General features: G+C 35.8%; 1 protein-coding gene across 1 annotated transcript; it reads left to right on the top strand.

Annotated features, from left to right (window-relative positions):
* Positions 1–29,692: 29,692 nt before the first annotated feature.
* Positions 29,693–39,798, top strand: LOC109790433 (uncharacterized protein At1g28695). Its single transcript, XM_029269664.2, has 3 exons — positions 29,693–30,208; positions 30,447–30,839; positions 38,892–39,798. The coding sequence occupies exons 1-3, from the start codon at positions 30,062–30,064 to the stop codon at positions 39,414–39,416; spliced, it is 1,065 nt and encodes a 354-aa protein (XP_029125497.1). The 5' UTR covers positions 29,693–30,061; the 3' UTR covers positions 39,417–39,798.
* The last annotated feature ends 32,291 nt before the right edge of the window (positions 39,799–72,089 follow it).

Here is a 72,089-nt window from a genome sequence, read left to right as displayed (position 1 = left end):
TTAAATTAAAAGTTATTAATATATAGATCTATTACACAATTTTTAAAAAAATTTGAAAATCATACGAAATTTTGTACATAGATTCAAATTAACGTATAAAATATTTTTATCATTATATATCTATTTGAATTACTGAAACAAAGGATCAAATAATTTTAAAATTTTTTAAAAAATTATGAACTTGATTTATTTATTAAGAACTTTTAATTTAAAATTTATATTTTTAAATTTGATTTAGAATATGAGTTATTAAATGATATAAGTTTTTGTAAACTTACTCTTAAGTAAGTGACACATGATAACATTACAATGTAAACTAAATGAGCAAACATGATAACTAGTAGTGTGAACTTCATAAATAATATAAACTACATAAACATAAGCATTATTAGGTAAAGATACATAAATTACATTTACAAGCCCTCATGAACATAACATTTGTAAACTAAATTAACTTAAACATGTTTAAACTAAAATAAATGTAACAACCATTTACAAGTTATCATAAATATTCAAAAAAATATGAATTGCATTGTGTGCAAATGTATTGCAACACTTCCTCTTTGAATGGATATTGTTGGGGAGTTTTTAACATTGGGGGAGCACTCCATACAATGGGTAGTGAGTAAGTCACACAAGTGAGCTTGACACCACAACATAACCTAAAACCTTAAGGCATTAGGTAGGTGGGTCTTTCTCACTTATATATTACCCAACATGCCCAACTCTAACCAATGTGGGACTTCACTTCACACTTGAACTCCAACACTCCCCCTCAAGTATGAATCTCTTCCACATTGTCACGCTCCCCTTCAAGCGGAAGCTTTTTTCATTTATCCACGAGTATTCGATGGTGGCCTTACTTGCACTGTCGTTGCATTTCAACGACACACGTCCTCCACACCTCTAGGGAGACTTTCAGTACAAGGGATGATCCTACTCTAGGATCTACTACCTAATTCCATTCAGGATCCCACTCTTGGATCCAACCAATACTCATTTGAGCCGATCACCAGTCACTTGGTCGAACCATCGGCTCTAATACCACTGTTGGGGAGTTTTTAACACTAGGGGAGCACTCCACATAATGGGTAATGATTAAGTCACATAAGTGAGCTTGACACCACAACATATCCTAAAACCTTAAGGCATTAAGTAGGTGGGTCTAACCAATGTGGGACTTCGCTTCACACTTGAATTCCAATACTCCCCCTCAAGCGGAAGCCTTTCTTTCGTGCACGAGTATTTAATGGTGGCCTTACTTGCACTATTGTTGCACCTTAACGACACATGTCCTCCACACCTCTAGGGAGACTTTCAATACAAGGGATGATCCTACTCTTGGATCTGCTGCCTAATTCCATTCAGGATCCCACTCTTGGATCTAACCGATACTTGTTTAAGCCGATCACCAGTCACTTGGTTGAATCATCGACTCTGATACCACTGTTAGGGAGTCTTTAACATCAGGGAGCACTCTACAATGGGTAGTGAGTAAGTCACACAAGTGAGTTTGACACCACAACATAACCTAATGCAATTTATTTTAATGCATGAATTACTTAAGAGGTATCTATATCAACAAAATCACTCTCAGTTTCACTCTCACTTGACTTGTATTCATCCTCATCTATTTCATCTAAATTTGTTTCATTCAATAATTCACTACAAGAAAAACGCAAATTTCTGATGACTTTAGATCCGACGAAAAACTCCATCGGAAAAAATTCGTCGAAAATTTTCGATGGATTTTTATCTGTCAGAAATTTTCGACAGAAAAATCCATCGGTAATTTCCAATAGATTTTTCCGTCAGAAATTTCTGACAGATTTTTTTGTCGAAAAATTTATGTTTTTGATGAAAAAAAAATTTGTAGGAAAAGTTATATATTACAGATGAAATATTTTCGACAAATTTATATTTTTGAAAATATAAGAATTTATTTACAAAAATTGACAATTATATATTAAAAAAGTCAATAAAATTTTAAATATATATATATATATATATATATTGGTTGTTTAAACTATGTTTCTGATTTCTTTCCTCAACTCAGTAACATAATTAAACCTCTTCATGAAAGGCTCAAGAAATCTCCCCCTCCGTGGACTACTGTCCATACCAATGTGGTCAGACAGATCAAACAACAGGTTAAAGTTTTACCCTGTCTATACCTACCCAACCCCAATCTCCCAAAGATTGTCAAAACTGATGCCTCTGATATTGGTTATGGAGGTGTTCTCAAACAAGCCATGCATGATTCTGAAAATTGCATTGCTTTCACATCAAAACATTGGAACAAGGCCCAACAAAATTATTCTACTGTTAAAAAAGAAGTTTTGGCCATTGTACTATGTATTTCAAAATTTCAATCTGATTTGTTGAATCAAAAATTTTTAGTCCGTGTTGATTGTAAATCAGCCAAAGATATTTTGCAAAAAGATGTTAAAAATTTAGCATCAAAACAAATCTTTGCCCGCTGGCAAGCAATTTTAAGTGTTGAAACTTTTTTTTTTTTTTTTTTTTTTAGTTCGTGGCGTTGTTGGTGACCCAGTAACGAGTCTCTCTGGGGGTGTTCTAGAGACACTCTTCTGAACCAGAAGATCCAGAGTTTTCCAGCCAATAAACCATTTCAAAGAAATTTTTACAAAGGTTTTCAGATCTGATAATCATTCATGGTGATCTACGGTCAGCGCATAAACTCCATGACTTACTGCCTTTCCATAGGCCTTATTTAATTTGAGAAGAAATGAAGGAAAGTGCAGATGAGCTAAAGAGAACTTTGAGAAGAAATGAAGAGATGTATTACACGGCGGTAGTCCGCACAATACTGGGTATCAAGGGCACACCTGACTAGTCAGGCTTACAAATCCCAGGTTTTCGCAAAAATTTTATGATGCAAAAAATAAGCGAAGAGCAAGTAATACAAAATTGTTGTATTGATTGAACAAGAAGATACAAAGGCAAGAGAGAAAAGGGGGAGGTTCTCACTCTAGACTCTCTTCACGCTTACCGGTGCCCTCTCTTGTGGGCAGGATACAAATTTATAGAAAACTTAAAGATACTATTACAACAGTGATTACTATTACAACAGTAAAATGAGTTTTCCGCTACAGTGAACAGTACACTTCCCCTTCCGCTACAGTGAACAGTACACTTCCGCAAAATGAGCAGTAATTGTTGACTCTGGGTTGTTGACTTACTTCGTCAGGATGACATCAGGATGTCGTCAATATTCAGAGCCGGAATAGTGCTTTAACAGCGATTGGAGGAACTCAGTCTTCTTCAGATGCTTCATCAAGGTTGATTCCGAAGCAATCATCTTCATTCTGGAAATACGACCCGGATGAAGAGGATGGAGAAGAGACTTTCTTCTTGGCTTTTCCTTTCGACGAACTGGATTCTGAGTCTGTCTGTAGGAGCTCAAGAATTTGATGAAGATTTGTCGCTAAAGCTTCATCGTTTGTGGATGCTGCAAGGGCTGCTGCGACCTCCCTTCCAAATCATGGAAACAAATTTTTTCAGAAGAACCTAATGACCTCTTCTGGGATCAAAACCTGAAATCAATTATTTCAGAAATTTCCAAATCAAAGGTAACCTTACATCCAAAAGAATTGGTCGAGCAGCCTCAACCAATTACCCAAAAACAACCTCCCAAAGCTTGGAAACAGATTCTTGCAGAAGAACCTGACCCATATCTGAAATCAATTATTTCAAAAATTTCCAAATCAGAAGAATTGGTTGAGCAGCCTCAGCCAGTTGCCCAAAAACAACCATCTTCCTATTTACCAAAAGAAGGAAGGTTTTATCCTACAATCCAAATGGAACCCGAATTTTGGGACCCAAACCCAAACAAGATTTGCGAAAAAATCTTTCCACCAGGTTTTCTTTTCAAACCCCCTAGTCTTATCAAGACAAGGAGATTTTACGAATTCATACTGGTGGAAAACAATTGAAGTAAACAGGACCATGTCCTAAACTTGTTTCTACGGTTCCTATAAGGGAATCATGGAAATCATTGTGCCTAATATCTCTAAGACACATGAGGATTGAAGCGTTAAGCCCTTCTCTGACGAGGGGTTTAACAGCTACCTGGACACATCCTATATGGAGGTACTTGTACTTCCTAGAGTGTTCAGTAACAGACTGCTTTGAGAGAAGGTGAAATTCTTCACCAGCTTGAGGATCCAAAGGGATATTGTTTTCAGCAGTTTTGATAATATAATCAGAACTGCGGACATGTTTGTTTTCATCAGGGATGTAAAGCTCATCCTGAGGGATTTTGGGGTAGATATACCTTCATCAGATATCTTAATAGGGAAAATGGATTTGATGAATGGTGTTCCAAGGATAACATCATTCTTAAGATTTTTTACCAGGAGAAATGGAGTTTCAACCTGGAGATTATCATTTTGAATGATTGCGGATGGGAGCTTATACTGGATTTCTAGTCGTGAACCACTAGCAGTCCTAAGCTTCTCGGAGGTTTTGTGGAAGTATTTGGTTGGAATGAGTCCTTCCAGAATACAGTTAGAATCAGCTCCGGTGTCAAACAAAGCGATTGTTTTTAAGACAAAATCTTCGACTGAGATAGTAACATCAATATAGAATTTTTGAATGCTACAATGATTGATCAGAGCGTTGAAGAGGGTATCATCATCATCAGTGGAGACATGGTCAGATTCATGATCATCACTGGGATTGTCATGGTCATGCCGAACCATGTTATCGGAAAAAGCTTCAGTTATTTGAGATATGAAAGTCTCATGTAGCTGTTGCTTCTTTTTGAGGTCACGAACCTCAGATTTAAGAGAACTGATTTCAACCTGCAGGTCTTGAATTGTAACAGGCTTAGCTGCAGATTTTTCAAGGCGTTTGAGGGTTTGAGTAAGATCAAACTTATTGTTAACAAACCTATTATCAAGCTGTGACTTGTTAGGTTTATGGAGGATTGTCTTGAGCTTTTCAAGATATTCATTTCTTTCATGAGGATCTTGAATAGACTTTAAGGCATCAAGAAGAAGATTTTGCTCATCATTGTGGATAACATTGATGAGAGGAGAGTCAGAGTTTTCATCACTAGAGGAGGAAAGGTCATCATCAGCTTGAATATCCTCGGAGGAGGACATTGGTGTATCAACATCTTCATTGCTACTATCAGAGGAGTTGATTAGAAGGTTGTTAAGCTGATCCTGGATGGTAGAGTCAAGATTAAGTTCTCTAACTTTAGAGGAGATTCTACAGAATTTTGCTAAGTGACCTTTACGGCCACATTTGAAACAAGTCCTAGTTTCCCTAGGGTTTGTGGTAGGATTGAAGCCCCGAGGGGTGGGTTTAACCGTAGGAGGCCTACTGGTTGTTTTAGTGATTTGTCTAGACTTAAATCTAGGGGTTCTTTTACCAGGCTTGTGAGAATTACTCAACTGGAGCCTAGATGATTTTCTGTGTTTGGTGGGTTTACCAGAATCCTTAGAACAAGGAAGACCAAATTGCTGGCAAAAATTTCCCAAATCTTTGCGGTTCTGGGCCTTCTCTTTGGCTAATTGTTTCTGGATTTTGTCATCTTGGCAGATTTTGAGGGCTACCTTTTGGACGTAAGCTATGAGGTTACCATAACTTAACTGGCCGTAAGGGATGTCACCATTAAACTGGGATCTGATCTTCTCCCTAACTTTATCTCCTAAAGATTTTGGGAGACCAGCTAAGAATTTTTCTTTCCAGAATGGTTGATTACTATCATCCCGGGTGTAGACTCTTGTGAGGAAGGTATCCTTATACCACCTAAAGTCTCCTAAGGTTCTACACTTAAGATTGGACAGGAGTTCACCAGATCGGTCCTTCCAGGCACAATGATTTCCATGATTCCCTTATAGGAACCGTAGAAACAAGTTTAGGACATGGTCCTGTTTACTTCAATTGTTTTCCAAACAAAACTGTGAGTCTCTTAGACAGAAACGTCTTAGATTCATTATTTTTAAATATCAGATTGCATGGGTTAAACATGAAAGAAGGTTCTATCCCTGCAGCACTCCTGTTTAGGATCCAATACAAGGTTATGAACACTTGCAACTCAAGGGTTCTCCTTAAAACAACCGATCGGGAAACCACTTTGTTTGTCACTGACATGGCAAAGGCCAACGTGGCTGTTCCCAAACTTATAAAATGGGATGAGGTTGAATTACCCACATCCTGGCAAATCGATAGAGCAACCCCAACTTTGCCCAGACTCTATGACTCTGGTATCAGAGCCTGATGGGGAAGTAGGAATTTATGGTTGGATCTAAGTTTGCTTTTAATATTAAAATCATGTTATAAGGTTATTGCGTTCTGGATCTATGAATTATGGTTTACCTTTTATTGCTTTATTTAATTTCTGTTTTGTAAATTTTTGTGAACTTTTATTTGGATCTGAAAATGGTCCATGGTGTTTCTGGAATGGGGCGCGATATATATATATATATATATATATATATATATATATATATATATATATATATATATATATATATGAGGAGGGCTATAATAACACCAGTTTAATTTTTGCTATGTATTACACCGGTCAATAACTTTATATTAAATGAGAATTTTGTAAATCCAACCATTAAATTGAAAATTATTTACTCTTAAATCATATATACAAAATTTTATATTAGAAAATAAAATAAGGATAAATACATTTTTTGAATTTTATATGTTTGATTTAAGATAAATAAATATATTAAATTAATTAATAATTTATATTTAAAATGTTAAAATTTAATTTATAAGTATGTAATAAATAAATATTTATAATTTTATAAATTATATTATCATTATAAATTATAAAATTAAATAATTTAAATTATAATTTTAAATAGAAATAAGTAGATTGTTAATTATAAAAGTAAGTATATATAAATAAAGATTAATTAAATATATTATTATTATTATTCGTAATATAATTATTATATATTATTATATTTTTATAGTAATCTAACGGTTGGATTTACAAAATTTACATTTAATAAAAAGTGATTGAGCGATGTGTAATACTTAGTAAAAGTTACACCGGTGTTAGTATAATAACCTCTCTCTCTATATATATATATGTATATATATATAAAGCGAGAGAGACAGAGAGATAGAGAAAATGAATGGAAGATAAATAGTTAAATAGTTGTTTGATCATCTATAGTAATAGATAAAGAGAAATATACGTCATCTTTTAATTGATTTTTGTCTCCAAAATTATGGATAATTATACCCTTAATTCTTAAGAAAGAAATAAATAATTTTTAATTATTTTACTTTTAAAAATATTTAAAGACACGAAGTGTGTGTTTCCTCTTTCTCCTAGTATATATAATGGTACATGATAACCTAATTTAAGATATGAAGAGAGATCCTTTTTAGTCTAAGAGTAAGTTTACCTAGACTTACTCCGTTCAATAACTCATGTTCAACATTAAATTTCAATGATCCAACTATTCAATTTAAAATTCTTAATACATAGATCAAATCTGCAAATTTTTAGAAAATTTAAAAATTATTTGATACTTCATTTCATTAATTCAAATTGACGGATAATCATAAAATCATTTTATACATTGATTCAAATTAATGAAACGAAGTATCAAATAATTTTCAAATTTTCTGACAATTTATATATTTGATCTAAAAATAAATAATTTAAATTATAATTTTAAATAGAGATAAGTAGATTGTTAATTATAAAAGTAAGTATATATAAATAAAGATTAATTAAATATATATATATATATATATATTATTATTAATTTTTTATTCGTAATATAATTATTATATTTTTTTTATAGTAATCTAACGGTTGGATTTACAAAATTCACATTTTAATATAAAGTTATTGAGCAGTGTGTAATACTTAGTAAAAGTTACATCACTAGTGTTAGTATAACCCTCCTCTCTCTCTCTCTCTATATATATATATATATATATATATATATAGAGAGAGAGAGAGAGAGAGAGAGACTGAGATAGAGAGAGAGGATGAATCAAATAACTTACAAAATAACTCTTAGTAAAGTTATTCCGCTCAATAACTCATGGTGTTTGTTGAATTTCATCAATTAAATTGTTAAATTAAAAGTTATTAAATTTTACTAATAATTAATATAAAAAAATTTAATTAACTTTGGAATAATTTATTTGCTAATTAACAATATAATTTAATTAATTTGTACAAGTTATACTGACAACATGCACATACATTTCAATAGCTTATCCCATCAGAACTTCATAGTTAAGCGTGATTGACTTGGAGTAATATAGGGATGGGTGATCTTCTGGGATATTTCCCAGAAATTGCACAAGTAAGGATAAAGCACACTAAAATGTGAAATGTCGTGAAATAGAACCATTGAGAGGTCAAATATGAGGGCTGTCACATTAATAAATTTATTAAAATTAAACAAAAATTATAATTTTCGACAGAAATTTCTGTCAAAAATTTCCGAAGAAATTTTTCGTCGGAAACTTCTGACAGAATTTTTTGTCAGAAATTTCCAACAAAATTTTTCGTCAGAAATTACAGAATTTTCTGTCAGAAATTTCTGACAGAATTTTCCGACGAAATATGGTATTTTTGATGGATTTTTTTTTCCGACGCCACTTTTTTCGACAGATTTAAATCTTTCAAAAAAAACCCATCAAAAATTTACTTGTTTCCGTCGAAAATTTCTGTCAAAAATTAACATTTTTCTTGTAGTGGTTGTTTGTCTATTTCTTCTCCATCTCCGCTAACATCCATAAGAGAATCGTTAATGACATTTGGGTCAACATGTTGTAGTATTTGAAGTCCTACAAGCTCATGATGGTATGGATCTTCTTGTTCATTTTGACTTGTTATATTATCAATGATTCTACTACGTGCTTTTATCTTAATTACAGCCAACCAACCTTGATGTCCGTCAGTATATGTTGTGTAATAAACCTATTCTGCTTATTGTGCAAATATAAATAGGTCATATGCTCTTTTATATCTTTGTGATTCCTTGACTTTAACGATCTCATACTTATTATCTACTTTTGTCCCTGTACCAAGAGTATTATCAAACCAATAACACTTGAATAAAACGAACTTCATTAATGGGAAGCCAGTATAGTCCAATTGAATAATATCGGACAATATTCCATAAAAATCATATTCTAATTGACCATTGGTTCCTCGTACGTAAACACCATGATTAGAGGACTTCATGCCTTCACTCCAAAAATAATGTGAAATTTGTATCCATTAATAATGTAGGTATGCCATGATTCAACTTTTCTCTTTGGAACCCAAGCCAAATTAACCAAAAATGGATCTTAAATATTATTTTCTGAATTTAGAACCTACGAAATTGAACAATGAACATTGTAAACCATATTATTTTGGAAAAAATATTTGAATAACTTATAAAATGTTAACCTACATATTTTTTAAACCATGTAGGAAAATTTGACGAAATGGCTTTGTCAACTTGAGCATCTGAAGCAGTAGGATCAAGCTCCTTTAAAAATTCAATATAAATACTGGAAAACAAAATAGATTACTCAAACTACACATCATAAGGTGATTAACATGTATAGTTAGAGTTGTATATTAGGATCGAACATTAATATCTTACTCTAAATATGGCTCAACCTCTTCACAATTTTGAAGAACATACAAGTGGGCAGCTTCAAGGTCACGTTGGTCTAAAAAATATGTCTTTGATTTGCCAGCCGCTCTTCCTGGGTAATTAAAAATTGATATAGGAGGACTAAATGAAGAACCTTCACTAGCTTCAACATTTCGTGGCATCCTTGTCCTTCTTGTTTCAATATGATCAGGATAGTAAAATGAGGCAAAGGTAGATGTCTCCTCCACTAAATAGGCTTAACAAATTGAACCTTCTACCCTAGCCTTATTCTTGGCTTTTAGTTTGAGGGGATGTAAAAACCTAATTAGAAAGATGAATTGACATTCAAAAGATTTGAAGAAAGATATAATATAATGGTGTGCAAATGATGTAACCAATTTTTGTACCTCTCAAAGGGATACATCCAACGATATTGGACTGGACCACCAACTTTGGATTCATAAGGTAGATGAATTGGGAGATGCTCCATTGAATCAAAAAGGTTGGTGGGAATATTTGTTCTAACTTACACAACAACACAGGTTTGTTATCTTCCATAACTTTGAGTTGTTCAACATTTAGTGTTGTCGAAGTAATCTCTTTAAAAAAATGGCTAAGTTCAACAAGACAATCATGACTTTTCATTCCATGTAACTTTCCCTGTTTAAGGTCAACACATCTACCCAAATTGGAAGCATACCCATCTGGAAACTTAAGTTCTTTAACCCAGTTACAAATAACAATTCTTTAGGATTTGGTTGATACATATGTTGCCTTTGGTTTCATAAGTTTTCCACGACCAACATCTTTCAACTCTAGCTCCTTCCGATTGCAAATTTTTGCCAAATCCAATTGCGCATTAAATGTATGCTTAGTTCTACCATTGATGTCCATCATAGTATCAAACACATTGATAAAAAAATTTCTCTTTGTGTGCATGACATCAATGTTATGACATAAAAGTTGGGTTCTCCAATATGGTAACCTCCAAAATATACTTTGTTTCTTCCAATTATGTTTAACCCCATACTCAGGAAGTTCTCTGTCTTCATCTAAATCATGGCAAAATGGTAAGTGTGCAACCTGTCCCAAACTTCAAGACTAGATAAACATGGAGGAGGGTGGTCAGTCTTGACTAACCTTTTCTTGAATGCTTTTTTATTCCTTCTGAATGGATGATCAAGCGAAAGAAATTGGCAATGACAATCAAAATAGGAATTCTTGAAACTCTTATCAATCGAAAATGCCTTTGTTCGTTCCATACATATGGGGCAACCAAGTCTCCCAGTAGTTGTCCAACGTAATAACATCCTATAAGTTGGGAAGTCATTGATTGTCCACATCAAAGCTGCCTTCATCACATAATTTTGTCGTAATGACACATCATAAGTCAATATGCCATCATTCCACAAGGTGCAAAACTCATCAATGAGTGGTTGCAAGTACACATCAATATTATGCTTTGGATTTGACAGACCTGGAACTAAGACTGTTAGAAACATAAATTCCCTCTTCATGAACAATCCAGGGGGTAGATTGTATGGAGTTAAGATAATTGGCCAACAAGAGTAAGTTTGTTCCAGATTGACCAAAAGGATTAAACTCATTTGCACATAACCCTAATCTGACATTCCTAGGGTCATGACTGAACTCTGGATGAATTCTATCAAAATGCTTCCTAGCTTCACCATCAGATGGATGACATAAGATAGTCGGGTCCTTTTGATTCTCGCTATGCCATCTCATGTGAGATGCGGTAGCCATTGAAGAGTACAATCTTTTAAGTCTTGGAATGAGTGGAAAATATCACATTTTTTTAAGAGGAATCCATTTCTCAACCCCTCTTCTAGAGATCATCTTGTAACGATCCATTCAACACATAAAGAAATTTGTTATGCTTTCATCTGAATTTTCTTTGTAATACAACATACATCCTTTTGGGAAACAATCAATTTTCAAACAACCTAGACCCAACTTTTGCACTGACCTCTTTGCATGATTAAAATTGTTAACCATTAGGTTGTCTTTCTGCATCATCTCACTCATAAGTTGGACCATCCGATTAAAACACCCTTCAGACATGTTATAATCATATTTCAAACTTAGAGCTGCTAAAAAAGTTGACCATTCAGTGTGACTCTCACACCCTTCCTATAATGGTGCTTGAGCAACTGCAAGCATGTCAAAAAGGTTTCAGCTTATGGATTAGGACTTTCCTCCATGAACTCAGATCGAATTACACCATCTTGTTCTATGTGTTGGGCAATTGAAGGTCTAGCACGATCTATGATCATTTGCTCGTAAGGATTCAATTCTTCCCTTTGTTCACCACTTCCATAATATAAACCTTCAACCACCACCGGAGGAAATTGTGGTAAGTCTTCACCATGGTTTGACCACCAGTAATAATTAGGCATGAACCCGTGCTGATAAAGATATAACCCCACTTGATCCACAAACTTGAAAACTTTACATTTTGCATTTGATGCAAGGACATCTCAATGTTTCACCATCTATTTTAAATTTCTCTTAACTAATAGCAAATTGTAGGAACTCTAAGACTCCTTCTCTGAATTCGTCTATCAAATGTTTGTTAGCATCCAACCTCTGATACATCCACTTTCGATTCTCGAGAATCTCCATTAATACCTGGTTAATAGTTATTCCTTCATGCAAATGTGTCATACAAAATAGAATCATTTTATTGTGTAAGTTAAATCTTAAAACACATTTAATGTTCAACTCTAAATGCACCCGAAGAGAATAAAACTATTTTACAATTCTAAATCTTCACACTTTCAACTTTAGTATGGATTTTTTTTCATTATATACATATATTAAAATAAGAAAATAGTTTATAATCGACAAAATAAATATTTAATTATATTTAGCTAATCAAAGTTAGTAATTATAATAAATTTAATAACTTTTATAAAAGTAAGTCAATCATATTTAAAATACTACTATTGTTTTTTCATTATAAAGATTATCTCCTCCAAGAGTCAAAGGGATAGAAATTGTACGCTATAATTCATTCTCACTTATAAACAATAATAATATATATCAGAAGCATAATGAGGCTAAACTAATCTTAAAAATAAATAGAGGGAGTAAATTGCATAAATCAAAAGGCGTGTATGTATAATATAAAAAGGTTAGAAATACCTTGAGTAAATTGAAAACCTTATTAGCAATATATTTTTGGTGAATCTTGGCTCCCTCCTATGTTACTTATCAAGATGAATGCACAATATAGCTTTTCTATAAACCTTTTGAACAACAAGAATAGTAATTAAATCACTCAAAGAAACGGGCTCCCAAACACATTCAAGCTACAACACCAATGATCATTCATGAAGGAAATAAGTTAACAAAAATGATTGAAATTCTAGTCTTGATTTTTTATATAATTATTGGTTGTAATAACCAGGTGACAATGAATTTACACACTCTTAAATTTATTTATTAATAATTCCAAATTTTATGAGTTGTTTCCAGAACACTAGAGAATAAATAAGAAGTAAAATTGGGTATAATAATGACTAAAATTGAATATAATAATTAAGGGATAAAATAGTATATAGATTTATGATAAAGGCTTCAATCCAATTTTGATCCAATGGAATCCTCTTTGAGATTGATGAATTTTGGCCTATAATAATGTAGATGTGAGTATACCGTTGCCAAAATGTATTAATAAGTTCTTTCTTTTTCACAATTACGTTTCTTTAAAAACAATGCATTCATACAAATCAATAACTTGCCATAAGCCATCTCATTGTCAAACTAATTCCCATCTTAAAATGCATTTTCAGATCAAATTTAGACCGTAAAAAGGGGCATGTAAGCAAGTAAAAATACAAGAGTAGCTACATATAACTGCATAATACCAAACATATTGATAATTTATTGTCTTAATATTTTTTGAACAATTAACCAAAACCAAGTTTGACATGATTTTTCACAATCAAGAAAAAAGTTTAAATATTTTAGCATTGTAGAAAGTGATTTAACAACATATGGTTAAAGAATTTGGAATGTGAATAGTTTTTTTTTTTTGGTTCGTCCCTAGAGTATCCACCACCGATAGCAGTGACTAATCTCCTCGCTACGTTGGCGGCACCTCAAAGGGTGGGATAACTGGCCCCAAGATTTAACGCGGCTGCATACACAAGGCAAGATTCGAACCCCTGACCTTGCTTAAGCGTAGATCAACCCCTATCGCTGAACCCCACGATTATACTTTGTAGGCAACTTCACAAACAATTAGAAGAAATTAACACAATCCTCCTAAGTTCAAGTAAAATATGCATGTCAAAAGGACAAGAAGGTCAAGCAAATAAAGACTTACAACTAAACCATTTGTATAGTCAAAACAACTACAGGGAAAAAAGAAAAGACTATGACAACTTAGTGCAACATATAATGAAAGAGGAAATAAGAAATTGAAGTAAAAACAAACTCATGATTCTTATATATAAATTTCAAGCCATCACATTAGACAGAGTAAAATAACAATTACCTATAACAAGAAGGGGAAATCACATAAACCAAATCATTCGTTGGTAGACAGAAATAAGGAACCTGTTTAAGGTAAAATTTAAAACTAAACAGAGTTGCATGCCTATAAAACCCACAGACATGGTAAAATAAAAGAGAGCTTTTCTTTACCTCTTCTATATGACCATCCAAATGCTTTAAGTGAATTTGACAGAATGGTTGAAATAATTGAGTAACGTATAATAAACTTGATAATATAGAAAGATGCTATGATAAAGCATTATTCTAAATAAATCAATCGATGCTTCTACTATAAAAAATTATCAATTTATTTGTACATAACATCTCTAAATAGAAAGGATTTTTCAGCAAAAAAACCTTGTAATCTTGCATAAACTCGTAATGTAGAACTGTTTCTGGTGATTGACTCGCAACTTTTAGAAACTTATCCAACCCTTCCCTAGTACCATTGTCCACTGTGAAATGATAATTTTAGTAAAAGTATATTTATTTCAAAAGTGTGCAAAATTAAACAGATCCATTAAGAAATTATTCGTATTACAAATTTATCAACATTCAACAAAATCATTTATAGAAAAACATAAGACATTTCCCATACCACAATTTGTGCCTAAAACATAGAGCTTATCCAAATTCAAGTGGTGCTCCATAGATCTTAATGTTGCAACCAAAGATATTATTCTGCATTACAACATTGCAAGTCACAATGGAGAAAATGATATAAATTTGCATAAAAATAAATACATCTTTGTAGTAGTGATACCTTGCACCTGACAACCTACACCACATAAAAGAAGACGCTTGACACCTGCAGCCTATCAATAATATAAAAATATCATTTTTAAAAAAAGCCAATTCGGGACAAGAGAATCATGACATCAGAACAGATGTGGCGTTGTGGCATATAAAAATATGAGTGTCAAATTTGATTTTATAACATTTTTAGTGCTTACTTTCTATGTTAATGATGACTATAACTGGCATAGGAAATGTTTTTCAATAATTTATTTATTTATACTGCTTTCACTCCTTGTAATTTATAAATAGACACCAGATACTTTAATATGGTATTAGGTTAGCCACCAACAACCCTATATATTATATTATCAACTTAAATATCATTATATATATATATATATATATATATATATATACACACACACACACACACAGATGGAAGATTCACTCACTCTAAGAGGAACTCTTGATAGATTTACTCCACTTAATAACATGTTCTAGATCAAATTTTGACGATCCAATTGTTAAATTAAAAGTTCTTAATATATAGATCAATTACGTAATTTTTTTAAAAAAATTGAAAATCATATGATATTTTATTATATAGATTCAACTTAACGTATAAAATATTTTTATTATCTATCTATTTGAATTATTGAAACGAAGGATCAAATAATTTTAAAATTTTAAAAAAATTTGAACTTGATTTATTTATTAAGAACTTTTAATTTAACAATTAGATTTTTAAATTTGATTTATAACATGAGTTATTAAATGACATAAGTTTTTGTAAACTTACTCTTAAGTGACACACGATAACATTACAATGTAAACTAACTGAACTAACATGATAACTACTAGTGTGAACGTCATAAATAATATAAACTACATAAACATAAGCATTATTAGGTAAAGATACATAAATTACATTTATAAGCCCTCATGGACATAACATTTGTAAACTAAATTTATAACTTAAACATGCTTAAACTAAAATAAATGTAACAACCATTTACAAGTTATCATAAATACTCAAAAAAATATGAAGTGCATTGTGTGCAAATGTCTTGCAACTCTTCCTCTTTGAATGGATATGAGTTGTTGAATATCTACAAATTTAAATTGGAGATAAGTTAAATATTAGTTGATCAATGAACAATCATATGAATTTTGAATGAGTTAACTTGATTTCTAAATGTATTACTCACCTCCATGAGTCCATGATATCCTCGAATATAATTCAAAGCATGTGCTTCATTACATAGTATCCACACTCATGGTTATCAAATTGTCTTGGGCACTAATAATCGAATTTAAACAATGAAAATGTATTTTAAATTGTAATTGAATATAAGTTTAGAGCAATATATATTTAAGCTTTCCCCTAGATACAGGTGGAATCCCCTACAACGTCTAACTTGCTTCCATAGTTGTCAAAAGAGACTTTTAGGAGGTCTATAAATGGGATTATAAAAATCATCTTTAAAAGACTTGATGAAGTTTTTTTTATTTTATTTTTTTATAGCAAATCATCCTCAATATGCTAGTAAATGATGATTCTTTCATTTGTAAAGGAAGGAAAAATTCCCATTTAAGTTGTCCACCATGTTGGGAAAACTATTTATATCGATAAAGTGGATGGTTACTTCATATGAGATGTAGATCCTAATATTTGTGATCCTGGTTATGATTGTTGGCAACATTTTGATGATACTAGTGACTAAGAAGAGGATGAAGGTGATAATGAATGGAAAAGAAAACCATGCAAGCCACGTCCCTCTCCCTAATAGAGGATTGATCCTAATAATGGACCATGGATGCGATTTCATAGATAAGAGAAACATGAATCTCTTCGAATCTATAAAAGAGGTTTAGAAATCTTAAGAGGCAAAGGACTTCTTCCTCCTAAAGAGCCTAAGAAGTATAATTGGTGTAATCCAATTATAGATTCTGCAATTAGTCAAGCAATTCCTTGCATAATGTTTACTGGAACATCATATGATCAAGATTTCCCTTCCACTACATGAAATGTTACATGTAATGACATGCAAAAAATTGTCACAATAGATACAATATATGTAGGTATAAATTTATTTGACATATAACTAAACACAATTTAAGAGTTGATCTGAACCCTGTGTAGAGATCTAACTATTTCCTTCAAAGTTTGAAAAATCCATTAAAGCCATTGCATATAAGGATACAAGAGCACAAAAAACTATGATAAATCCAAATATTCTCCCAAAAAAAATATAGAAAAAAGAAGTATCTTTCTTTTGTAGCAGTTGATGGAAAAATATTTTGGACATACCTAATCACAAAAGCCTTTGTTAGAATCAAATTCTTCCCAAAATGTAATATTTGGTCAAAAGTAATTGGGACCAAATTGCCAAATAAAGACAACCTGATTGGTAAGAGTATATATACTACTGCGAACAAGTTTCAAATACATTATATTGGGATAAAATTCAAAAGAGAATTCAAACTTTTCACTAAAGTAATGAGTCTATTCTCTTTAGTTGAGGCTCCTTCTAAATTTGTCGAAATAAAAAGTAAGATAGCCTTTGTGTGTGATAATAATCATGAAAAATTCTTTCATCCAAGTCCCTTATGGAAGAATGAAGATTTCTTCATTCAACTTCCTTTCAATTATTACATTAACTTCTATATAATTGTTACTTATAATCTTTTCAACTACCATGTGTGCTTCTGATGGAGGACCATCCATGGTACTTCATGTGAAACCCATCACATGGTCCAATGCTATGACTAATTTTGAGTAGTATAGGATTTATTTGGTTTATTCCAATTTTACCCTTGTATTTTGGGGTATTTTAGTCCTAGGGTTTATTTCTTTGTATTTCCCATTTTGCCCTTGTATTTTGGGGTGTTTAGATGCTTAGGTTAAATTCAAATGGGCTAGGCGTGACCATTAGGAGGGTGACGCACACTTAGTGGCATTGTTTGGACATTTTTGGTGTTAGGTAGGCTTAGGCCCAATTGGAGGGCCAAGGTGCATAGACTTATCATGCATCTTGTTGTAGCCAACCTAAACCCTTAGATGCCAAACTTGGCCACCAAGTAGCATCTAGGGTTAATTTGCATCTCATTTAGTGTGCATTTGGCTTGGTGAATTTCGGCCAATGCAACACCAAATGAAACCCTAGATGTTAGCACTCCTATTTATACCCTAGCCTATCACCTTGTACATACTTTGGATCATATTGAATTTGAGTGTGCATTTTTGCCTCAACTTCTCTTCCATAGTCTCTAGGAACTCCACGGCCCTTCCTTTCTCCTCCTCCCTAACCACCATGAGTGAGTTGAGCTTGGCCTTCCTTGGTTGGCCTTCACCCTCCTTAGTGAAGTGAGCTAGCCAAAAGGAGCAACACCCCCACCAAACACCTTCCTCCCCTTGAGCGTGACCACCACCACCCTAAACACCCACTCTTCCCTAGTTTCTAGGTTGCCTTTGGCTAACCTCCTCCCATCTCCACCCTAAGAGAGCAAAACCCTACATAGGTTTCATCCTACACTTGGATGAAACAACCTTGAGCAAACCATCCTCTTTTGTGCTTCCGCCAACATCACCACCATTCTTCCACCATTTTGGAGTCTCCTTGTTGAACCAAGATCAAGGGCGTGCATGGAACTAAGCCACCTTCCATCAAGTGGTATCAGAGCCATGGTTCTTCAAGGGTAAACGATTCCTTTCCTTGTCTTTCTTTGAGTCTTCTTAGTTCTCTCTTTTGATTCGGTCATTTCTTCTCCTTCTCCTAGTGACCGAATATTTTCTTTGTGTTTTGGTTCATATTTTGCTTCCTTGAACCTTCCTTGATGCTTTAGGTTTCCTTGTTTTTAGGGTTGTCATATTCCATGATAAGTTGAGTATCACATGTTCATGCATTTTGTTTTTGGAATCTACCTATAGTTTTGTCATTTTTACCTCCTATATTTTGTCTTCCATTATATCCTTGTATGTGCCCAAACACCTTGCATGAAAACATGAAAAATACCATGATGCATACATCTTAAGTGGGCGTGCCATATAGAATACTATCTAGGTCATTCATGCATGCTATTAGCTTCTAGCATGTTCTATATGTTGCCATGATTTTCCATGTGTGAACTTCTTGCACATGCTAAAAACCGCCCACCTTACCCTTGCATTTTCACTTGTTTAAGTTGATTTCTTGTTTGCCAAGAACCCTAAAAGAATCTAAGAGGTGTGCTGGACTTTTTGTGCTAAACAACTTGACCTAATAGTACAAAACCATTTCCACTCAAAAATATTCCCTATAAACCTCTAAGAAAAAGCCACTTGTCTTTGTCTCCTTCTCCTAAGAATTTGACCTAATTTTTGTGCCACCACAAGTGCAAAACCTAAGCAACAAATTGGGCTGAAAATTTAAAAAAAAAAAAAATTGGACCCAAGGACATTTTAAAAGCCAATTGCCGTGACCAAAAAAAAAGAACAAGAACAAAAAAAAAAAAAAATATTGGACAAAAAGGACTTGTTGCTAGACTTGTGGATTTGGACCATTCCCTTTGCATTTGGAGTTGGACATTTGACAATTTGGACATATTTTTGGGACTTATACCTTGGCTGGACCGAAAACATTAAAAGACTTAAGCAAGTGAAACTTAAACACAAACCCATTCTAGTGCCATTCTAGGTTTATTCTTTTGAGTGCTATCCTTTATTGATTGAGTCTTAATTTTTTTGCTTGTCTTTCTTTTGACCTCTTTTGTTTGTCTCCATCAATTCTCTTTGAGTTTAGCTTTCCTAATTGTGCCTTTTCAGTTTTATCTTTTTGGAACTCTTGCTCTTGGTTGGTTTTCATTGATTGTAGGTGAAGCACCTATCTAGCAAAGTAGCAATCCTTTGGTGGATTGAGTGGAGGAGTGAACCAAAACCCAACCTAGCCTTTGGAAGGGTTTTAACTAAACCAAAAGGAGAGTAAACACTTGGGAGAGGTGCTAACACGTGTGCTCATTGTGAAGGAACCACAAGAGGAGGAGTTTGAAGACTTGTTTTTCTTGATTACATTGTTTTACTTACTTTCGGCCCTTTGTTTTAGGCCATTCATTTCTTCCCTTTGGTTTGTAATTTTGGCCATTTTAAACCTCTTCAACTTGGGTTTTAGAGCGTGTAGAGAAGGTGATTTGAAAACCTTCACTAGGACCTCGACTAGTGTATGTTCTAAATTGCTTTCCATTGCATGCTTTATAGTTTTACTAGTATAATTGTCTAGGATTTTTACTTTTGCTTCCAAAACGTTTAGAAGGCTTAATTCTTTTGCCTACTAGGGGTGCGTGCACACACACACTTGGTAGTGTCAAAATTGTTTTTGTAAGAAAGGTAAAAAGGGCTTAGTGATTTTTACTTGAAAAGGGCTTGGTTATTAAGTGATTCTTTGTAGTCCACCTCCCCTTGAAGGTTCAATTTGTATACTTAGGCCTTTTCTACTTATCTTGCACCTTTAAAAACTTTTTGTGAAAACCTTTTTATCACTCAATCTTTGTGAAAACCTTTTTAACTCTTTGTGAAAATTTTGTGAAAACCTTTTGATCAAAGATGAGTGAGCATTCTAGTGTACATGGTCATAATTCTCATAGTACTAGGTCTAGTGTTAGGGATGAGCTTAGGCAATTGAAAGATTACCTAAGAAGAAAAGAGGAAGAAAATATAAAAAGAGAGGAAGAAATTAGAAGAAAAGAAAAAGAGCAAGAAAGAAATAATGAAGAAATAAAAAGATTGCTAGAAAGATTAGTTGTGGGAGGAGAGGCTAGTGGTTCAAGACCAAAAGTCACTTCTCCTCAACCCTCAAGAGGAAAAGGGCACATGTATGCAAGTGCTCATGAGGAGGAAGGGCATCATACCCAACCTCCAAGTGATATCTTCTTTAGTAGTCATCACAATGATGATTACTATCAAAGGCCCCCAAGACATCATAGAAATAGGGAGTCCTCCAATAGGGAACCTAACATCAATCTTCCCCCATTTCATGGCAAGGATAATGTTGAAAATTATTTAGATTGGGAAATGAAAGTTGAGCAACTTTTCTCTTGCCATGGAATAAGTGAAGATAGGAAGGTTTCTTTAGCAACCCTTAGCTTCCAAGGGCATGCTATGTATTGGTGGACCTCCTTAGAAAAAGAAAGGAGAATAAATCATGAGCCCCCAATCCAATATTGGAATGAGCTCCGTAGTGCCTTAAGAAGGAGGCATATTCCTCCATACTATGACCGAGAGCTTATGGATAAGCTTCAAAGATTGAAACAAGGGTCCTCTAGTGTGGAAGAATATAGGCAATCTATGGAGTTGCTAATGATGAGGGCTGGGATTAGGGAGGAAGAGAGGACCACAATCTCTAGATTTCAAAGTGGTCTTAATCTTGAGATAAGAGACAAAGTTGAACTTTTACCTTATAGGGATTTAAACGAACTAGTTCAACTTTGTTCAAGAGTGGAGCATCAACTTACAAGAAAAACTTTTCGAAAAGAATCCACTCCCTCTTATTCCAAGAATTTTAAGAAGGAGGGCTACTCTTCCCTACCTTATCCCAAGGAAGAAAACGAAAAAGAAAAAGAAAAAGAAAAATCATCTTTTAAAGCACCTTCCAAAGAGTCTAAGTCAAGTGAAATCAAGTGCTTCAAGTGTCTTGGAAGAGGACATATTGCTTCCCAATGTCCTACAAAGAAAACTATGGTTTTAAAAGCCCAAGACCACTATAGTAGCCTTGATGAAGCTACTTCTTCTTCCTCTAGTAGTGAAGGAGAAGCCATAGATTCCGAGGAAGAAATTTTACCTTGTGAAGGAGACTTATTGTTGGTTAGAAGGCTCCTTAACAATCAATCTAGTGAAATTGACCAATCACAACGAGAGAACTTGTTTCAAACAAAATGCAAGGTCTTAGAAAGTACTTGTTCTCTCATTGTCGATAGTGGGTCTACTTCTAATTATTGTAGTACTAGATTGGTTGATAAGCTAGCCTTAACTACAAAACCTCATCCTAAACCTTACAAAATGCAATGGATCAATGAGGAAAGAGGTGTTGTAGTCAACCAACAAGCAAGCATACCAATCTCTATTGGCAACTATAAAGAAAATGTTTTGTGTGACATAGTGCCATTAGAGGTTAGTCATGTCTTGCTTGGGAGGCCATGGCAATTTGACAAGCACATAATCCATGATGGCCTCACCAATAAAATAAGTTTCCAACACTTAGGTAAGAAGTTTGTGTGGTGTCCTCTATCACCCTCTCAAGTGAATGAGGACCAACTCAAACTAAAGGCTAAGAAAGATGATGAAGAGAAAAGCAAAAACAAAAACAAAAAGAAAAGAAAAGAAAAAAAGAATTTTTCCTTTGAAGAAAAAGGGCTAGATTCAAGTGAACCTTAACCCTTGTGCCATCCTCTTTTCTTTGGTGCCAAAGAAAGATGGCAATGGAGGATGAGCACCTTTTTAAAAGCCATCATTGAATAAAAGGCACCCAATCCTAAGTTAGATGATTTGGTGAATGAATTGCATGGGTCAATAAATGGTGATGCCTCTTTGGCTCTTCCCTTTTGCCCTAAGCACCTTCATTCAACAAATTATGTACTTAAGGATTGCATAGTTAAGTTTTAATATTTTACTCCCCTAATTGTGGTTTCACTTCTTTTGAAGGATCAATGGAATGGAAGAACTTGAAGATTTGTGGTCAAATCCTTCTCAAGAAGGAGGGTATGATGGAGGACCATCCATGGTACTTCATGTGAAACCCATCACATGGTCCAATGCTATGACTAATTTTGAGTAGTATAGGATTTATTTGGTTTATTCCAATTTTACCCTTGTATTTTGGGGTATTTTAGTCCTAGGGTTTATTTCTTTGTATTTCCCATTTTGCCCTTGTATTTTGGGGTGTTTAGATGCTTAGGTTAAATTCAAATGGGCTAGGCGTGACCATTAGGAGGGTGACGCACACTTAGTGGCATTGTTTGGACATTTTTGGTGTTAGGTAGGCTTAGGCCCAATTGGAGGGCCAAGGTGCATAGACTTATCATGCATCTTGTTGTAGCCAACCTAAACCCTTAGATGCCAAACTTGGCCACCAAGTAGCATCTAGGGTTAATTTGCATCTCATTTAGTGTGCATTTGGCTTGGTGAATTTCGGCCAATGCAACACCAAATGAAACCCTAGATGTTAGCACTCCTATTTATACCCTAGCCTATCACCTTGTACATACTTTGGATCATATTGAATTTGAGTGTGCATTTTTGCCTCAACTTCTCTTCCATAGTCTCTAGGAACTCCACGGCCCTTCCTTTCTCCTCCTCCCTAACCACCATGAGTGAGTTGAGCTTGGCCTTCCTTGGTTGGCCTTCACCCTCCTTAGTGAAGTGAGCTAGCCAAAAGGAGCAACACCCCCACCAAACACCTTCCTCCCCTTGAGCGTGACCACCACCACCCTAAACACCCACTCTTCCCTAGTTTCTAGGTTGCCTTTGGCTAACCTCCTCCCATCTCCACCCTAAGAGAGCAAAACCCTACATAGGTTTCATCCTACACTTGGATGAAACAACCTTGAGCAAACCATCCTCTTTTGTGCTTCCGCCAACATCACCACCATTCTTCCACCATTTTGGAGTCTCCTTGTTGAACCAAGATCAAGGGCGTGCATGGAACTAAGCCACCTTCCATCAGCTTCCATGTAATGCCCCTCCTTTTTTTTTCTTATATCAAGCTATCTTTTATTTGTCATGGTAGAAAGGTAGGATACAATACTAATTTTTATCTACTAGGTCACCATATATGTAGCAATTAGTAAAATTGCTCTTAAAATCCCTCCAATGTTGCCCTGCATATGAAATACACTTCTTGCTCAACATGTTATTGTTTGAGACATCATATTTGAGCTACATAACAAATAACAAATACATAAGTTAATTATGATTAAATAGAATAAGTTAACATTTCATACCATAATAGTCTTTAATATCTAGTTCTTCATACTCTTTAAGGCATAGTCTCAATCATCAATCAAAATACAAGCCTTGATTTTGCCAAGAAAGGCCACAAAGCTAGTGAAATTCCTGCATATGCTTGGTGGCATGCACCCTTTCTCTTGGTAGACTGACTATGTTCCCCACCTTGTGAAGGAGGGGTACCCGGTGGAACATCCATATGTTTTTTAAAAGAAACAAAAATAAATAAAAATAATTTAAAAAAAAAAGAAACACAATATAATTAGAATAACAAATAATATAAATAAAAATAAAAATTATGATCAATACTTAATAAGCACATAACTTGTTTGATAACATTGTCAATTTATAATATGTTATCTCACAATCCTTCACGATGTTCATCATGTGTGGCATGCACATCATCTACTTCAATATCCACATTCAAGGTAGACATGTGTGTAGAGAAAGAAGGAGTCACATTCACACGCCCTCAACCCCCTCACCCCACACCCAAACACACATTTGTTTTTTTCAATACATTAAGTGTTGGATTGTCATGCTCACGACTACCATGCATCCTTCTTCCTTGGAGAGTTACTAACTATCTTTTGTTAGCAAGGTTAGTTAAATAAAACATTTTTTTTGCTTGAGATGCCAAGATGAATGAATCTTCTTTATAACCTATTTTCTTTAGGTCAATCAAGGTAAAACCCAGATCACCAGTCTTGGCCTCTGTTTTATTGTACTTCCATGTAAAATCTAACACTCTAAAACTATTGTATAGTCACTTAGATTTCTTCAATAACTTCAAAGTAACATAAAGATGTCATAACAAGATACTTATCTTTTGAACTTGAGAAATGCATTGACTCAACCATGATCATAACCACATCATTTTGCATGGTACTTTTCTCATCTTTTGATTTTGTATAAAATGAATACTTTTGGATATTGTATCCACTCTACCATATGAAATTAATGTTAATTAGGCCCATTTTCTATCCTTTTTAATGTATTAGAAGCTATATTATCATTCTGAATTTATTCTTTGAACAAATTCAAGAAAGTTTTGTTAATGTCATCAATCATACATCTCTCAAGCATTTGTGGATTTTCTCTCTCTCTCCATAATTCCTTTGTGAGCAGTTAAGTAAGTTGCAACTTTGTCAATGTCATTTAGTATATATAAATCAAATAAGAAATTGAAAGAATTCACTCTCAATTCAATTTAAATGTAGAAAAAATTATTGTTTTTGAAAGGATATCAATTGTTAAGATTTAAAAATAAAAAATAATACTTTTTCATGAATACATGAAATTTCATTTCTAGTTATGAATATATTAGTTGGATTTTGAAACCAATGAATGTTTTATTTGTGGTGAAAAGAAAGACACTAAAATGGGGCTTGAATAATGTTTATCAAAAACTCAACAATTCTTTGAAATACTGAAGTAGTTACACAAAACCAAAAGAGTGCAAATGAAATAAAACAAAGAACACAAGGTATTTTTATATTGATTTGTCTCAATTCTTGAGAATACGCAATTCTTGACCAACTTGATCAAGTTCCACTATCTTTCATAAAGATACAAGTATTCGTTTGCAAGTCACTTCTGGCTCAACCTAAGTGTTATTTGATTTGCCTCTTCAAGCAAACTATTCGAGTATTCTTTTAACAACAATGTCTCTTTAGACTTCATCACCAAATATTCTTTGGACAAAAAAGCTTCTTCAAGCTTCAGGCTAGGTAAGTTCTTATAGATTAAGCTATGTAAAGTAATAATGAATACGTTTTACACGCAAGATGTGATAAACTATTAAGTATAGAGAATGAATTAAGAATATGTTTGTAAGTTCTTACTCTTTATTCTGAGATGTTGAAACTTCTTTATATGGGTGAATTTTGAAGATGATTGTTGCAAATCCTTGAGTTACACTTACAATCTTGTTTTGTCTTACTTCATCTTGCTTCCTTGTAAAGTTAGGTGTCAGTTGGTGTAACAAATATTTGCATTAAATGTATTTCATCAAATAGTCATTTCTTATTTGATCAACGAGGCTACTTATCACTTTTATAGTATAAAAGAAAAGAATTTGTTGCATGTGTCATTTGAGAATGACATTTGGCTGACTTCTTATTCTTTGAGATATCTGCTTGTCTTTATTCTTTTTTTTTTTTCCTGATGAAAAGTAAGTCATTGTTCCTTTATGCATTACGGGTACTAGAGAAATTTTTATTCCTTCAATCTTTTAAGGATTAACATGAAAGCAGATAATAGAAATATTAAACATATTAAATGCGATATTTAAACATTTGTTTTAGATACATGAGATGTTTAGTCTGAGGGGTTATTATACATTTTTCACTTCCAATGTCATCCTTCCCTACAATTATAACATCATCTTTGACATAGAATCTTTTTATGCCTCAATAACGTTCACATTTGTTAACATTAAAATAAAAATTTTGAAGAGTCATTGAATACCTTTGATCTAACACTGTATATACAAATATAAATAATTTGAAAAAAATACTTTTTCTTTACAAAATATTTCAACTGATAAACAAAATGTGTTTGAAAAAATTCATCTCATGTCAAGGTCATGACTTTTGTACTTCAAGTACCCTTACCAATAATTCTTCCGTCATGACAGGATTTAGGTATACCCCAACTCCTATAACTTATGACAAGTATGACAAGTATTATGTACAAAATGAATAGTCTCCTTTACAATATACTTGTCAACAATGGATGTTTTTGGATGGTTTTGGTTCTACACATATTCTTTTAATATCTTCGTGTATCGATTAATTGTGTACATTCGCCATAAGAAAATTGGACCAAAAAATCTAACCTCTCTCACTCAATAAATAGTTAACTGAATCAAAATGTAAAAAAAATGATGGAGGAAAATACATCTTCAATTGACAAAAAATAACAATAGCCTCATTTTGTAATTGACCCAACTTTTGAAGGTCAGTTACTTACTACTTATTGCATTAAAGATGAAACACAATTTAGTTATGGAATATCTAACATTCTTATGCAATATGTCTTAAATAGCTTCATGTAGTAATTGTTGTATGAAGACGTGAAAATCAAGAGGCTCTAACCTAAGTGGTTTAGACTCTTTCATTGATACAAACCTCTTGACCTTGGAAGAGTAATTCTTTGGGAACCTTCACGTTCCTTAAACACTCATAAAAGTTTTTCTTCTATTTTTTAGATAACGCATGACACTCCAAAAAAGGAATATATGTCCACTTACCATGAGATTGTGAAGCTAATTGTTCTCATATACCCATCTTAAGAAAATTTAAACAAGCATTCACACCATCTTTTTTCTTACCCTGATTGTTGAGAAGAGTTCCAAAAAATCGTCACACACATTTTTCTCTATAGGTAACACATCTATACAATGTCACACATCAAGTAGACTCTAATACAAAAAATCAAAGAAGATCAAAGGGTGCAAGACGGTGATTTAGTCTTTGATATCCTTACACCTCAAATTGTGTTTTTGATGACATGAGGGTTCTGAGAGACAAACAAAAATAGAAGAGTATTAGGTTTAATCATAATAGACTCTTTTAAGTCAATAAAGAACTTATTGGACCTATGAGAACAAAAGCCCATAAACTTTAAAAGATATTTTATTTTTTAAAACCTATTTTATTTATCTAATCCCTTTTTAATTGTAAAAGAAGTAAAATAACATATAATTCCCCAAAACATTTTCTTAACGAATTTCTTATTTTATTTTATTATGAAATTGGGGTGTTGTAGCCTAATTACAATGATTAATCCAATCTATTATGTTTCTCTTGAAAGATGGTTAACTATTTTGCATTTTGTTTTGGGATTATTTGTTCACTATTAGAATTTATCTTATTACTAGCGACTTTTCCTGCGAATTTTTATGAAAAATTCGCAGGAAACGTTGTTCCTACAAATTTTTCTATGAAATTTTATCTGCAGGTAATACTTTCGTGGATAATATATTTTTGCTAATTTTAAAATTCATAAGAAATTTTCCTGCGAAATTTCTTGCGAAAAATTTTTGCAAGAAAGTTTCCTACAAAAAAAAATTTGCCAGAAAGTTTCCTGCAAAAAAAAATTTTCTTAGAAATTCTGCAGGAATATTTTTTATGAAAAAAATTAAAGAAACTACTATAAATTCTATCAGTAATTCTTTAACTTTCAAATGCTCACAATGAATTCATCCGAAACATTTGTTTCCATGCCTCCAACATGTGATACATAATCTTTTAAATCCTAAGATTGTAGATTATAAGCCTAACACTCAACCATACAAATCAACTTGTAAGGTAAGTGTTGCCCCAACTTATATACTTTTTAATTATTTTATTTTCAATCGATGTGGGACTTGAAGTTTTTTAAAATATTAAACTTATAAATTTAATTTTTTTTTATATTTTTTGCAGATTAAAATTTGCAGGAAAATCTACAGGAAAAGTTACCTGCAAAATTTTTCTACCACTTACTAAACATTACTTGCGAATTTATTTTTACCTGCAATCTTTTTCTACCATTTTCTACCATTTAGTAAACATTACTTGCAAATTTTTACCATGAAATTTTTTTTATATGATCATTAAAATTGTAGCAAAATTTGTAAGAAATATCTGTAAATTATTTTTCGCAAATAAATTTGTAAAAAATTTCTGCTAATATTTTTTTGTAGGAAAATTCGCAAAAAATTTATGCGAATATTTTTTTTGCAGGAAAATTCGTAATAAAATAACACTTTTCTAGTAGTGGTATTTGTACACCATTTATGACACATGGAAAGAGCTCACGTAGCTACCAAAAGATTTAAAAAAAGAAATGATCAAGATTTATAATGTATTCTTTTCATACATATCCCCTCTTAATTGACTTATGATATTTAATGAAATAGAAATCACTTAAATCTTATTATACATATTGGATTGAGTTCAGCAAGTCATATTGAATTAATATATATTTTTTATATTTTATTATTAGTTTTTATCTAATCTTTATATATATATATATATATATATATATATATATATATATATATATATATCAAAGTTGGGGTTAATGATGAGGTTTGCTTAGAAGCACTCACCTTTAAAAAAATACATATAATAAATAATTGATTCAGCATTCTTGCGTTGAGAATGAATGGAACTAAGTGTTTTGTTGAAGTTATGAGATGTAAAAATGAATCAACAAAGGATTATTCCACCTTAGAGGGAAAGACATGTACACGCATTGGTGGACAAATCTTACCTTTTCTAAATCAAGACAAGGAATGCAATTTTTGTTTAGTATGAAATCATATCATTTAATATAGTTGATTTTGGTGTTTTAAGAAATAATTTTCGCCAATGTTATAATAATATTTGGTTAATAAAAGTTACGTTTTGACTAGTGTAGATTAATCTTTAATTGTTAACTTATAAATATTACATGGATCATATCTATAAACAAAATAAAAAAAATAAAAAATCAACCTAAATATGACTTCTCTCCCTAAGAGAATTTTCAAGACAGAATGGTGGGTTAATCTGTGTTACTTTATTCATTTGATTTGCTTAACATGCTATAACCGTGCAAAAGAAGGGCTTCAAAATAAAAAATAATAGAAAAAGAAGCGTAATTCGTCATAATTGTTTTGAAATTAATTAAAAACAAGTTAGAAATGCATAATAAAATTGTGACATCTAACTAATAACAACAAATTGAGTCTGATTTACTTAGCATCACATAGCACGTGATGAAGAAAGGCTCTAAAGAAGCAAAGTGCTCGGAAAAAGCACCACATGAAGAAGAGGTGCGAAATAGGAACACTTCACCAAGAAGTGCCAACAATTATATAGTAACAAGTTCAAAATAGGCATTTTTAACTTAGAATGTTTTGTTCCATCTTGTGCGCTTCAAATTGAGAAAAGGAAAAATACCATCAAATAATAGAATGAGATGAAATATATAGATTCTATCGATCCTCTCTCATCCTTAAATTTATAAACCAAACAATGGCATGATTTTTTCATCCACTTTGTCTCTTTTCATTTCTTTTTCTACCGCTAATCTAAACATAACCTAAAATATGATCATTGTACTTTCTACCATAGCCTTATCTTTAACATCCCTTCCAGAAAGCACAGATATAAATACTATATAGGATTCTTAATTTTGGTTTTGGGTCCTCACAAAAAGGGCATAGAGATTTATAATCATGGATAATCCTAAACAAACACTTGGGAGTTTGGCAACGGTAGCATTACTCTTCGTTGGGGTTATTTTTTTTTACCACTTGTCCTCCTCTTTGTTCAACGAATACGTCCAAAACCGAAATGGATCATTCTGCAATCAATCAAATATTGTAAGTTCAATCACCATATTTTATTTTTTGCCTCAAAACAAATCATGGGTGGTCTTTGTAATCTAGCTGAAAATTTCAACCCTATATACATAACTAAAATAGTAATGCTGCCATTGTCATGTTTTATTTTGCATAAAGATGGAGGTTTGTTTGTTCTAATTTTTCTGGCTAAAACTTTTCCACCAATTTTTATTTTCTGTTACTTATAATTTAATTTCCTTTAATTTGTTTATAATAGACCACCAACATTGAAGAATATGGAGATGACCTTGACTTTGCTTTGGCCAAAGCCTCGATGGGAAACAAAACGGTGATAATAGCTATAGTAAATAAGGCATATGCAGAGCAAGATGTAGAGAGTTATACGACAATGCTTGATATATTTCTTAGTAGTTTTTGGCTTGGAGAGGGAACAAGGTCTCTCATTAATCACCTTCTCATAGTAGCGGTTGATCGAACGTCTTATGATCGGTGTCAGTTTTTAAGGTTGAATTGCTACAGATTGGAAACAGATGGAGTTGAATTTGAAGGTGAGAAAATCTACATGTCTCAAGATTTCATCAAGATGATGTGGAGAAGGACTCAATTCCTCTTGGAAGTTCTCAAACGTGGCTACAACTTTGTTTTCACGGTACGTAATTCTCCTATCCTCCACCTTTTCTTTATAGATTATCTTTTAACTATATATAAAGAGTTAATCACCTATACACAGTCAGTGTAAAGTATTTTTACACTGGTAACCAATTAAATCTTTTAATTGTGTCATGTCACGATAAACACATTTACTTTTAACAGTGACATGACACAATTAAAAGATATAATTAATTGTCAGTGTAAAAAAACTTTACACTGATAGTGTATAGATGATTAACTCATATATAAAATGATGCTTAATTTTTTATGTATGCAATATTATTAATAATTTTTAAAAAATATATAATAATAATAATTAATAAAAGTCAAAAACGTCTTTTAATATAAGTTTTTTTTAATCTCTTAATAATCATTCACTATCTTTACTGATGTATGTGTAATTTTTTTTTTCTAAAAAAAATGGAATGTTTTTTTTACCCATTAGTTATTACTAGAAAAAATGTAATAAGAGAATAGACATCACAAAAGGTAACCAACCAGTTTTTTTTTAATTTTTTTATACAAATATTAATCCATAATAAAATTGATAAATACTTCATTGTCATAATATATTATCTCAAAAAAATTACTTATTAAGAGAAAAATGACATTATTTATAAGAGTTGTGTCAAAGAAAAAGATTAATTACTCGTATATACGAATTTATTTACCATACTAGTGTTAGTGACTTGGGTACTATGTGTTGAAAACAATCCACACTATTAGAAAAGTGTCATTTTCCTTCGAATTTTCCTAAAAAAAAATATTCGCAGAAATGTTTTGCAAATTTTCTTGCAATAATAATTTTACAAATTTTTTTTACGAATTTATTTGCGAATAATAATTTACAAATATTTCTTACAAATTTTTTAATGAAAAATAATCTACAAGAAATTTTTGCAAGTTTTGCTACAATTTTAATGATCATAAAAAAAATTTCATGGTAAAAATTTGCAAAAAATATCGTAAGAATTTTATTTTGTTTCTTGCAGATTTTTTTACAAAAATAAATTCGCAAGTAATGTTTACTAAATAGTAGAAAATTTTGTAGGTAACTTTTCCTGCGGATTTTCCTGCCAATTTTAATCCACAAGAAAAATCAAAAAAATATTTAGATGTGTAAGTTTAATATTTTAAAAAAACTTCAAGTCGCACATCGATTGAAAATAAATCAATTAAAGAGTATATAAGTTGGGGCAACACTTACCTTACAAGTTGATTTGTATAGTTGAGTGTTAGACTCATAATCTACAATCTTAGAGTTTAAAAGATTATATATCACATGTTGGAGGTGTGGAAACAAATGCTTCGGATGAATTCATTGTGTGAGCATTTGAAAGTTGAAAAATTATTGATAGAATTTGTAGTAATTTCTTTAATTTTTTCGTAAAAAAAATTCCTGCAAAATTTCTTTCGAAAAAATTCGAAGGAAACTTTCTTGCGAATTTTTTTCGCAAGAAATTTCGCAGGAAAATTTCTTGCAAAATTTAAAATTCTAAAAAACATATTATCCACAAAGGTATTACCTATAGATAAAATTTTGCAGAAAAATTTGTAGGAACAACATTTCCTGCAAATTTTTATGAAAAAATCGCGGAAAAAATCGCATGTAATAAAAGAAATTCTAGTAGTACCCATTTTAGTAAATTATTTTAAAATAATGGCTTGTTTGTAATTTTATCCCCTACTTTATTTAATCAACATATCTAGAAAGTTGTGTGCCTTGAGGTTAAGGGAGGGGGGGGGGGTGTATTGGATTAGGATTTTAAAGGATTTTTTTAGTTAAAAAAAATCTTGCAAATTTTAAAAGATTTTTCAGGATTTTCATGACTTTTAAGATTTTGCAGGATTCTACAAGACTTAAAATCAAGATTTTAATGGATTCTGCAAGACTTTTAAATCAGGATTATAAGGTTCATAAAATTCTGGGGAAAGCCTATATCTAGTAATGTTTCGTTCACAAAATTCCACTTCAATCTATCATAAGCTTTTTCAAGATCGATTTTGATAGTCATCCACCCTAAGTTACCCGATTTATATCTCATAGAGTGAATGACTTCTTGGAAAATGATGATATTATCTTTACTGGGATAAAGCTGCATTGATTAGGGTGAACTAAGTTTTCCATTACTTGCCTCAATCTCTAAGCAAGAACTTTGGTCAGGATCATGTAGGAAACATTACAAAGGATGATAGGGCGCATTTGTTTTAAATAGGTGACTGCATCTACTTTTGGGATTAACACAATTAAGGTTTCATTAATATCAGCTACCTTCGTTGGGTCTGCTTCAATTTCATGAATGAGTTGGTAAACAGCACTGCCCACTGTGTTCCACTGAGTTTGATAGAATATTGCCTGCAAACCATCCGGGCCAGGCGCTTTAAATCCTCCCATGCTTTTTACAGCAGAGAAAATCTCATCGTTTTTAATGGGCGCACCAATAAGGCTTAAATCATCATCATCTAGTCGAGGAAAGGCATTTGATAGACAAAAGGGTTCATCATCCTCTGTGTCATTGAATAAGTTTTTGTAAAATTTAGTAACCATACTTTCTAACTCATCCTTGTGGGTAATCCAGTCATCATTGTCATTCATAAGCTTCATAATTCTTCTTTTCCTCCTTCGTACTATTGTTGAGCCATGAAAATAGCATGTGTTTCTATCACCCAGCTTTAACCAATTACATCGAGATTTCTGAAACCAAAGAATTTCCTCCCGTTTGAAGATTAGATCCAACTCTGCCCATAATTCAGCTTGTAGTTGTTCCAAAAAGATGTTGTTGCCGAGACGAAGCTCACGAGTAATCCCTTGTAGGCGCCTAAGGAGTCTACGCTTAGCATAGAAAATATTCCCAAAAGTGGACTTGTTCCACTCCAGTAATGACTGTTTTGTGTGATTTACCCGTTGATTCCAGGGTTGGTGGACATTCCATTCATGTCGCATTGTATCAGAAAAACCCTCATGGGTAAGCCATGCCGCCTCAAAGCGAAAGGGTCTTCTAGTGGGACGTTCAAGCCTTTCAGGAAATAACCTTAGCAAAATGGGAGAGTGATATGATTTTAGAGGATTTAGGTGAGAGAGAGAAGCCTCAGGAAATAAGATACGCCAATCATAGGAGGCTAAAGCTCTGTCAAGTCGTTCAAATAGTCTTCTTCGACGCCATGTGTAAGGAGCACCGATAAAACTTAGGTCTACAAGGTTGCATTGTTGGGACACAGGCTCGAAATGAATTATCTCCTCTAATACAAGAAGTCCCAACTCCCCCTACTCTTTCATGAGAATAGAGTACAACTAAACATCTAGGGTCCTTCAATATGGTCTGCAATGCAAATTAAGTCTCTCCAAAGTTGTACCCGACCCTGAGGGTGAGGGCTTACATAAACCATAGTACAATACCAAGTTGACCGCTCAGCTTGAATCTGGAGATGAATAAAGTGATTAGATTGCTTTTTAACTTCGATCTGCCACTTCCTTGAACCCCACATGCACCATAATCCACCCGCATGACCTTGTGCCGGAACCATAGAGTATTCATTAAGATTAATTCGACGTGCTACCTTTAAAGCATTGTCATCGCTAATATGTGTTTCCATAAGACATAGTAGTCCAACATTGTATTCACTAATGATAGCATTCATTAATGTCGAAAAGCCACGACTTCCGGCACCCTTACAGTTCCAACTTAAAAAATTCATGATGACCTGTTGGAGTTGCTTGGATTGGAAATCCCTTCTACTTCATCACATTCATTTGTCCTTAAGCTATGAAAGCTAGAGTTACTAACCCTGTTGCTGTAAGTAGGGTCGAGGTGTAATCTCATTGCATTTGCAAATGCCTGGGTTTCTACATCTGGTAAAACCACCTGAGATAAGGTATTTTTCGTGAAAAGCTTTGAGTTTGTTATTGTATTTATGGAACGTAGACCATCCAGAACTTTTTTGGAATTCTCTTGCTGATCCAATACCTTGTCAGAGGGTCTAGAGGATGTTGACCCCTTGATTGCTAGAGTAGGATGTAGAGACGAGACATTATCTTTTTGGTTTCCCTCAGCTAGTCGATTCTTAACTAGGCTACTTTGGCCTATTTTTAAGAGAGGTTGCCCTCCATTAGATGGATTTCCTTGACCCCGTGCAGGTTGTGGGTTTTTACCTGCCTTGGGATTATGAACTCTGGCAGTTTGTTTCGTGATAGGTACGTTAATGTTGGTCTTATCCATGTGCATGGGCTGCATGGGAATTTCCACGTGGGTATTCTCAGGAGAAAGAGTCCCATCAACTGGCTGATGTGGCGTAATCAAACCATTATGGAGTTGGTTAGAGACCATACCTGGATAGATCTGTGAATCCTGTGAATGGATATTGACATTTTTGAAATTCTGATTATGATAATGCTTGCTTGATTTTTTCCCACGTTTTACAATCATCCATGGCCCGTAGGTTGCCTTAGAATCTGGGGAAGATAATTTTGCTTCCGAGATCTTCGTATCATCCTCAACCCGTGAGTGTTCCTCCCTAACCAGTGTGGGTGGTGTTGATACGTCCTTTTCACCATCGTCCACTTCCATGGCACTCATACTTTGTGTTTTACTTTCAGTAACAGAACTAGAAAACTGGTTTACTAGAGTAACACATTGCTCCTATCTATGCCCATATTTCCCACATTTGAAGCATATCGCATGCAAACCCTCATATTCCAATTTGATGATGTGGCCCATGACATTGATCATAGAAACAAGCTTCTTATTTAAGTTGATCTCCACGCAAATCCTTGCAAATTTTCCTCTGGAGTGAAGAAAGGTTAACTTATCTATCTTTAACATTGATCACAGTTTGTTTACCACACGCCACAAGAAACGGTCATTAAAGAGTTCGATGGGTAAACCAAGAATTCTTATCCAATCAGCGACCTTTCTTGTTTGGGATGAAGTAGCAGTGAAGAACGGTCTCCACCGTTGAACCAAAATATAATGATCAGCAATCATCCAAGGGCCTTCATACAAAGCATGTCTATAATCTTCCTCAGAAGAGAATTGGACCAGGAAGTAGTCGTTTGGTATATCAATCATACTCATCGATCCTATCTTGATCCAGTCGTGATTAATTTTATTTTCTAAGGCTTTGAAGGATATGCGCTTACCCAGAACATGAATGATTAGCGTGTTCTTCCAAGGGGAGCACCACTCTTCAAATTCCTCTTGGGAAACATTAATAGTTGGGCACGGATCATGCTCACATGTCTCATCCTCAGGATAAACCTCGTCATCAGCAAGAACCTTTTCAAAATCCTCCATCTCTTTCAACAGGGCTTTATAGTTTGTGAAGAGTCTCCCACCATCGGTCACCATAACGCTTTCAGCATAAGAGTGTTTCGAACCATCTCCTAGAGGGGAGGAAACCAATTGGTCATTCATAGTTGAGTCCAATGTCACCTCTCCATTCTTCGTTTTGACTTTCTTGGTGCAGTGTTGCATCACATCTTCTTCCTCACCTTCAGAAATCCTAGCAGAGCTCATCTTCGTTTTGTGATTAAATATTAATTGAAGAGAATTTAAGAAATGAGATAAAGATAAATCTTATTAAATAAGGTGATCAATTAGATCTTACAATAGATATTAGACTTCAGTAAAGTTGGTGAATAAAACTTTTTAGATACTTATTTTCTTATTTAATAAAATTTCTTATCCATTAATAATTAATTATATTTAGATGTCTTTAGCTGTAAAAGCAAGTCTTTTGCTTAGCCTTTAAGATTGTGGTTTTATATATGAATAACATCAGAGTATGTATGGGAGTTGAGTTTTAATAATAAAGAAAACAACAATTTCATAAATAAATAAAATATTAAAATCCTGAAAATTTGTTTTTTTTTATTAAGTAATATGATATGCTAATGTTAAAGAGAGAAAAATAATTATCAAATGAAAACATGTCATAGTTGATTTAAGAATCTTAAGTACTAGTTACACAAGGTTGAATGTAAAATTGCATCATGTTAATTAGCATTTATCTCTCCAATACATGCAACATCAGACACTGATGTAACGTAGTCAAGAAATCCATTTACAAGGTGATTTGTGATATGTCTCTGATTTCAAGTGCAGAGAATCGCCAAAAGAATTAAAGATGAGAAGAGATGAACTTTCATAATTCTCATTATCCCTTCCCACATATTACAACAATTATATAAGCTGGTCCATGCATATGTCCGAACCAACAAATAGAATAACACTACTAGATTTTCTCTTATTACATATGATTTTTTATGCAAATTTTATATACAAATTTGCAGCAAACATCCATTACTAGAAAAATGTCATTTTCTTGCAAAAAAATATTCGCAGAAATTTTTTGCGAATTTTCTTGCAAAAAAATATTTGTAGAATTTTTTTGCGAATTTTCCTGCAAATTATATTCGCAGAAATTTTTTGCGAATTTATTTGCGAAAAATAATTTACAGATATTTCTTACAAATTTTGCTACAATTTTAATAATCATAGAAATTTTTTTCCATGGTAAAAATTTGCAGAAAATATTGTAAGAATTTTATTTTGTTTCTTGCAGATTTTCTTGCAAAAATAAATTCCCAAGTAATGTTTACTAAATGGTAGAAAAATTTTGCAGGTAACTTTTCCTGCAAATTTTAATCCACAGGAAAAATAAAAAAAATATATTTAAATTTATAATTTTAATATTTTAAAAAAACTTAAAGTCCCACATCGGTTGAAAATAAAGCAATTAAAGAGTATATAAGTTGGGGCAACACTTACCTTACAAGTTAATTTATATGGTTGAGTGTTAGACTTATAATCTACAATCTTAGAATTTAAAAGATTATGCTTCGGATGAATTCATTGTGAGCATTTGAAAGTTGAAAAATTATTGATAGAATTTATAGTAATTTCTTTAATTTTTTCGTAAAAAATTTTCCTGCAAAATTTATTGCGAAAAAATTCGCAGGAAACTTTCCTGCGAATTTTTTTTTGCAGGAAACTTTCCTGCAAATTTTTTTCGCAAGAAATTTTGCAAGAAACTTTCTTGTGAATTTTAAAATTCGCAAAAAAAATATTATCCACGAAGGTATTACCTACAGATAAAATTTCACAGGAAAATTTGCAGGAACAACGTTTCCTGCAAATTTTTCATAAAAATTTGCAGGAAAATTCGCATGTAATAAGAGAAATTCTAGTAGTGATCATTCCTATGAATTTCTATGTGAAATTTTATCTTCAGGTAATATTTTCATGGATAATATGTTTTTGCGAATTTTAAAATTCGCAAGAAATTATGCAAGAAAAAATTTGCAAGAAAGTTTCCTCGAAAAAAATTTGTAGGAAAGTTTTCTGCGAATTTTTCGCAAAAAAATCTGTAGGAAAATTTCTTACGAAAAAAATCAAAGAAATTACTATAAATTCTTCAACTTTCAAATGAAGTATGCTTTCACGCCTCTACCATGTGATACATAACCTTTTAAACTCTTAGATTGTATATTATAAGTCTAACATTCAACCACACAAATCAACTTGTAAGGTAAATGTTGCCCCAACTTATATACTCTTTAATTGTTTTATTTCCAATTGATGTGGGACTTGAATTTTTTTTTAAATATTAATTAGATTATGTCTTTAGAAAAATGATTAATTCATTATATTCAACAATAAAATTATATTATTATAAACTATTTTAACTCTTAAAGTATTTAATATTCTAAAAAAAATAGTTTTTTTATTAAATAATTTTATTTTAAAAATTATCATTAAATTAAAACTCATCATCATTAATTTATACATTTAATTAAAATAAATATTTAATTTATTATTATTTTAAATTAAAATTATTTTTTATGAAATATTTATAAATAATTTAGTAAAATAATATTTTTATTAAGTAAATTATTTTAATTTTAAAATTTTATAAATTATCATTAAATTGAAACTCATTATCATTAATTAATCATGAACCTTAGTAGTTTATCCACTCTTTTCATTGGGCATTAAATTTTCTTCTTAACTTTCATTCTCTCAAATTCACATGCAACATCTTTCTTTTACAGGATACTGATGTAATGTGGTTAAGGAATCCATTTACAAGGTTAAGCAAAAGCGAGACAGAAGATCTTCAAATCAGCACTGACATTTACCTTGGTGATCCATGGTCAGAAAAACATCTAATCAATACTGGATTTTACTTTGTGAGATCAAACAACAAGACCATATCCCTATTTGAAACATGGTATGGCCAAAAGGACAATGCCATAGGAAAAAAAGAGCAAGATGTGCTTCTTGACCTCTTTAGAAGTGGTATAATTGGAGAGTTGGGAATTAGGGTTAGGTATTTGGACACCCTTTATTTTAGTGGATTTTGTCAAGATAGCAAAGATTTTAGAGCAGTCACCATTGTCCATGCTAACTGTTGTAGGAGCATTACTGCGAAGGTGACAGATTTAAAGGCAGTTCTTCGTGATTGGAAGCAATTTAAGAGGTTAGAGCCTAACTCCATAATAAATCCCCAGTGGACTGAACATTTTTGGTGTTTGCAATCTTGGGGAAGAACTGGCAAAATAAAAGGCCAAGATTAGTTGAATGATGACGGTCAACATGATCCACGTGGTTTTCCTTGTAGTGTAAATAACCATTTTATTTAACTTAAAAAAGTTAGAACATTTTGAGTTTTCTTTTTCAATACTGATTATGAAGATATTAACACTACAAATTTTTTTTCATGTAGTCATATACATCCTATAATGACACAATACTTGTTATTAAGAATTAATTTTATCTACACTATGAATACAAAATATCTTGGAATATTGTTAAAAATTGTAGGTATAAGTTATAGTGATACATAATATATGTTGTTGAATTTCATTCAAAATTAACAATAAAATTATGTGTAACTATATGTCAAATAGATTTATACATACATATATTCTATCTATAGTGACACTTTTTATATGTCACTATATGTAATATTTCTTATAATATGATAAATGAATAGAAAACATTTTATGTTGATATGTTATGAAGATGAAATAAGTTGAATAAGGCTATGAAATAAATATAATATAGTAGGAATTAATACAATGCTTGTGCACTTGAGCTTTCATTCGAAAAGAAAATAAAATAAAATTCATGTGCTTATTTCTATAAGGTTTATTTATATTTTTTAAGTTTTATACAATCAAATCAATAACTAAATACAATTTTCAAAAAGTATCTTCCTATTAAGAAAGGTAGGTTGCTTCAACGAAACAAGATATCTAGATAGTGTAACATTCCCTTTTTTAGAAATAAAAAAATGCCGTTTAAATAAATTATATTATAAACTTAATTAATTAAATTAATTGGATTTATAATATAAATAAATTATTTTTAATAAATAAAAAGAAATAGGGAGTGGGTTAAAAGAGAAGTCTTGGGTTGGACTCTTGAGTCCAACTCAAAGACTTATTAAAAATAGAAGAAAAAAAAAGGATAAGTGTTTTTTACCAGTTTGATCTAAATCATTATAGTGCATGCAAAGGAAACACAATTCTTTGCACTGGGCATAAAGAAAGCCATCTCGCGTGCAAAAATGTTAGAAAGGTCTTTGGCTTTTTTTGTGTTGGGAAAATGGTGTCTCGCCTAGCACTGCTTGATGTCATTTTCAATAAAGATGATGTTAGACATGACCAAGATCACACAATAAGCATAATTGTTCCAAAGTTCTAACTTCTTAGCACTAGGCATAACATAACCCCTCCGAGCATGATTAAGATAAAGAAGCCCCTGATCTCTTCACACTAGGCGTGAACGTGATAAAGACGTCCTTGACCTTGTCGCATTAAGCGCGAGTAATTCCTAAATGAGCACTGCATCAATGTTGAAACTAAATTTAGTTTAAAGAATAATGAGTAGTAGAGGAACCTACGAGGAGTAATGATATTAGAATCAAAAGAAGAGATCAAATGAGTACGTAATCATGGTTTGTCAAGTAAAGAAAACAAAATACGAGAGTGTGAATAAGGGATAACTATATAACTATTGTCGCCACCGGCCCGAGACGGGCTTTCGGCATTCGCGAAGGATGGTTGGACTCGTTTATTTGTTTAAGAATGTGGATTGCTAGAATGACTTATTCTCAAACTGAGACCTCGTCAAACGAGCAATTTTATTAAAAGTCTCACTAATCCATATTAATCCCAAGCGGGACCCTCCATGGATTAGTGGTTTTCGTAAAAGGAGGGTTCGTGGAGTCGCCACCAATATTTTACTCAAAACATTGGAAAAAAGGATAAGGCAATTGATTTTATAAATCAACTTTGGCCATTACAACCAGAGTTGGGTAAGGGAGTCGGTTACGCGTGGGGAAGGTGTTAGCACCCCACAGCGCCCCTTTCGGGTTCCCTATGACAGATTATATTCTAAAATAACAGTATAAAATTACTAAATTACCCCTATTTATTATAAGCGATTATAAATTAACTATCTACATGATGACAGTTTAAGTATGCACACAGAAAGCAGTAAAAGGAAGGATTTAAGAAGAAACCTCTTGAAGCGTGCTTTTTATATATTGAGTAAAACTGGGAAGCTTTTTGGCGTTCCCTCGCTCTACAAGCTCGCTCGCTCCTTCCTAAAAACTTTTGACTATGGAAATCCGGAGGATTTCCCTTCGACTAGGTTCGAATCTCCAAGCTAAGTGCTCGGAATTCCAGAACTTCGTCGGATCGACTCCCAGAGAGATTTCTAGGGCAGAACACTGCTCAAAAACCCCAGAATACTCAAGGAGGGAGTCAAAACTGAGTGAAAAAGTGTGAAATGACGTCCAATTGACGTCATATTTATAGGGAACAGGCGCAGTACGGCCTGCAGGGCCAATACGGCCGTATTGAAATTTTTGAACTTCAATACGGTCGTATTGGAGTTCAATACGGTCGTATTGAAAGTCAGAAATTTCAATACGCCCGTATTGAGTTCGCAGTGGTCGTATTGAAGTGTCAATACGGTCGTACTGACTTCAGTATGGCCGTATTGAAGCTTCAATACGGCCGTATTGAGTTCAGTACGGCCGTATTGGGCTTTTTCCCTCCACTTCTTTATTTTGAGCTATTCTAAGACCTCTGGACCTACAGAGAACCCTCCTAGGGCCTTCGAGGAGTCCTTCTGGCTGATTATCCTTCAGTCTTCGAGAGTCTTCAAGCTTTATTTCCGACCCGGACAATTTTAGGGGTCTACAGCTGCCCCCCCTTTACTTAGTCGGACGGCCTCTTGGTGTATCGGCTGACAAGTAAAGGAGTTGACCCAATTGTCCGGGTATTGTGCCGACCTTCTGACTTGTAGCGTCTTCCGGTGGGAAAATGTTGAGTAGCCTCTCCAGGTGGGTGCATACCTCGGCGCTTCTGACATCCTCGGCAGCTGAGTTTACCTTCTCCAAGGCCAACTTCACTCGACGCCCGAGCCGGAAGCTGGACATCAACGCGCCTCTGATGACGCTGATGGTTGAGTACCGCCTCTCCAGGCTTAGCTTCACTCTTTGTTCGAGCCGGAAGCTAAGTACCTTTGTGACGACGGTGAGCGATGTGAGTTTTGCCTCTCCAGGCCTTGCTTTGCTTGTTGCCCAAGCTGGAAGCTGTGAGTACCGTCTCTCCAGGCTTAACTTCACTCTTTGTTCGAGCCGGAAGCTGAGCACCTTTGTGACGACGGTGAGCAGTATGAGTTTTGCCTCTCCAGGCCTTGCTTTGCTTGTTGCCCAAGCTGGAAGCTGTAAGTACCGTCTCTCCAGGCTTAGCTTCACTCTTTGTTCGAGCCGGAAGCTAAGTACCTTTATGACAACGGTAGGCGGTGAGTACCCTTTTTCCAGAGATAGCTTCGCTCATTGTCCGAGCCGGAAGCTGCATACCTCCGTGTTTGTGACGACGGGGTAGCGTGAATATCTCCTTTCCAGGGATTTGTGATGATTTTGTCTCCACAGTCCACGATGCTGCTTCGACGGTTGTTTTTTGATTTTGTGCCACTAGGGGCTGGATAACGCAGGGATCCGTCTAGGGGATGTGCAGTTACTCATAGGTTCTTGTGTCCCAACTTGCATTGCATTGTTGGTACCCTTGAGGAATTTCTGACTCCTTGGGGTATAGACACAAAGATGCTCTTTCTGATGTGAGCGGTGCCTTATGATTGGCTGACGTCCTTTCGACGTTGGTGGAGTATCCCGGTTATCCTTATTCGGGTGACTCTTTTTGATTTTCTGATTTTGTAGCCTCTGTGTAGGCTGTTATCCGCTAGGGGATTTTGTCATTGGTTGTGATTAGCCTCTTCTGTTAGGCGTATCGGCTTGACGTTCGATGTTTGGCTAAGAGCCGGATTCCACTTGGGGAATACTTATTGATCTTTTTATGATATTTGCTTTTTGAAGGAAGTGCCTCTGAGTAGGCGAATTATCTTGATGTTTGATGATTGGCTGAAAAGCCAAATTCCACTTGGGGAATTGTTATTGATTTCTTTTTTGGGTTTTCCTTTTTGAAGGAGTGCCTCTTGAGTAGGCGACTGGGGATTTGAAGTCCAGTGTTCGGCTGAGTGCCGGATTCCGCTTGGGGAATATTTATTGATCTATTTTTTGATTTTCCTCCTTTTGCAGGGATGCCTCTGAGTAGGCGATTGGGGAATGAGGGATCTTATGTATCCCAGAGTATTATTTAGGAAGCCTCTGCAGGCTTAGCCTCACTCAGCGCTTTGAGTCGGAGAGCTATCTTCCACTGAGGAAGTGTTAAGTCCTTTGACTAGTATATACTGTTTGGATGATCGCACTTCCATTGGGGGTTGCGTCGATTTTGCTTTGATAGCTCTCGCTGGGGGATTTGGCCCGTGAGTGTAAGCTTGAGATATCTCTGGGGAATCGAGCCTTTCTAGGCCCAACTATTCTGAAAGAAGAGTATTGTTTCTGCGAGCCTCTCCAGGCTCAATTATTCTGAGGGAGTATTTTTTCTGCGAGCCTCTCCAGGCTTTAGTTATGATGAAAGAGTATTATTTCGGCTAGCCTCTCCAGGCTCAATTATTCTGTCTGATCGGGAGAGTATTATTTAGGAAGCCTCTACAGGCTTAGCCTCACTCAATGCCTGAGTCGGAGAGCTATTTTCCACTGAGGAAGTCTGAAGTCCTTTGACTTGGATATATTACTTGGATGATCGTACTTCCTTTGGGAGATTTTGACGATCTTGCTTTGAAAGCTCTTGTTGGATATTGGCTTCGTGAGCTGAGGTTCCCTTTGGGGAGTATTATTTCTGCGAGCCTCTCCAGGCTCATTTATTCTGATGAAGTATTATTTCTCCAAGCCTCTCCAGGCTCAATTATTCTGAAAGAGTATTATTTCGGCGAGCCTTTCCAGGCTCAGTTATTCTGAAAGATGTGAAATCTTTGTCTTTTTTGTCGACTTTTGACTTTTTCTGTATGTTTGCCTTTTTTCGTCATTTTTTGGCTTTTTCTGTATTTTTGCCTTTTTTGTTGTTTTTCGGCTTTTTCTGTACAGAAATATCTCAGTTTTTATGAGAGAGTATTATTTCGGCGAGCCTCTCCAGGCTCAATTATTTTGAGAGTATTATTTTGGCGAGCCTCTCCAGGCTCAGTTATTCTTAAAGAGTATTTTTTCAGCAAGCCTCTCCAGGCTCAGTTATTCTGAGAGTATTTTTTCGGCAAGCCTCTCCAGGCTCAGTTATTCTGAGAGTATTTTTTCGGCAAGCCTCTCCAGGCTCAGTTATTCTGAGAGTATTTTTTCGGCAAGCCTCTCCAGGCTCAGTTATTCTGAGAGTATTTTTTCGGCAAGCCTCTCCAGGCTCAGTTATTCTGAGAGTATTTTTTCGGCAAGCCTCTCCAGGCTCAGTTATTCTGAGAGTATTTTTTCGGCAAGCCTCTCCAGGCTCAGTTATTCTGAGAGTATTTTTTCGGCAAGCCTCTCCAGGCTCAGTTATTCTGAGAGTATTTTTTCGGCAAGCCTCTCCAGGCTCAGTTATTCTGAGAGTATTCTTTCGGCAAGCCTCTCCAGGCTCAGTTATTCTGAGAGTATTCTTTCGGCAAGCCTCTCCAGGCTCAGTTATTCTGTATGACGCTGTTGATTTTCTGAATCTTTGCATTTTGTTTGCTGCTGTCATACACAAGCAATTTTCTATTTTTCTATTTTTGTGTGGTTGCCTCATGACGAGGTCTTTGAAAATTTCTTTATGGCCAATACGGCCGCATCCATTTCAGTACGCCCATGTTGAGTTGAAATTTTGTTCATAACCCTGATTTTAGCATGGGTGTACTGAACATGGTACGGGCGCATTGTTTTTTCTGAAATTTATATTTTTTATTATTTTTTGTATTTTTAATAAACAGAGAATAAGTGATCTTCCAGTACACCTATCATCTGTATGCATGTATGCAGTATGATGCACCTAATTCTATTTGATTCTTTTTTCAAAAGAATTAATCGATGCGTTTTTGTGTTTGGATTTTGCCATTCCTCCAGACGGACTGTGCTCTGCCGATTTCTGTTACCGAGGAATGATGCATATTTGATTTTGGTGTCATCAACCAAGTGATTCTTCCCTTTCTTTAGAAGATGTGTCAACCCTCCTATTGACCACTATATCTCCATGTTTCCACTAGATTATTCAAAAATCGTTGGGACAAGAGAGAAAAGAAGGAAAGGATATATATTTTCAAAAGTTTGTGTTTTAGAGGGGATTTATTTTTATTTTGATAAATTTGTTTTTGTAAGAATGGCTGGCCATGGTAGGCTTATGTGTTTAGGCTCGTTCGATTAAACACTTATGAGGTTAAGCACATCTTTGTTATTAATGATTGTGCTTTGACAACTTGGATAGCTTTTCTTGAGTCCCTTGTTGAATTCAATTGATGGTACCATCATGGATTTATTTTTTTTTTTTTTTTTCTTTTTTTTTTTGACGGCCCTAACTTTTGCCTAAAACACCCTTTTGTGGGATTCCTAGCGGGTTTTTGTCTTCATTTTGTAACCCTAACTTTTGCCTAGGTCACCCTTTTGTGGGATTCCTAGCGGGTCTTTTGCTCTTATTTTTGCGCAGTCCCTTTTTTGGGTTTCCTGCCGAGCTTTTTGTCTTTAGGATTTCTTTTATCCATGATGGCACTTATTGAGGCCAAGAAAAGGTGCTCCACATACTTCCACATAAAAATGATGTGGGTTTAAGATGATTTTAACCTCATTCATGTTTATTCAAACAGGGTTAAAATAATGTGGTCTAGAATTTTATTGCAAGCGAGAAAAGAAGCAATAAAGAATTAATGAAGAATGATTTTATTATAATCATAATGGAAACATGTGCCCTATCGAGGCTCGGGGGTCGGGCTGTCCCCGAGGAGTGATCTCTAATAGTCACTGAGTCTATACATCCCTATCGGAAGGAGAAGGACACTTGATGACAACAGCTGGCCTTGACGTTTGTAAACCAGCCTTCCTAAAGATCTGGCTTAAAGAACGTCGAGAAGGATCTTGGTTCCTCTTCGTCCTTTGATCTTTGTTAGGGTTGTATCTTAACCCTTGTTTCCCCGGATTGTCTTTGATAATGGGTAGCTCCGGGATTCCTTGGGAGTCCTTGCCTAATTCTTGTCTTGGCAAGTATCCGTTCTTTATGAGCATATGAGCTACCTTCTTCATTTCTCGGGGAAACGTTTCAACATTGGCAATTTCCAATGCTTGGAAGGCGGTTTCCAAAGCTTCCTCTGCTGCCTCCACATAAGGTATGTTGGATGGCTTGCTGATGAGTATGTCATCTTCAGCTTGTACAGTCACCAGTTTGTCACCCACTATGAACTTGACTTTCTGGTGGAGCGTAGAGGGTACAGCTTTCGCATCATGAATCCAAGGTCGGCCGAGGAGACAGCTGTATGCAGGAGTAATATCCATCACTTGGAATTCGACATTTAAAGACGGTGGGTCCAATTTGGATTGGAAGATTGACTTCTCCCACCACTTCTCTTTTAGAGCCGTCGAAAGCTCGAACGATCATGTTGCTCGGGCGCATTTGGACTCCCTTGATTGCCACTTGCTCGAGCGTTCTTTTTGGCATTACGTTCAAGGAAGATTCATTATCTACCAAGACTTTAGCGATGTGATACTCCTTGCACTTTATAGAGATGTGCAAGGGCTTGTTGTGGTTTGATCCCTCGGTGGGGATTTCTTCATCGATGAAGGTGAGGTGATCATTAGCCTTGATGTGACTAACAATCCCCTCAAACTCGTCTTGGGAGATAGTGTGCGACACGTATGCCTCGTTCAAGACTTTCAACAGAGCTTGCCGATGCGGTTCGGAGCATAGGATCAACGACAACAGCGTAATCTTTGCTGGCGTCCTATGAAGTTGATCCACGATGGAGTACTCGCTCTGTCGGATAAATTTTAACAGCTTGTCAGTCTCCTCCTCGGATTCTTTTTCCTCGGTTTTCTTTTCTTCTTTTTCTTTATTCTTGGGGGCTTTGTTATGAAGATCATCGGGAGTGTAGATCCTACCACTCCTAGTCATGCCCCCAAGTCCAGCGATGTTGGAGATATCGCTGTCGGCAGAAGAGTGGATGTCGTATATCCTCGGCACAGCCTTATTTGATTCGTAGGGGAAAGGTCTTGGAGCGGTGATCCTTAATGGTGTCGGACCTTCCCCTTTATTCGTCTTGATTACCAACAACGGAGTTGATGTGCGCTCGCTTGGCGCGGTTGTTGGCTTACACTTGATGACGAACGGCGTGCGATCCATTTTTGAACATACGCATCGATTTAATCCTTTCTTTTTATTAATGTTTATTAATGGATTACTAGGAGAGATGTATGAATGACTCCTAGATCTCTCCATGATCTATATGCATGATATGAGATGATGAGGTTGAATATGCATGCATAGTGTTTATTCAACTAAGCATTATCATGTTTTTAGGATGTTCCTAAGATGATGCATGATATTGCTTGGTTTGGATAAATAACCCTTTTTTCCTTTTTTTGGGTATTTTTTATTTTATATATTTTTTGTATTTTTTGGGTGAAAAGGGAAACTACCTATATGAATGCAATAAAGGTAGATGTTAACACCATGTACTAGAAGATCTTTATTTCTATTTATTCTTTTTATTTAAAAAAGAATGTTGTACGTTTAAAAGGTGCAAATGTATGCTCATACAATGTCACATAAAAATGCACAAACAATTCACTCATCCACGAACAGTCACGAGCGAATCACGAGGTAGGGGTCTCCTGCAGAAAAGTGCATATTCAAGGAGGATCTAACTGTTCTCACTTGGTCAAAGGCCCCCAAGGTGCCCCCATTATAGGGACCCAATTCCTCTCGTCGTAGGTCGATGGAAAGTTCCAACGCACCGTCGGACTCAAGTTCATGGTTATCACCTTGAGTGATGTTTTCCGACAACGGTCTACGGGCACCTATAGACCCATTCGACAACCGGCCGTACTAACATCCACTCCCTATGGTTAATCACTCATGCCCCCGGGTATAGAGGGAACTGTTGTGTGCAAAGGTTTGTGTGCAATTTTATTTCAAACAATTGCGGAATTTAAACATACAACAGTTATTTAAAGCCATATAATAAATCATGTTTTTATACAAGCAAGGGGTAATAAAGTAATTTTAACTATTATTTGTTAAAAATAGTCTGTCACTAAATGGGACTGACTCTCGAAGCTTCCCCAGTGAAGTCGCCATCTGTCGCCACCGGCCCGAGACGGGCTTTCGGCATTCGCGAAGGATGGTTGGACTCGTTTATTTGTTTAAGAATGTGGATTGCTAGAATGACTTATTCTCAAACTGAGACCTCGTCAAACGAGCAATTTTATTAAAAGTCTCACTAATCCATATTAATCCCAAGCGGGACCCTCCATGGATTAGTGGTTTTCGTAAAAGGAGGGTTCGTGGAGTCGCCACCAATATTTTACTCAAAACATTGGAAAAAAGGATAAGGCAATTGATTTTATAAATCAACTTTGGCCATTACAACCAGAGTTGGGTAAGGGAGTCGGTTACGCGTGGGGAAGGTGTTAGCACCCCACAGCGCCCCTTTCGGGTTCCCTATGACAGATTATATTCTAAAATAACAGTATAAAATTACTAAATTACCCCTATTTATTATAAGCGATTATAAATTAACTATCTACATGATGACAGTTTAAGTATGCACACAGAAAGCAGTAAAAGGAAGGATTTAAGAAGAAACCTCTTGAAGCGTGCTTTTTATATATTGAGTAAAACTGGGAAGCTTTTTGGCGTTCCCTCGCTCTACAAGCTCGCTCGCTCCTTCCTAAAAACTTTTGACTATGGAAATCCGGAGGATTTCCCTTCGACTAGGTTCGAATCTCCAAGCTAAGTGCTCGGAATTCCAGAACTTCGTCGGATCGACTCCCAGAGAGATTTCTAGGGCAGAACACTGCTCAAAAACCCCAGAATACTCAAGGAGGGAGTCAAAACTGAGTGAAAAAGTGTGAAATGACGTCCAATTGACGTCATATTTATAGGGAACAGGCGCAGTACGGCCTGCAGGGCCAATACGGCCGTATTGAAATTTTTGAACTTCAATACGGTCGTATTGGAGTTCAATACGGTCGTATTGAAAGTCAGAAATTTCAATACGCCCGTATTGAGTTCGCAGTGGTCGTATTGAAGTGTCAATACGGTCGTACTGACTTCAGTATGGCCGTATTGAAGCTTCAATACGGCCGTATTGAGTTCAGTACGGCCGTATTGGGCTTTTTCCCTCCACTTCTTTATTTTGAGCTATTCTAAGACCTCTGGACCTACAGAGAACCCTCCTAGGGCCTTCGAGGAGTCCTTCTGGCTGATTATCCTTCAGTCTTCGAGAGTCTTCAAGCTTTATTTCCGACCCGGACAATTTTAGGGGTCTACAACTATATTTGAGTAAAGATAGAAAGGGAGTGTGTATATGATGGAAATAGATAGTAAGTGTGTGATGATAAGTGTATGATGATAATGATGAATGTTAATAAATAATTGATGATAATGATGAATGTTAATAAATAATTGATGACAATGATGATGATGATGTGATGATGACGACGATGATGATGAAATGAATAAGTCCAGGTAAAGGCTTAAGAATGGTGAAATTCAGGAAAAGCTTGGTATATTGTGGAGAAGTCTAGATAGGGAGCTCTAATAAGTTGTTGGGACATTGCATTGTTATTGTTATTGCTTCGAGTTAATTGTGTGGAGTGCATAGATAACAAGCATATTTTCTTTGGTCTGATAGTGTGAATATATAGAAGAGGGTTTTTATGGTCATTTACCTAGACCATGAGGATGTTATGGTAAGGAGTCCCTAATGAGTATGGAGGGGCAACCACGATCGACATTAATGATTCAATTGGATCCCAGTAGATATCTCCTAGTCAAGCATGGATTGAGAGGATCACTCAGTGTGTGGTGATCCAATCCATGACTCTTACACTACCTTGTTGGAGAAAATTTTGACAATGTTTGAGATTGGTACCACATGGTTGTAGAGTAAGGGTGAACAAAATTTACTCACCCAACCATAACCCAAAGCACCTTTCATCATAAGATGCAATGTAGGTGAGTTGGTATTAACTTATGGGTTAAAAGATTAAAATAATTAGTCTAATATGGGTAACTTCGGGTGGGTGTGGGTTGAAAGAAAAATCCAACAAAACCAACACTCAAGCAAAAGTAAATTAGATATTTTGCATCTAGTTGGTTTCTACTATTAGTTATATTTTATTCAATATTACATATTTTAAACACATTATTATATTTGCATAACTCTCACATAGGGGCAAGTATACAACTTAGACCCAATTGTATGTCTGTTTGCACAAGAATCAATTAATTTTGGAGAACTTCGATGAAAAATAGTAATGCAGAAGGGAATTATATGCTTGTATATGGATGTGTGTATATATCATGATAAACTTGAGTCTTAGAATCATTTGCTAATAGCTGTCTCTTTGCTTAGTCATAATTTTCATGACAAACCTGAGTCTCAATGTGTTTATATATATATATATATATATATATATATATATATATATGTTTTATGATTACTCTTTTTAATCCTCTTCAAGTTAAAAGTTCCTGTTGTTAGACAAGTAGCCTCAAACAACTTAAGAGGGGGTGAATTAAGTTTTCTAATTATACCTCTTTTAGTGATTTTCAAATTACTTTCTTATAACTTTAACTTGTTAAGTCAGAAGAAGACATTCCCGAAGAGTTTTTGAGTAAGACAAATATAATATGTGTTGTTATCTCTAACAAGTGAGTTAGTGTTTCAAAAAAACATAAGAACAGGTACAAAGTGGCATAAGCATCCGATGGTACAAGACGGAAAGCCAACACAAGCACATAAAGACTCAGATGGAAGATAATGCAAAGTCTGATCATATACAAAGTTGACCAAGATGGAAGAAAATTCAAAATGCTGATCAGAAAAAAGGTCAAGACATTATACTACATGTTGACTACCAAACGCAGACGAAGAACGACACACAATCACCTGAGAAATCATGGTTCAAAAGAAACTGTGAATATCGTCTACACTCACAGAAGAACACACGAAGACATTTGAATTGTTAGAAGAAAGGAAGAAAGAAGAAGAGTATGCTCAAATGCTAAATCATGCATATGTAAGAAAAAGTACATCACTTTTTCAAGCAAGGACAAAAGCTCCACAACTATAGGATCAAAGAAAGGACAAAAGTTTCCTAGGACTTTGCTACACACGGATACAACTACCAATTGAGCAGGAAAACTTCACTCATTGTCTATAAATAGGAAGCAACATTTAATGCAAGGATCAGAGCATTAAATGAGAAGATTAAACTAGTCATAAACGATTATATCTGTTTCAACGGACATATGCAACGGGTAGAAATCCCAAGACTATATAAACCTCAACTTCAAGCCTTAAAGGTTGGCTACTTCAACCCAAAAATTGGGGTAAGCATGAAGAGGAACTATATTCAGCCCATGAAACAGAGACATCAGAGATGAACATTTATAGTCATATGCACAATGTAGTATTGTATTCGTATCTCTGTAGACTAAGGTGTTCAAAATGTCAGTAATAGACAAAATCTTAGTGAGTGGTGTAAACCTATGTATCCTCTCCATAAGAGTAACCCAAACACTCAAACACGAGTCTCTGTAAGACTAAGGTAGCAAACCTTAGTGAGTGTAGAAATTCCCTATCCTCTCTGTGAGAGTTATGTATACACTCAAACCAAACATACTCCAACAATGTAGTAAAGCCTGAAGAGGCTAAGGAAAGAATACTTGTAAAGCCCAAAGAGGCTTGTCAAAGAATACTCACTGCTAGTCAGAAGTGGCTGATAAGAAAATACTAGTGTTGGTGAGTGAAGCCGATGGGCTAGGAGTGGTCGAGAATACTTGGAGAACCATAAGTGGTTTAAGAATACTAGCGTTGGTGAGTGAAGCCGACAGGCCAGAAGTGGTCGAGAATACTTGAACCAGAAGTGGTGTAAGAATACTTGATGGAATCACACTAAGGCCAAGAAGACCAAGAGGTGATATTTTGAAAGAGGCAAGAGGAATGGGTTAGTTTTGAAAACCTAAGAGGAGTGGGCCTACTTTTGGGCCTTAGCTCCTACGTTTTTATTAGTATAAAATTTATTCCTATTTTGCCCTTATCTTTAAATTTCCCATTTTCACCCTTGTATTTTGGGTATCTTAGACATAGGATTTATTTTCTTTTGTATTTCCCATTTTACCCTTGTATTATGGGGTATCTTAGTCATAGGATTTAATTTCTTTTGTATTTCCCATTTTACCCTTGTATTTTGGGGTGCTTTAGATCATAGGTTTTTAATTTTTGGGCTAAGGTATTTAATTAGGGAGCTAGACGCATTTTTGGTGGTGTTTGGACCTATTTTTGGACATAGAAAGGCTTAGGCCCAAGTGGAGGGCAAAGGTTGCATGGTCTTATCATGCACCTAGATGTAGCCTAACTAAACCCAAAGATTCCTGTAACATAGTAAGTTATTTCAAAAGGCCCAAAAGCCCAATATGGGTGATTTAGTAGCCTAGAACGGACTGTTCCCAATTTGGAACGGGCCGTTCCAAACTACTAAATTGACCTGTAAATTATAGTTGAGAACGGGCCGATCTGGATGGAGTACGAGCCATTCTGGAGGGAGTACGGGACGTTCTGGAGGGAGTACGGGGCGTTCTGGAGGGAGTACGCGCTGTTCTGGATGGAGAACGGGTCATTCTAGATGAATCCCAGAACGGGCTGTTCTGGTTTCAGAACGGGTCATTCTGCATGTGATTTTTGCACATGATGAAGGGGTGCAGAACGGGCCGTTCTGAATTCGGAACAGGCCGTTCTGGCCACTCCTGAACTTCCATAAATAGGGGTTGTGTGGTTGAGGAGAAAGTGAAGTTTTTAGAGAGAAGTTTTAGAGTGAAGGACTCTGGGTCTGTGAGCTCCTTTCTCTCCCAAATTTCTCTGTATGATTCCTTTTCTCCTTTAGATCACTAATGCCTTTTGTCTTTTCTTGAAATTCGGATTAGGAAGCTTGCTTTGGGATGATTGAAGTTTCAGGTTGAGCTTCAGAAGGGAATTCTACTTCTTCTCAGTTATTGGCTATTTTGAGCCAATCTTCAGGTGAGGGAAGCTAGAATGTTTGTTTTTTAAGTTGCATGTGAGTTTAGAAACTCAATTGAAGCATGAAAGTTGAGGATCCATGACTGGATCGGAGAATTTGCTCATTTTTTGGAGTTTTGGGAAAATGGGGTTTTTGGTGAATTTGATGCATCAGATAGGTGCATGTTGATTTTGAGTTTGTTTTGTGTTGTATGGAGCCTATGCATTGTGTTTTTGTGTTTACATGTGGTTGAATGTTGGGCCAGGCGTGACTTAGTTGCGTTGGGCGTGGAGACTCTTAGGAGTCTCTGTCTCAAGGACACCGAGCGTGAGTTGAACGCGCCAGGTTTTGATGAGTTTTAAGACTCTTAGGTTGGGATTAGGCTGGGCAAGCTCAGGCTACGCCGGGCATGAACATATTTATGAATGAAATGATGCTAATGCATGTGAAGTTGAAGTTTTGGATCATGTATGTATAATATATGATGTATGGTGAGGTGTGATTTATATGTATGCATAATGATGATATATATATGAATGTTTAAATATGATATGGCATGAGTATATGTTCATATGTGTATGATTATTGATCATAATGGTGGGTAGACCATGTATGATGTATGATGCTTTATTGCATGTGATGTCTTATGACATGTGTATGATTGTTGATCATGATGGTGGGCAGACCATGTATGATGTGTGATGCATAATTGCATGTGATGCCTTATGGCATGAGTCTAGCCTAGGACTTGAGGAGAGGAAAAATATTTTCGAACTGGAAGAGCTCACATAGAGTCTTTTGAGAGTGGTGCTTGGATAGGCCACTGATATATGAGAGTGGTGCTCAGGTAGGCCACTGGATTTGGGAGAGTGGTGCTCAGGTAGGCCACTGGGTTGGGTGAGTCTCCTCTAAGTCCTTAGCTAGTGTTGGAGCGGGGTATGAGGTCGAGGTTTATTCCCTTAACCAAGTACTCGGGAAGGTGCGTGGATCCTTATAGATACTCGGTGGGCGAACTCCAAAATTGACTTGGTTATGCATGCCAAGGTCGTGGTAAGCTCGTACCTAGCTGTGCTATACCTGACAGTGGATCTGGACTTCCAATTGTGTAAGTGACATCATCCGAGTAAACCCGAGTGAGGATTATATCCTGTTTAGCTGTGACCGAGCGTGCGCATTGGGCGTGAAAACGGTTGGGGTGGTTTTGGTAGGATGGGATGTCACTTATACAACTCTGTTGTTAGGGAGATCTCCTAGGTGTATGCGTGACGATGCATTAGATGATTGATATGCATTGATATCTGTCATGAGATGTATTTATTGCATGATTATTAATATGATGAAGTGTGGTGTTTGACTTCATGATTGGTGGATTATATTTTATGCATGAGTAGTATTGGATAGAGTGCATGGTGTGACTCTATGAACATGATTGATAGTTGGATGATGTGTAGTATAAATTTTATTCTGTACTTGTATGATTGGTTTTGAACTCTAGCTTACCTTTCTGTTTCCATGTGGTGGGACTGCGATGATCATACTTGGTATGGGAGCAAGTCAGGGCTAGCTTGGAGTTGAGGTGACCGCTGCGAGACGGGGAGTTTGATCCTCGTGTTAGAGTTACCATTTTGGGTAACAGTTTTTTCTGTGCTTGACTGGAACTAGAGTCATATTATTTTTGGGATGATTGTATATATATGGTGTTCTGTTTATGCATGAGTAGTATTGGATAGAGTGCATGGTGTGACTCTATGAACATGATTGATAGTTGGATGATGTGTAGTATAAATTTTATTCTGTACTTGTATGATTGGTTTTGAACTCTAGCTTACCTTTCTGTTTCCATGTGGTGGGACTGCGATGATCATACTTGGTATGGGAGCAAGTCAGGGCTAGCTTGGAGTTGAGGTGACCGCTGCGAGATGGGGAGTTTGATCCTCGTGTTAGAGTTACCATTTTGGGTAACAGTTTTGTCTGTGCTTGACTGGAACTAGAGTCATATTATTTTTGGGATGACTGTATATATATGGTGTTCTATTTTATAACTAGAAACTTAGTTATTTTCATTCTTATTTATACCTGTATGTATGAGTTATCCAGCTTAATATTTCTCTTTGTTCACTAGCAGTAGTGCGATTCCACTAAGTGTAGAGACCATGGCGGGTCGTTACACTTTTATGGTATCAGAGCCGGTCGAGTCTTTTGGGATACTATGTGGGGAGTGATCCTTCTAGGTTTCTATTGTGTCATATCTCTGATATGTGTTAATTTTGGTGAGTTGTAGTGGTGAAGTGTTAGTAAAAGACTGGTTGAATTCTTTTAGTATGGTGAGGCCTCAGTTTGATCAGATTGCTAGGGATATGGAGATGATGGCCATGGTGATGCAGCAGCAAAGTGCTTACTTTGCTCAGATGGAGGCAGGTAGAGCTGCGATTGAGGCAGCTAGACCAGTGGTCTCTCAGGATGGGAGAGATTTAGCAGAGTTTAGGAGACGTTAGCCTCCTCAGTTCAAGGGGGCATTCAGATCTTGATTTGGCAGATTAGTGGTTGTGTGAGATGAAGAAAATCTTCAGTGTTTTGGGATCTTCTGAGGAGAGGAAGTTGGCCTATGCAATATGTATATTGGAGGGCGAGGCTGAGTACTGGTGGAGAGGCACCAAGCAGATGATGGAGAGTAGAGGTGTGGTTGTAGATTGGGATTGCTTCAAGAGAGTTTTCTTGGAGAAGTATTTCCTGGACAGCGTTAGATACACTGAGGAGGTTGAGTTCATGAGACTACATCAGAGGAGCTTGTCTGTTTCTGAGTATGGTATGAGGTTTGAGCATCTGGCTCGTTTCTACTCTCAGGCTGTATCTGAGGCTTGGAGATGTAGGAAGTTTGCAGAGGGGTTGAGGCATGAGCTGAAGAAGATCATAGTCCCTATGTCCATAGAGGAGTTTCCTTCCTTGGTTGAGAAGGCAAAAACTGTTGAGAGATTGGAGGGTGGTGGTAGCAGCGGCAAGGCTGCTAGAGTTCAGGAGGGATCATCTGGATTTAGGAGAGGAGACCAGTAGAAGGGACCCTATGATAGGCCTGTTCAGTCTCAGAGAGAAGCTGTTAGTAAGGGACCTCGTCCTGCTACTCCTCAGGGTGGAGCACAGTCGGTGCAGTGTTATAGATGTGGAGAAACCCACATGGTTAGAGATTGTTCCCATTCGGGGAATGTTTTTTTTTCCAGATATGGCAGGCCAAACCACATTTTCAAAGATTGTCAGATGCCATCAACTCCATCTGCAGTGCCCCGAGGCCAGTCAGGCCTACGGTTGCAGGGAAAGTGTTTGCTTTATCAAGTGTAGAGACTTCCACTTTATCAGATTTGGTGAAGAGGAAGGGGAAGGTAGCAAGTGAGGATGTTTTGTTCCTATTTGATTCTGGTGCCACACATTCATTTATTTTTATTGATTGTGTGGGGAGATTGGGTTGTCGGTGTCTGCATTGCACGTTGATTTGTATGTATCTACTCCGGCTTCAATTTCTTTGGTGACATCGGAGATGTGTGTGAGATGCCCGATAGAGGTGTTTGGTAGGAGGTTCCGAGTGAACATGATTGTGTTGCTCATGGCAGATATTGACATAATCTTAGGGATGGATTGGTTATCTGCCCATCACATCCTTATAGATTGTGCTCGAATAGAGTTGGTATTTCCTTAGTTGGAGGATGAGGTGTTGTTGTCAGCGGGTCAGGCTGAGTAGTTGATGCGAGATGGAGCCGAGTGCTTCATGTTATTTGTCATTTTGAGTGTTGAGACGAAGAGGGCCATCACTGGGATTGGGATTGTCAATGAGTTTCCTGAGGTGTTCCCAGATGATGTGCCGGGATTGCCACTTATGTGTGATGTTGTGTTTAGCATTGATCTGGTACTGGGTGCAAGACCGGTATCAGTGACTCCTTATAGGATGGCTCCAGCTGAGTTGGTAGAGCTGAAGAAATAGATTGAGGATTTGTTGGAGAAACAGATGGTGAGGCCCAATATTTCTCCTTGGGGTGCTTCGGTATTGTTAGTGAAGAAGAAGGATGGTGGGTAACGATTTCGTCTATGCTTGACCGACACTAGAGTCATATTATTTTTGGGATACTGTATATATATGGTGTTCTATTTTATAACTAGAAACTTAGTTATTTTCATTCTTATTTATACTTGTATGTATGAGTTATCCAGCTTAATATTTCTCTTAGTTCACTAGCAGTAGTGCGATTCCACTAAGTGTTGAGACCATGGCGAGTCGTTACAATTCCATCCTTGGCCACCAAGTTGCATCTAGGGTTAATTTGGGTTTCATTTGGTGTGCATTTGACATTGTAAATTTCGGCCATGCACTCTCTAAATGTAACCCTAGATGCCTCCCACTCCTATAAATACCCTAGGCACCACACCTTGTAAATACTTTGGATATTGAATATAAAGAGAGCCTTTTGTGCCTTTATATATTTCCTTAGTCACCCTTGGCTAATTCGGCTACCTCCTTCCCATCTCCACCTTGAGAGAAACAACCCTAGAAGTGGCCTTCATCATCAATGAAGTGAGCCAACCCTAAAGTACCCCTCTCAAACCTTTTACCAAACTTTTCATCCACACTCTCCATTTTCGCCCATTCCACCATATTCCTTCTCTAAACTAGACGCCACCCTTGAAGGACTTGATCCAAGGAGTCAAGGTGTCCTCACATTGATCAACCATTCCATCAATGCAAGAAAGGATGCCATTAATACTAGCGCTGGTGAGTGAAGCTGGCGGGCCAGGAGTGGTCGAGAATACTCAGGTCTAGGAGTGGACGACAATACTCAATGTGCCTCATTTCATATATAGTGGAACCCTTCAATTGAAGGAGACTGGATGTAGCTCAGATTGAATGAACCAGTATAAAAATGATTGCATCATTTCACTTATTCTTCAGACATGAAAACTTCCTAATTGACAAATCATGTTGAAAACTTCGTCTAAAGTATATTTCTCATTAAAACCATTTTTCAGACGAAGACGAAAATTTTAGTTGACAAGTATATTATATTGGAAGTTTTATCTGCTGTTTATCCTCAAACGAAACTATCTTGAAAAGGAAAATGCAAGTCCTTAATCATCATTGTCATATAAAATGTTTTCCTACAACAGACGTTAAATCGTTCAGACGTAGTAAAACTTGTATTAAGAAAAATCTGCATCAACGTCTGATATTTGAAAATGGCATTAGACGTAGAGCACCACCTTTGCGAAAACGTTTTTAAAATTTCCTTCATTCACACACACACATATTCAAACCCCCCTTCTATGTGTTTTTCGACTAACTTCATAACTTTCTTTGTAAAACCTATATGTAGAAAATGAAGATGCACACTTCTTAAAGACAACTAAAAGGAATAATTAAAAGAGTAAGAGAAGAAATTGCAAACTCGTTTTATACTGGTTTGGTCAATCCTGCCTACGTCCAATCCTCAAGTCTCCAACTTGAGATTTCACTATTCTTGTAAACCTTACAAAATTTGAATCTTCCAACACCTTGGAATTTCCCTTCCTTGTGTTGAGATTCAAAACCACCCAGGAGAAAAACACTTTCTCCTTTATAGATTGAATGATAGAATGGGTTTTTTTTAGAATAACTCTCTTGAAGAGTAGATATTACAATATTAAGATCTTTAAAGAACTTTAACGAATTTGCAAGTAATTATGGCCAAGAAATTTCTGTAATATTACACACTTGAGTTCGTAACCTTTAAATAAAGAATCATACATATTTATAGATAAGAATCCCATGGTTGTATCTTTTCATGAAAATGTGTAACTCTTTGAATTCTTCAGAAAAGATATACTGGTAATCGATTACAAGGGTTATTATTTTGAAATATTTTAAACCTTGTATATTAGAATTTTAATTTTGAAGTTCCCTCTTTTGGTAATCGATTATAGGAACTAGTAATCGAATACTAGACCAAATTATTTCTTTTTCTTTCAAGACTTTGATTTAGAAAACTTCATTTACATGATTAAAGATATAGTTTTTAAAAAAACTTTTTGTTAATTCTTTTGAACACTCTTTTTACTTACTTTTGAAAAGATTCAAAACATTCTTTTGATTTAAAAGATTAAATTGAGGTTTTTGAAATCTTAATTTTAATGGCCAAGCATACTTGCAATTTCCAAAAGATTCTTTTACATTGTTGGCTAAGTTGACAAGACTTATCTATTTAATTCTTGAGATCTTGTTCCTTGATCAACTTTCTTTAACTTGACTTTAAATTTTCTTTAATGCTTTGGCATCATCAAAACTTTTGTGCATATTTTCTTCCATACCTGTTAACACTACCTAATGTGTTTCTTCTAATTGACAAGTGATGTGAGATACATGCAAAAGCCATGAACTCATGCTTATTTGGGATCTACATCTATGTTGGTTGGTGATATTCATGTTGTAATGGACACTAAAATAGGTAATTTTTTCTCCGCATTATCAGATAATGGAATATGTCATTTTGGCATTGTTCTTATCATTATATTGCTACAATAAATCCATTATCACTATAGGTTTCATAGTTCAAAATAATTTACTTCTGGCTGCAACTGTTAGAGAAGTCTCACATTTGATCTAACTAAATACTATGAACCTAAATGCACATAACTTAGTTGCATTCGTCCTTTTTATTAAAGGGGACCAAACTTGATTGCACATCCATGGAAAAGTGAGATTGATCCCCCTCCTTTGATGTTCTAATGTTCCTTGCAACAACTTTGAGGCCTTTGATGATATAGTAATTGAAGAAAAGTGATGGACAATGGTAGAAGATGAAGCTAAATTGGTGCACTCAATCACTTTAGACTAAGAAAATGAAGAAAAATCCTCATAAGGAAGGTGTCCTTGTGAAAACTCTAAAGGAAGCTAGGTTCCAATGAGCTCTTGGTGACTTTGAAGGAGAGATAATTCTTTAATTTGAAAATAACCTCTCATATACCTTAATCAAATTAAAGTGATAGGAATACACAAGGCTAGCCTTATATAGAGCAAGCAAATTGGCACAAGAAGGCCTTAGCAAGTGACACGTCAAAAACTGAATTCAAAATTTGAAATTTGAATTCAAATTTAGCTGAGCTAACTAACCACATATAAAATCAATTCTAGTCTAATTAAGTTTAATTTGGGTTGCATTTTAGAGTCATTTGGCACTATCCATGTGCAACCACCACTGGCTAAGCACATAGCCTCCAAATGCATCTCAAAATGAAACCTAAATTAGACTTAATTAAATAGCTACTCTAGCTACGCCTCAAACCTATGATAATGGCCAAAATAAAATGACCTAAAAATCCTATACAATGTAATCTAAGAGGATAAACAAAATGAGCCCAATATTGGCACCTTAAAAACCTAAGGCCCATTAAGCCCAAAACCATACTCTACAAAGCCCAAAATACAAGGGTAATAATATATGAACTAAAAGAGAAATCATATCATCAAATAGATGATTAATGAACCTCAAGGAATGTCCCAAGTAAAGAGAAGCTTGGGCCCACCAAACTCAATGTTGGCCCAGTCTTTATGAATCCTCTTCGTCATGGCTTTAGTGGTTGGTCCCTAGGCTCAGGCTATTCCATCATCTCCTCCTTCTTAAGAAGGATTCATCCTCGAATATGTAGGCTCCTCCTCATCATGTGTAGCCCTTGCAAAAGGTTTCAAATCACAAACACTAAAAGTGGAGATAACTCTATAATCTTTAGGAAGATCTAGCCTATATGCATTATCATTGATTCTTTGTAGGACTTGAAAGTGACCATCGCTTCCAGGATTGATTTTGGACTTTCCTATGATTAGGGAATCTTTCCTTCCTCAAGTGAAGCCAAACCCAATCACCTTCTTCAAATATGATGGCTTTCTTGTATTTATTTTTATATTTTGTGTATCTCTCTAATTGTTGTTAAATTTGATTTCTAACCTTTTCATGTAATTTCTTAACAAAATCAACCCTTAATGCTCTTTCCTTTTGAATAAAATGAGTAACATTAGGTAAGGGTATCAAGTCTAAAAGAGTGAAAAGGTTGAAACCATATACAACCCAAAAAAAGAGAGATTTCAGTAGTTTTATGGACTACTTTATTGTATGCAAACTCTATATGTGGCAAGTACTCATCCCAAGATTTATGGTTTCCTTTTAGTACTACCCTCAATATATTAGATATATATCTATTGACTATTTCTATTTTCCCATCATTTTGAGGATGAAAAGTAGTAGAGAATAGTAGTTTAGTTCCTAGTCTTCCCTAGAGTGTCATTCAAAAATGACTAAGAAACTTAGTATCTCTATCTAAGATTATAGTCTTAGGTAATCCATGTAATCTGACCACATCTTTATAGAAGAGTCTTGCTATATTGCTAGCATCATTGTAACAAGGAATAAAATGTGCCATTTAACTAAAATGGTCCACTACCACAAAGATAAAATCTATGTTTCTCTGGGTTCTAGGTAAACCTAAGATAAAATCTATGCTAATATCAGCCTAAGGAGAGGTAGCAATAGGCAAAGGTGTATATGTTCCATGAGGAATTATTTTAGATTTAGCTTGAAGACAAGTTATGCATCTAGAACAAACCTCTGAAAATATTTCCTCATATAGGGAAACAAGAATTTTTCTTTTAGCAAATCAAAAGCCTTATCAACTCCAAAGTGCCCCATGAAGCCACCATCATGGCTCTCTTTAACTAATAGCTTTCTTATAGATCCTTGGGGTATAAGAAATATAAGCAAAGTTAGGGTTATTTTAGGGTTTAGAAATATAGAAGCCATTTTTGAGCTTTATGTTTACATCTAGTAAAAGTAGATGAAAGGTTAGGGTCTTTATCATACAATTTCTTTATGTTATCAAATCCTAAGATTTGAGAACCAAGAGATATAAGTAAGGCATGCCTTCGTGACAAGGCATCAGCCACAACATTAGCTTTTCCTTTCTTATATTTGATTACATGAGGAAATTGATCAATAAATTCAATCCACTTTGCATGTATTTTATTGAGCTTTCCTTGGTCCCTCAAGTATTTGAGTGACTCATGATCACTATGTATAATGATCTCTTTAGAAATGAGGTAGTTTTTCCATGTTTAAAGGGCCTTCACCAAGGCATAAAGCTCTTTATCTTAGGTATGATAGTTGGAGGAGACACCATGTAATTTTTCACTAAAGTAAGTAATAGGGTAAGGCTAGAATGAGAGCATGAGTAAGCTTATCCTTAAGGAGTTGAAAATTTTTTTCTTGTTTATTCCCCGATATGAATGAAACATCCTTTTTCACCAACTCATTGAGTGGTGAAGCTAGTGTAGAAAGATCAAACATAAATCTTCTATAGAAACTTGTCAACCCATGAAAGCTCCTAATTTTTCCAACACTCTTGGGGGTTGGCCACTCTTGGATGACGTTTATTTTCTTGGGATCCGTGTGGACCCCCTTTTTACTAACTAAAAAACCTAAGAAAATAACATGGTCTACAAAAAAGATATATTTATCTACATTGGCAAAAAGATGGTTGCTCCTAAGGACTAATAAAACTTTCCTTAACTGTCCTAGATGATCACTTAGGCTTCTACTATAGACTAGAATATCATCAAAAATAAACTACTACAAATTTACCTATACAATCCTTTACAACATGATTGATAAGTCTCATGAATGTACTAAGGGCATAGGTTAGCCCAAAGGGCATAACCAACTATCATATAATCCAAACTTAGTCTTGAAAATAGTTTTTCACTCATCACCTTCCTCAATTCTATTTTGGTGATAACTACTTTTAAGATCTATCTTGGAGAATACAGAGGACCCCTGCAATTCATTTAGCATATCCTAAAGTTTAGGGATTCAATGCCTATACTTAATGATAATGTTATTGATAGCCCTACAATCATAACACATCCTACGCTTCCCATATTTTTTGGACACCAAAAACACAGGAACAACATAAGGGCTAAGACTTTTTTGGGTATAACCCTTATTCAACCTCTTGAAATTAGGGCTCTATCTCTTTTGTTTCTTGGGGATTTTTTTCTATAAGGTGGCTTATTAGATAGGCTAGCTCTAGGAACAAGATCAATTTGGTGTTTTATACCCCCCTTAAAGGAGGAAGTCCTTTACGGCCTTCACTAGGGAATATTTCACCAAATTCATTTAAAAGTCCTTGAACCCCTTTTGGTAGAGTACTATGTTCTAAAGTTATGGTAGTGCAAGATAATGTCCTATAGAGGAGAACATATGGAGGTTTTTTTACAAGAACAATTCGTTTAGTTTCATGCTTAGTTGCCAAATTCCTCTCCTTGTGAATGACCTCTAAGGAGGGTACATTACTTTCCCTTACCTCCTTTCCGTTCTTAAGTTTTAAGGGCTTATTTTGTTTTTCTTCTTTTCTTGTTTTTCTATTTTTTTTTCTTCCTCTCTTTTGATTTTCATTTTGAGTTGATCCTCCACCACTTAGGTTGGTGATAGACAATGAAGTATAAATTTTTTATCCTTATGAGTGAAAGTAATCTCATAAGTAGGGCATTGTACATAGTTTTCTTGCCAAATTTCGAAAGCCTTCCTAAAAATATATGAAAAGCTTCCATAGGTACTATGTCACATAAAACTAGGTCCTCATAATTGCCTATAGATAACTTGAATTTAACTTGATGATCTTGATGGAAACCTTGTAGAGAAACCGGATTGATGTTGATTCCTCTTCAAGTTCCTCCCTAGATCTTTGGCTCCTTGATTCTTCTTAAGCTTCTCCAAGGTCTCCAATGGAGGGAGAGACCTTGGAAGCACCACAGTTTGGTGGAGAACTATCTCAAGAGGCGCCACTCCTTGGAGAAGAGATAAGTCTCTTCAATTCTCACCACACTCTTCTAGTGAAGGGATAAGAGAATTGGACGAATATCAAAGAGGTTTTGGGACTTTTTGATGGAATAACACTAAGGCCGAGAAGACCAAGAGGTGATATATTAAAGGAGGCAAGAGGAATGGGTTATGAGGCCACTTTTGGACCTTAGCTCCTAAGTTCTTTTTAATCATAGAATTTATTTTACTTGTATTTCCAATTTTACCCTTGTATTTTGGGGTGTTTAGGGCTTAGAATTTATTTTCCCTTGTATTTCCCTTTTTACCCTTGTATTATGGGGTGCTCTAGATGATTAGGGTTTTTAATTTTGGGCTAGGGTGTTCACTAGAAGGGTGACACATTTTTTTTGGTGTTCATTGGATCTATTTTTGGTGTTAGAAAGGCTTAGGCCCAAGTGGAAGGCAAAGGTTGCATGGTCTTATCATGCACCTAGATATAGCCAATCTAAACCCAAAGATTTCATCCTTGGCCACCAAGTTGCATCTAGGGTTCATTTGCATTTCATTTGGAATGCATTTGCCTACTCCAAATGCAACGCTAGATGCCTCCCCTCATATGAATACCCAACACCCCACACCTTGTAAATACTTTGGTTATTGAATATAAAGAGAGCCTTTTGTGCCTTTATATCTTTCCTTAGTCACCCTTGGCTAATTCGGCCACCTCCCTCCCATCTCCACCTTGAGAGAAACAACCCTAGAAGTGGCCTTCATCATCATGAAGTGAGCCAACCCTAGAGTACCCTTCTCAAGCATTTCCTCAAACACCTTCTACCGAACCTCCATTTTCGTCCATTCCATCATCATCCACCCAAAAACATTGTGCCACCTTTGAAGAACTTGATCCGTGGAGTAGGCGTCCTCTTCCTTGTTCATCATCTCAAGGTCATGCAAGTTAGGATGCCATCATGTGGTATCAGAGCCTTGGTTCTTCAACGGTAACAATCTCTTTATCTCTAAAAATATTCGGTCATGTCATGTCTTGCTTACATGTCTCCTAAGTGTGCCTAAATGAATCATCTTAATTGCCATATTTTGATGATCCATAAATCTCTTCTCATGTGTTGATTCATACCATATGTTCTTTGTGAATCATCTTGGCATTTTAGGCTTTCTTATTTAGGTTCTTGCTTTTTTCTTTAAATTTTTGAGTTGCTGGAAATTTTGGGCTGCTTGTTATACATTAATGTTTATATTTTTTTAATCCATCCGGTTTTGTCATAAGCTTGTCTCTTTGAACTACCTTGAAAGAAATTCCAAGTTTTTTATGCTTAGCCTTTGAAATGAACAAAAAATGACATGCATGCCACTTGTTTGATAAAATGGCCGTGAGTCCTTGATGTGCTTTAGAGAGTCAATCATGCATGCTGATTAGTTCTAGCATGTTCTACATCACTTAAAATATCATGTGTGATTAATTCCTTTACACATACTTACTTCAAATTTTCGGCCAATTTTTTGTGTATTCCTTGGTGAACTTGTATGCCTACATGATGTTTGATAATTTGAGTGTGAAATTGATTTCAATATGCCTATCTTTGCTGCTGGACGTGGGCTATTAAAAACTTAAGAAAAACACTCAAATTTTGTCTCATTGAGCTAGTGTAAGTTGCTAAAAGAATACTCCAAAAAGTTGCTAACAAAACCACCAAAAACAAGTGTAAAACCCAAGCAAAGGAATAGTATAAAATTCAAAAGAAAAAAGAGAAAAGTGGCTGGACTTTGAACAAAAAAAAAAAAAGCCAAGACTTGGACAAGCCCAAAAAGAACAAAGAAACCAAAAACAAGAAAAAGGGAACCTTTGCTAGACTTGTGGAGTTTTGGACCAACTTTCATACCATAGCACTTGGAGTTAATTCTTGGACCATTGGACAATACTTAATGGCCGAATGAGACAATAAATCAAACATGTTAAGTGCATAATTTTTCTTTTAAGCCTACTTGCTAAATTTTATTCTAGTGCCATTCTAGGAATTACTCTTTTGTGTGCTTTCCTTTTATTAATGTGCCTTAATTTCAGTTTTTGAGTCTTTCTTCTACTCTTAAGTTTGTCTCATAAATTCCATGTGAGTTTAGCCTTTTCTTAATTGTGCCTTTTTAGTTTTTCTTTCTTGGCCTCTTGTACTCTTGGGTTGTGTTTTCTTCTTGATCTAGGTGGGGAAAACTTCTAAAACACTACACACTTTCTTGGTGGATTGAGTGGAGGGGTTGTCCGATTGGAGTTCAAGGAACTTTGGAGGATCACACCAATTCAAAGAGTGCAAACACCATTTCAAGACTAACATTGGGTGTTCATTGTGAAGGGGTGGAGAATTGAAGACTTGGAGACTTTCTTTTTTTTTTCTTCTACTTATTTCTTTCTTGTTAAATTTCGGCCTCTTGTGTTTTTGGCCTTGGTTTCATTCATTTTTGGTTTGTAATTGGCCATTTTTAAACCTTTTCAATTTGAAGGTAGTTTCGTGTAGTTTGAAGGTGATTTGAAAACCTTCACCTAGGAAACCGACTAGCATATGCTTTAAGTGCTTTCCTTTGCATGCTTTAAAGCTTTGGTAGTATATTTGCCTAGGACTTTACATTGTTTATTTGTTTCGTTTAGAAGGCTTCATTTGCCTTGTAGACCCCTAAAATTGTCCGGGTCGGAAATAAAGCTTGAAGACTCTTGAGGACTGAAGGAAAGTCAGCCAGAAGGACTCATGGAAGGCCCTAGGAGGATTCTCTGTAGGTCTAGAGGTCTTGTAATAGCTCAAAATAAGGAAGTGGAGGGAATGAAGCCCAATACGGCCTCCCAAAAGTTCAGTACGGCCGTATTGAACATTTTGAACTACAATACGGCCGCACTGAACTCAATACGGCCGTATTGAGGTTTCTTGAACTTCAATACGGCCGCACTGAACTCAATACGGCTGTATTGAGGTTTCTTGAACTTCAATACGGCCGTACTGAATTCAATACGGCCGTATTGTAGTTCAAAAACTCAATACGGGCCGTATTGACCCCCAGAGGCCGTACTGCGCCTCATCCCTATAAATATGACGTCAATTGGACGTCATTGAACACTTTTACACTGAGTTTTAACCCTCTTCTTGAGTATTCTGGGTTTTTTTGAGCAGTGCTCTGCCTAGAAATCACTCGGAGAGTTGATCCGACAAAGTTCTTGAGTTCTGAGCTTTTTGCTTGAGTCTCGAACTGAGTCGAAGGGAAATCCTCCGGATTTCCATAGTTAAAATTTTCTAGGAGGGAGCGAGCGGGCTTGTAGAGCGAGGGAACGCCAAAAAGCTTCCCAGTTTTACTTGAATATAAAAGCACGCTTCAAAGGTTTCTTCTTAAGACCTTCCTTTTACTGCTTTCTGTGTGTATATTTAACTGTCATCATGTAGATAGTTAAGTTATAATTGTTTAGAATAAATAGGGGTAATTTAGTAATTTCGCACTATTATTTTTAGAAATAATCTGTCATAGGGAACCCGAAAGGGGCGCTGTGGGGTGCTAACACCTTCCCCACACGTAACCGACTCCCTTACCCAACTCTGGTTGTAATGGCCAAAGTTGATTTATAAAATCAATTGCCTTAAATCTTTTTCCAATGTTTTGAGTAAAATATTGGTGGCGACTCCAAGAACCCTTCCTTTTTTATGAAAACCGCTAATCCATGGAGGGTCCCGCTTGGGATTAACATGGATTGGTGAGCCTTTTAATAAAATTGCTCGTTTGACAAGGTCTCAGTTTGAGAATAAGTCATTCTAGCAATCCATATTTCAAAACAAATAAAAGAGTCCAACCATCCATCGCGAATGCCGAAAGCCCGTTTCGGGCCGGTGGCGACAGATGGCGACTCCGCTGGGGAAGCCTCGAGAGTCAGTCCCATTTAGTGATGGATTCTTTTTAAAATAATAGTTTAAAAATTACTTTATTACCCCTCACTTGTATGATAACATGCTTTATTTATTTGGCTTTAATAACTGTTGTTTGTTTAATTTTCCGCAATTGTTTGAAATATAAATTGCACACAAACCTTTGCACACAACAGTTCCCTCTATACCCGGGGGCATGAGTGGTAAGCCATAGGGAGTGGATGTTAGTACGGCCGGTTGTCGAATGGGTCTATAGGTGCCCGTAGACCGTTGTCGAAAAGCATCACTCAAGGTGATAACCATGAACTTGAGTCCGACAGTGCGTTGGAGCTTTCCATCGGCTTACGACGAGAGGAATTGGGTCCCTATAATGGGGGCACCTTGGGGGCCTCAGACCGGTGAGAACAGTTAGAACCTCCTTGAAATATGCACTTTTCTGCAGGATACCCCTACCTCGTGATTCGCTCGTGACTGTTCGTGGATGAGTGAATTGTTTGTGCATTTTTATGTGACATTGTATGAGCATACATTGCACCTTTTAAACATACAACATTCCTTTTTTAAATAATAAGAATAAATAGAAATAATGATCTTCTAGTACATGGTGTTAACATCTACCTTCATTGCATTCATATAGGTAGTTTCCCTTTTCACCCAAAAAATACAAAAAAGATACAAAATATCCAAAAGAAAAAATATGTATTTATCCAAACCAAGCAATATCATGCATCATCTTAGGAAAATCCCAAAACATGATAATGTTTAGTTGAATAAACACTATGCATGCATATTCATCTCCATCATCTCATATCATGCATTGTATTATAGAATATGGAGAGGTCTAAGGAGATGCATGGGCAGTTGAAGAAAGTAGACTTCTTGTTATACCGTGCTGAGAGGTTGGATCACCTCTGTACTTTGATGCCAAGAGAGGCTCGCGTCAAGTTTGAGAAATCATATGGACGAGTCCTCGACTTGATGAAGATCTGTGTGGATCCAGCATTTCTGAGAGCACTGGTTCACTTCTGGAGTCTCGATTTGCACTGCTTCGAGTTCCCCCAGTTTGACCTAGTTCCTACTCTCGAGGAGTACGAGCTCATGCTACGATGGCCCAAATCAGCCGGGGTCTATATCTTTCATGACAACCATGTGGCCGTGGAGAGAGTTGCCACTCAGGTCAAATTACCATCACGATCAGCTGCCTTAGTGGGGAACGACAGTATTAAAGGTTGGAAGCTTGCTATGATTGAGGACCACCTTTCTTCCTTGGCTGGTGAGGGAGATTGGTTAGCTTTCAACAAGACTCTAGCGTTAGCTGTGTTTGGGATGATCCTATTCCCCTTTCACGCTAACACAGTGGACCATGCTGCGATGGACGCTTTCTTCGCTTGGGACGTACACATGAAGAGTCCCGTGCCTGCTATTCTTGCCGACACCTTGCTCTCTGTTCATCTGTCTCAACAGAAGCAAGGAAAAATCATCCGATGCTGCACCTCCTTGCTGTATGTGTGGAGCATCACTCATTTCTATGCCTCTAGTCATATGGGGACCTTGCCCGACCCTTTGAGGAGTTTTTCGAAAATTCTCGTACGCCGCCGATATGCTTCTGAGTGGAAGGAAGAGATGGAACAGTGGAGTATCGAGCACTTCACGTGGGTTTGCCCTTGGTTCCGTCCAAGCCATGTATTGATGAGATGCGGCAGTTATCCAAGCATACCATTGATAGGCCTCAGAGGTTGCATAGCCTACTCACCTAGATTGGTTATGAGGCAACTGATGAGGACTCAGACCATTCCTACTATAGAGGAGCTTGGAGGGTTGTGTTTCTCCTTCGATTCCGAGCATCAGAAGGACATGCACGCTGTCATGAGAGCGTGGGAGAGACCAACCTATGAGGGAGATCTCGAGCTTGGAAAGCCTCGGGTATCCGTCTCCATTGATTATGAGAAATGGAGGAGCGAGAGGGGGGTGCCTCAACCATCCACTTCTTGTGCAACCACAGCAACAAGGAAGGTGTTGCAAGAGCAAGTCGACGCCTTGACCAAGAAACTGGAAATCATGGGAGCTCAGATGAGAGTTCTTGAAGAGAAAAATGAAGAATCCAGTTTTACTATTGATGGTCTTCAAAGGCAATGCAAGAAGAAAGACCACGAGATAGAGCGGCTCAAGGATGAGTGTGCTAACCTCAATGAGGAGGCTACTCGGGCACCCAAAATGCCAAAGGTTGAACCGAGTAGTGAACTCCAAGAAGTCAACATGAAGATAGCACACCTTGAGGCCGAGTATTCAAAGCAGGCACAATTGATCAAGGATATGCAAGACGATCTGCTTTTGACTCGATCCGATGCGCAACAATGGCGGGAAGTTGTTCAACGACAAGCCGCAAACCTTTCCGACTTCCGCAAAAAGGAAAGGGAAGGATTGGCACAAATGGCCAAACTCCAAGAGGAGAAGGATCGGGCCGAGGATGAGCTTAATGAGCTGCAGGCCATGATCAACTATCATATACAAAAAGCGAAAGATGCTCAGAAAATCAGTGATGATATGAGCCAAGCGGTCCATACTCAGATTGAAGCAATGGGCCGCCATGTGGAGGAAGCCGAAGATGAATGGCTAAGACATATGAACCCGCCTGTGGGTTTTTACCGGCTTTTCTCTTTTTGTAAAAAGTTGCTTCAAAGCATTGTATAAAAGTTGTACACTTTCTTCAATTAATAAAAATTGTATTTTTGAGATTTATTGCCTTTGCATCTCATTAGTCATTCATTTGCATTTATCTCTCCCGGTAATTTAATAATAAATATTAATAAAAAGAAAGAAATAATCGATGCGTATGTTCAGAATGGATCGCACGCCATTGGTAATTAAATGCAAGCCAACAACTGCACCAAGCAAGCACACGGCGACTCCGTTGTTGGTAATCAAGACAGACAAAGGGGAAGGTCCGACACCGTTAAGGATCATCGCTCCAAGGCCTTTCCCCTACGAATCAAATAAGGCTGTGCCATGGATATACGACGTCCATTCTTCTGCCGACAGCGATATCTCCAACATCGCTGGACTTGGGGGCATGACTAGGAGTGGAAGGATCTACACTCCCGAAGATCTGCACGACAAAGCTCCCAAGAATAAAGGAAAAGAAAAGGAGAAAACCGAGGAAGATAGAGAATCCGAGGAGGAGACTGATGAGCTGTTAAAAATCATCAAACAAAGCGAGTATTCCATTGTGGATCAACTTCACAAGACACCAGCAAAGATCACTTTGTTGTCGTTGATCCTAAGCTTCGAACCGCATCGGCAAGCTCTGTTGAAAGTCTTGAACGAGGCATATGTGTCGCATACTATCTCCCAAGACAAATTTGAGGGGATTGTTAGTCACATCACGGCTAATGATCACCTCTCTTTCACCGATGAAGAGATCCCCGCTGAGGGACCGAACCACAACAAGCCCTTGCACATCTCTGTAAAGTGCAAGGAGTATCACATCGCAAAGGTCTTGGTGGATAATGGATCTTCCTTGAACGTAATGCCAAAGAGAACGTTCGACCAAATGACAATCAAGGGAGTCCAAATGCGCCCGAGCAACATGATCGTTCGAGCTTTCGACGGCTCTAAAAGAGAAGTGGTGGGAGAAATCAGTCTTCCAATCCAAATTGGGCCCACTATCTTTAATGTCGAATTCCAAGTAATGGATATTACTCCTGCATACAGCTGTCTCCTCGGCCGACCTTGGATTCATGATGCGAAAGCTGTACCCTCTACGCTCCACCAGAAAGTCAAGTTCATAGTGGGTGACAAACTGGTGACCGTACAAGCTGAAGATGACATACTCATCAGCAAGCCATCCACCATACCTTATGTGGATGTAGCAGAGGAAGCTTTGGAAACCGC

This window comes from Cajanus cajan, chromosome 3 (genome assembly GCF_000230855.2).
Source record: "Cajanus cajan strain Asha chromosome 3, NIPB_CcT2T_4, whole genome shotgun sequence".
In the NCBI taxonomy this organism is placed as follows: domain Eukaryota; kingdom Viridiplantae; phylum Streptophyta; class Magnoliopsida; order Fabales; family Fabaceae; genus Cajanus; species Cajanus cajan.
The sequence above is the reverse complement of the archived record's forward strand: the minus strand, read 5'-3'. Positions and strand labels throughout refer to the sequence as shown.

Excerpts from the sequence above, each read along its gene's own strand:
- LOC109790433 (XM_029269664.2), top strand. The coding sequence starts at position 30,062 with ATGGATAATCCTAAACAAACACTTGGGAGTTTGGCAACGGTAGCATTA. Across the intron at positions 30,209-30,446 it reads TCTGCAATCAATCAAATATT|ACCACCAACATTGAAGAATA; the intron begins GTAAGTTCAATC and ends TGTTTATAATAG. Across the intron at positions 30,840-38,891 it reads GCTACAACTTTGTTTTCACG|GATACTGATGTAATGTGGTT; the intron begins GTACGTAATTCT and ends TTTCTTTTACAG.